This window comes from Vicugna pacos, chromosome 18 (genome assembly GCF_048564905.1).
Source record: "Vicugna pacos chromosome 18, VicPac4, whole genome shotgun sequence".
Taxonomy (NCBI): domain Eukaryota; kingdom Metazoa; phylum Chordata; class Mammalia; order Artiodactyla; family Camelidae; genus Vicugna; species Vicugna pacos.
The window spans coordinates 14,335,976-14,387,347 of record NC_133004.1 but is presented as its reverse complement, the minus strand read 5'-3'; the positions used below and the strand labels follow the sequence as shown (position 1 = coordinate 14,387,347).

General features: G+C 49.1%; 1 protein-coding gene and 1 long non-coding RNA gene across 3 annotated transcripts; one reads left to right on the top strand and one right to left on the bottom strand.

Moving 5' to 3' along the window:
- Positions 1-15,334: 15,334 nt before the first annotated feature.
- Positions 15,335-50,569, bottom strand: EMP2 (epithelial membrane protein 2). Of its 2 annotated transcripts, none has more exons than XM_072942219.1 (5): positions 50,412-50,569; positions 24,427-24,554; positions 23,367-23,457; positions 20,193-20,339; positions 15,335-18,905 (listed from the first exon to the last, which is right to left on the bottom strand). In XM_072942219.1, the coding sequence occupies exons 2-5, from the start codon at positions 24,502-24,504 to the stop codon at positions 18,718-18,720; spliced, it is 504 nt and encodes a 167-aa protein (XP_072798320.1). In that variant the 5' UTR covers positions 24,505-24,554; positions 50,412-50,569; the 3' UTR covers positions 15,335-18,717. The 2 variants fall into 2 exon arrangements, with proteins under 2 accessions (XP_072798320.1, XP_072798321.1); XM_072942220.1 differs by lacking the exon at positions 50,412-50,569 and adding an exon at positions 31,076-31,188.
- Positions 28,804-31,477, top strand: LOC116284138 (uncharacterized). The gene is made up of 2 exons (XR_012061039.1): positions 28,804-29,446; positions 31,146-31,477. It is a non-coding gene; the product is annotated as an uncharacterized lncRNA (long non-coding RNA).
- Positions 50,570-51,372: the final 803 nt, after the last annotated feature.

The following is a 51,372-nucleotide window of genomic DNA, read 5'->3' as shown; positions in this document are numbered from 1 at the left end:
TCAACACTGTGAACCCACCTTGGGGATGGGGTGGGGTGGTTATACAGCCACAGCTCAAACAATAAAGCATCGATAACCATCAACTGAAACATTTTCCCATCAGAAGACAGAACGATGACATGATGCCTCCAGGTGACCAATTCTGTAGAGGCCAGCGGTTAGATCTCTTTATCTGGTAAGCACTTAAGGTGTGGTCTTCTTGGTAATTCAGGCTATTTTGTAAGGTTACAGTCCTGAGACCTTCTCCTTGGAGATCGACTCAGAGACCAAGCATGATTATAGCTTTTGATTACTGGAATAAAGTAGAAGGAGTAAGATCAATAGCTTTAGTTTTAACAGTGGGCCTAGAACTGTGAGTAGCGACCGGTCAGTCAGGTCAGTTGACCGTTTTAAGGGCGAGCATAAGAAGCAGCAATCTGTTAGCCTAAGTGCGGCCATTTTATTAATCCTCCTTCAGTTTCACTTATTTTCTCTGAAACCTTTGTGCCTATAAAAAATATTAAAATTTGTATTCCTTTTCTCCTGTTAATGTCTCTTGTCAGTTTAATTCGCAAGCTCCGTTCCTGGACCCTAAAAGGGAAGTGGAAGTTTTCCTCCTCTACAAAGTGAACTGTGGGTGGTGGAGCTATGCTGGGGTGAAGACCGCCACCCGCTGGGCTCTGAGCACCCACACGCACGGGCAGCGTCTAAGACGACAGTGGCCGCAGGCGTGACAACGGGTGGTGGTGGAGGTCTTACCAGATAAGCTGTTTAGATGGTGGAAAAGGACAAAACTCAGCTAAAACTCAAACCGTCAGCGGTCAACAAGCAACAGCTCTTACACACAGACAATGAAATAATGATCTATACACCAAGATGTTTTTCTCAAATTTCCTTGAAAGGAACAATTTCTTATCATTTTAAAGTTATGGCCGGGGGTTTGTGAGATTGAAACCGAGTAGGACACCATGGGGTGTTTTGGGTGGCAGACCCTCCAGGTCCCCCGTTTCTTGTTTGCAGGAAAAAAAGCTTTGGTCTTCTAGGCCTTCCCCAGGTTCCAAGGAGCAGACTCAGGCAGTTACTAATTAGAGAAATGAGGGAACCAGAAACAAAGGAAAAGCAGTCAAGCAAGAAAGGTAATGACAACTTAAACAACAGGTCGGCCGTGAACCAGCCGCAGGACCCCAGTTCCTCCTCCAGGGACGGACAGAACAGCCTGGCACACACCCTTGAGTTGTTTTACAGAAACCAGGGCCCCACTGCATAGAAACTGCTGACCACAAGCAAGCAGACCCCAGACTGGTTGGAGTCAGAAGGTTGATTGATTCCCTGAACACCTTCCCTAATCTCACCACCAACCAATCAGAAGAATGTCAATGAGCTGATTGTGCACCCTGCAACCCTCACCCCTCATGTTGCCTTTGAAAGTCCTTCCTTAGAATGAAACAATGCCATTTGCAGCAGCATGGACAGACCTGGAGATGATCATGCTAAGTGAAGTATGTCAGGCAGAGAAAGACAAATACCATATGATATCACTTGTGTGTGGAATCTTTTGATAAATTTGTGGGCAGGGGTTATTCCTCTGAGCAAAACAGAGGCCGGGCTTGGGTAAGCTGGATTGTAGCCCAAGACACAGGAGACATTCTTAGCAGCAGTGTTAAGAGGTTTATGACTTGGTAAAGGCTTGGTCAAGACATGCAGCTCAGGCAACCCCAAAACTCGATTTTAACTCATTGGTTAAATTTTCACAATGAAATATTCATGTGTTCATTCATCAAAGAATCTACCAGATGCCAGACACCGTGCCAGGCACTAACATGGAGAATAGAACCGGACACTGTCTCTGCCCTCTTGGAGCTAGTCAGGGACACAGGAGCTCAACAAATAAAAAGTGTACACATGAGATTTTCGGAGAGCGATGCATGTGTTCCGTGGGGAAATAAGGGAAATCTGGTGAGGCGAGATGGGGGTAGAGGGAGGTTATGAGAGACAAGCTAGTCAAGGAGGGCTCCTTGGAAGAGGAGGCACTTAAGCTGAGGCCTGATGGATGATAAAGAGAAAGGCCTGAGTGTCTGGGTGAAGAAGGGCTTGTACCAGACCGAGGAGCTTAATGCACATCAAGAAAGTCCCCTGAAGGAAGAGGATTTGGCTGAAAGAGGAGATCCCACAGGACAATGAAATGCAGTGCATGACCCTGGCAGACCCTGGATTTAGAAGACATTATTTAGACCTTGGTGGAGTCTGACTGTGGACTGTGTAGATAACAGTGCTGCATCCAAGTTAAATCACCTGAAAATGATCGTCATGTTGGGCTTCAGTGGGAGGATTCTCTTGTTCTTGGGAGATACTGCCCCAGTCCTTGGAGGCAACGTGCCTTGCTGTCTGCAACTAACTCGCAAATGGCTCATAAAATATTTATACACAAAGATAAAAGCAAATGGGACAAAAATGTTAATAGTCGGTGAATCTAAGTAGAAAGTATATGACTGTCCATTAGTTTATTCTTGCAACATTTCTGTAGGTGGAAAATTTTCAAAATAAGCAGTTGGGGGATAAAACAATGGATTGTGAACTCTCAGGGTCTGTGGAGGGTCAGGTAAGACCCCTGGAAATCCTGATTTAGCTGAAATCTGCAGAATGGGTAGAACTCACCAGGTTAAGAGCACAGGGAAGCATATTTGCAAGAGGCAGGTGGGTTCAAGACAGTCTGTGGTCTGGGGGCTGTGGCAGGGGCTAGACCATGTACAGCAGAATGTGGAGGACCTCCCAAGCCACTTACCCTTCCGCGTGGCCTTGACTCTCTCCCCTACCTGGAGGTGGAGTCTGTCTCTCCACTTGCCCGGCTCTGGAGAAATCTAGGATTGCTTTGACCAACTGACAATGGAAGCAATGCTGTGCCAGCTCTGGGGGCTGGCCAGGCAGCCTCTCAGGACATCAGCCACCACATAGGAAGTGCTGCCACCCTGAGACCACCAGGCTGTGGGAAGCACAGGCCATGAGACCCTAGAGGACAAGATGCCACATGGAGAGAGGGAAGCCAGAGAGGGAGCAGTGAAGAGGCAGACCGGTGAGTGAGAAAGCCATCCTTGGAGCAGATCCTGGGTTGCAAATGCCCCAACTAAAGCCACGTGGAGCAGACGAACAGCCCAACTGACTCCTGTCCAAATTCTGGACCCACAAAGCTGTGGGCAAAAATGTAAGTTATTTTAAGCCACTAAGTTTGGGGCTTGTTTATGAAGAAGCAACAGCATCTGGAACACTTCAGAGACTGTTGTCCATGTTAAGAAGTTTAGTAATCTCAGAAGTCACGGAGAGCCACTGAAGCTCTCAACCCAGATGGGTGACAGGACCAGACCGGAGGTTGCCATGTAGAAAATGGGCTGGGGGGGGCAGGGGGGGGGCGATGGGGAGGCGGAACCCAGGTGATGAATTACAAGTCTGTCTCAGTGGTCAGGGCAACACGACAGCAGCCCTGGGACTGGGTTTGTGGAAGTGATGTCCAGGGGCAGGGGAACTGAAGGATAAATACTTCCCAGGGAAACATCAAAGCAGATACCAGCCCCAGACCGCAGGGTTCAGTTATTCTGCCTCCAGGCCACTAAGGAGGCCAGAATAAATGTGTTCACCCTTCTTCCTCCAGGAAAAAAATAACATAGCAGAAGAAAATGTAGAATGACCACAAAAGCAATCACTGGGACGATTTCTCTGGGAAATATCTGACTTGGGGGTTGGGGGAAGGAAATTTTATCTGACCAGATGAAAACAAATTGTTTTGATTTATTACTGATATTTTAATTGTATAGAGAAATGTACAGAGTCCAGCTCAATAACCAAATGTTGAGGCTTTGGAATGTTCGCGGTTTACTGCTTTGCATTCAATGCCACAAATTTCATCCGTAAAAGACCTGAACGAACAATCTGGAACGTGGCCACCAGGTGGCAGTAGTGCCTCTTCTCCACATTTCTGAAATTGAAATTAACCTTTTTGGCTTTCTTGGGGTTGAAACCCAATCGATGGTCATAACACTACCACATAACGAATTTGAAATATGGTACCAGTGTAGCAAGACTTCAGCTAATACCTAAGTACAATGTGATCCTTTCCTCCCAGACCCACATTGATTCTCAGCTGATTTTGAGTTTTGAGGCAAAATTTTAAACTGAAATTGCTTTTCTAAACTTAAAGGTCTGAAGCTCTTCCCTATCTGTGTTCTCCACTCTGGCATTTCAGTTCTACTGAGAAACAAAAGCCCTTGCAGATGAATTCTACCATCCTCAATTCATTTCGTCAAATTGGAATTGATGTAGATTAAAGGCAATTAGTTTAAGCTGAAAATCCAACGCAAGCTGAAACAGACTCAAATCCCAGTGAGACTATGGAAGCAATTTACACTATGTTGTCTATGAAAATAATGTAAAGCTTTTCTGAGGGACTGGATTGAAAGTGGCAAAATGAATAGTATAGAAACTTACCTTATCGTCCCCATCTGGCCCCTCCCCTCTCCCCATAATAAATCAGAACAGGACAAAGCTTTCCAGAACTTTGCAGCAGTGTGCAGACATAGATTAAGAGACCAGAATTTAAGACATAGATTAAGAAACCATAGATTAAGTAGATCAGAATTTAAGCAGCAGGGAGGTTTGTGGGAGGGACCTGGGTAACACAGAATTGTGCTGTAGGCTAGAGAAGGCTCAGAAAAGGGCTCAGAGAAAATTGGAGGGACGGAGGCTGATGGAAAGAATAAGACGAATCTGCTCTATGGCTGCGTTTTTCACCCTCACGGAGCTTCGGAGGGTCTAGGAGAGAAACACTGAATGGTCTGGCTTGGGTCACATGCCACCAGACACCTTGATCAACCTGCTATCAGATTGCCCACAGGCAGGGAGAGATGATTCCAAAAGGAATTCAGGGTGTTGTTACCAAAGCAAGGGGAACTGCATATTAGATGGCCAAAAAAAAAAAAAATCCCTGTCAACATGATTAATAGATATTTTGAAAACCTATAGACCATGAGCAGGAGGTGGATTTCCTTTCTTTTTACAATTTATCATTTTTGGTTGGACTACACTGAAGTCAGGTCGCTGCACCTCCAAACCACCTCTGAGGTCCACACTGTTTATCCTGCTCAGTGAGACAAAGACGAGAACCAGCAGAGAAGAAAGGAGGTTCAGGTGGGATGGACCACGGCCACCTAATTTGGGTGGTCTGGCCTAGTTTACAGCTTTAAGCATCCCGTGATCTTCCCAATTGCGATCCACCGACATCATTCCGTCCAAGCCCCTGGGGAGCTCGTACAACTGGCAGATTCCAGGGCCCTACCCCTTGAGGGTCCCACTCCACAAGTCTGGGACACGCCCAGGAACCTGTATTACCTACATGATCCCCAGGGAATTCCAAGGTGGCGAGTCCTTGAACCAGACTTCAAGAAATCCCTTTTCTCCCGCCAGCAAATTATAAAGACTTTTCCATGTACAGTGAGACAGAAATTTAGGCTAAATCTGAAATCAGTTGAGCTGCTGGCGGTATCTGGCAAGTCGCACATTTTGCCGCATTTTGCCCATTGGCTGTCTGCCTCCGTTGCCAGAAAACAGGCCAAGCAAGACGGAGCCTGGAACCGGAGGCTGAGTCATCCACCCTTTAATAGCACTCTGGTCACTGCGTCAACTCACCCACAGGCTGGGCAGCGGGAGCCTGCAGGCCACGCCTTGCTAACAAGCAAAGCAACTCTCAGAGATCGTGGTCTGCAGTTCCCGCTGGAGGCTCCAGATCCCTGCTTGGAACTCTGGCAACCATGCTCTCCCAGTAATCCCAGCTCCAGCAGCTGCTCCACATCCTGGGTCCACACTTTTCAGCTCTCCCTGGAACTCCTCTTCCCAGAAGGTCCATCTTCCACGTGAGCACAGTCACCACCTCCTCCAGGAAGCCCCTACTGATTCAGTCCTGCTGTTTTTGGCCTCTGCCCACCCTGGAGACTTCAGCACATCCCTGAATCATCCATTTGACTTTTTTTTTTAAGTTGTGGTTGGTAAAAAACAAAAACAAAAACCATATAATATGAGCTCTACCCTCTTAAAGTTTTAAGTGTACAGAACAGTACTGTTAACTCTACTCTGCTGCACAGCCACTCCCTAGAACTTTCTCATCTTGCATGACTGAAACTCTGTACCCATTAAATAGCAATACTCCATTCTCTTCCCCCAGCCCCTGGCGACCACCATTCTCCTTTCTATTCCTATGAGTTTGACTTTTTTAAATACCTCATGTAAGTGGTACCAAGGTAGAAACAATCTGAATGTCCATTGACAGATGAATGGATAAAGAAAATATGGTATGTATGCAGGATGGAATATTATTCAGGCATAAAAAGGAGATCCTGTCCTATGCTACAGCGTGGATGAGCCTGGAGGACATTATGCTCAGTGAGATAAGCCAGCTGCAGGAGGTCAGATTCCGCCCAAGCCTGACTGCCGGTTGACTGCACCTGAGCTATATGGTGGTAGGACCTGGGCTGTGCCTGGAGGAACTGCACGAGCATCACCTGTAGAGTCTCAACAACTTCCACACCCCGGCTGTTCCCCAGACCAATGAAACGGCAACAACCTCTGTGGGATCCAGGCTTCAAAGTCTCCCACGCAGTCCCAGCATGTAGCAAGGCTGAGAACCCAGGATTTGGAGTTGGAAAATCTGATTTCCAGCCTTGACTCTGCCATTCACCTGGTACGTGGCCAGTGATGAAAATAATGAGACTCACAGCCCTCGCTGAGCCCTGCGTGTAGGCTCCCCGGCTGTTGCTGGCATGGCTGTTCCCATTTTACAGGCTGCAGAGGCCCAGAGAAGTCAAGCAACTTGCCTAAGGTCCCACAGCAAGAAACACTGGGATGGGATTTGAATGCAGGCAGCCAGCTCACTGGGAAGAGTTAGCCCTGGGGCACAGGCCTCATTGGTCCTAGTGAGATATTTCCAGATGTCACACCTTATTGTGAGAAGGGCTGGGGGCCTTTCAGGGTCCTTTTGGTTGGGGGAAGGAGCAAAAGACCATCCATCCTAGGCTGCCATAGGATGACAGAGGGTGACAAAGAGGAAAAGCAGGCTTCAGAAAAATGCAAAGCCAAGCACAGCTAAGAGGACAGAGGCATGGTGGCCACCTTGTTATCCCCATCCCTCACCACCAGCTCAGGTCAGACCAGGAACATGGATGCTCTTCTGGCTGGACTCTCCTCTCCTGCAGCATTCCTCTCCGGATGAGGCAGCAGCACATCATGGCAATTTAACTTCCCCTCCTGGCCAAAACAAAAAACAAAAAACAAAAAAAAAAAATTTGTTTAAGGGAACCCTGTGCCAAAGTCAAGTCACACCTCTCTTTCCTCGCCTGTGTCTAAGTCCCTGGTGAAATTACATTGTTGTCCTTCTATAAACATGGAGAGGCAATTCTTTCCTGGTTCCTTCGGTCTCTGTTTGTTCTAGTCGATGACAAATATTGAGCCAATGGGCAGTTTAAGCTTTGGGACCAGGAACATCCTGTGCGGTTCAGAGACCGGCCAGGGGCCATGGTGGGGCAGGCTGTCATTGGCTTCGCCCCCGTTTCTCTCCCAATGATAAGAGCCACTCCCAGGGCTGCTTACAGCCACCTTATGGTTACCAGTCACCGTATTTCCTGGTATATAAAGCCCTACAGTGGAAGGGGTGCGGGGGACAGTTCCCAGCTGGGGGCAAGCTTGCCTCCCCTCCCCAGGGCACATCTGGCCATGTCTGGAGACACTTGTGGTTGTTACAATTGAGGGCAGGGGTGCTCTTGGCATCCGGTGGATGGAGGCCAGGGCTGATGCTAAACATCTGACATGCACAGGACAGCCCCTACAACACAGAATTTTCTAGCCCCCAGTGTCAATTGTGCCAAAGTTGAGAAACCCTGGTATATAATAGGGAGCTCTCACAAGGAAAAATTTTGAAAGAAAACACAAGTACTTTTCATAATAGAGTTGTTCAAAATAACTTCAAAGTGGTTTTGCACTTAAGATACATTCTTTTTCTCATGTAAGAATAGTAAATTCCACACTGACATTCAGCTGCAAAGTGTAAATCTGTTTCAATGTAATATTCTCTTAACTGAAAACAAGAGTACAAATTTTTAAATTGAGCTGGAAATTAATAAATTGAGCTCAATGAAAATAGCTACATTGCAGTGTACTGGTAGTAACAGATTTGACTGTCAAGCCATAAGGAATAACTCACATTAGCTTTTATCAGCTGTCTTGCATTTGGCTAAATTGGCTATGAAACAAAGCATCTCTGCTCCTTTTTATTGCGCCGCTGTGATGCCACACACCACCACTAGGGGGTGGTAGTATTACCTGCTCTACCACTCTGGCCACTTGGCCTTCCTGAGTCCGTAAAGCAAATGAATAGGAAGCAGGATAATTTTGGGATACCTGTTTTGGAGGGAGGAGTAGAGATTCATATTCATGTAATTATATAAAATATTTCTTGTTCCGGTATTTACCTCCAAATGTAAAATGAAAACTCACTTGACCTATGTACATATATAGGATGGTTTGCAAACTTTTGTGATCATCAGAATAAAATAAAAAGGCTTTACAAAATTCAGATTCTGGGTCATGCCCTTAGAGATTTAACAGCTCTGAAATCTGCACTTTCGCATCTATTCCATCTGTGCTCTAAATGGCTCAAATGTTTCACACACACGTGGACACACACAAAATTATTTTAGGGTCCTAATTGGAAGCCTAAAGTAATAGATTACATTAATGGCTCCAGTTCTTTGCTCCTCACCTCCCCACCCTCATTCTTGTATTCCTCTCACCGAAGGAGGGAGTTGATTTCCCCTCCCTTGACCCTGGGAAAGATTTGTAAACTGCTTCGTCAGTAGAAGAAAGAGAAGTGATGGTATCTTAATTCTAAGCCTAGCCCTTAAGAGGCCTAATGTTTCCACATGCTCTCCTGTATCTGTGCCATCACCATGAGACTATACCTGAGTCAATCTGATATAGGACAGGAGACATATGAACAAGCTCATTAACAGGGGCATTAAAAGCCAACACCCAGACTTGTGAGCATCTCCAGCCAAGATCAGCAGAGCTGCCCATCCAGCCTCCAGCTGATCCTAGACACGTGAACAATAAACACTGATTGTTGTATGCCACCTTGATGATGGCTGTTACACAGCAGTAGCTAACTCATCCACTGCTATCTTGCAAGTGTCCACAGTCAATCAAAGGAGCCAGCTTTCGGGGGAAAAGAGAGACCAAAGGGAATGGCTTTGCCTCCTTGCTGTACTTAACTAGTCTTCTCATCACTTTCCCACCAGTCAAATGGGCACTCCAGTGTCTGCCCTCTCTCTCTGATGGGTTGTCCTGAGAATCAAATTAAATGACACAATTGGTACGAAGGTGCTTTGTGAACTGGAGTTCTCGGTATCTCTGGAAGCACAAGGTTCCCCACACCGTGCCAAGTCCTGTATATGTATTATCTCATTTAATCTTCCCAACTGTGTATATTAACTGGTTCCGCTCCCCAGTCCTTTTAGCCTGTCCACTCTCCTAACACAGGTCTTAGCTTAAATGTCATCTCATCAGTGAGTCCTCACCCAACCCGGGTTGCTCCCTTTACATTACACTATTTCCTTCACAGACTATGTCCCAATTTTTAATTTTATTTATCTTTTTTATAGCTGATGTCTGCCTCCTCTACTTCAGTGTAAGCGCTGAGAGCGCGTGGGGCTTTTCTGTCTGGTACATCCTTGTGTCTCCAGTGCCTAGCCTGGTGTATGGCACACAGTAGGTGCTTAACAAATATTGGGTGACTGGGAGACCAAGGGACCATCTTCAGAGATAAGTGTTACCCCCGCTTTGCAGATCAGGACATGAGGATTGAAGAGTCTAAGTAGCTTGCTCAAGCTTCTTGGCTCCTAATTGCAAAGTCAGCTTGGAACTCTGGTTTACACTGCCTCCCAGGAAGGATTGGGTGGGTTACAGATGTACTGGGTCTTGGCCTTGGGTGGAGGCAAGAAATGCAGTGATCAGAACAGAAAGAGACAAATGAAAGCTCCTGGCCTCCAGGCGATGACTCAGAAAACTCAGCTCCTTAAAGCCAGACTCTGTAATTAGAGCACTCCAGACACCTGGCAGAGACGGGGCTCCCGCCGGCCATCTGTGCTGGATTGCACACGGGGGCTGGGCCAGCCCCTTCTGCCTGGGCCCCTGCAAGCCCAGAAGCTCGAGCAGGAATTGTGCCCAGAAGCGGGTCAGAATACGGGGTGTGAGGGGCTTTCTTGGAGGCTGGAAGCATCTGATTTTACACCCAGGTGTGGATAATTCAAAATACATATTTCTAATCTCCTTTTGGATCAGGACATCCTCCTAGGCCAGCTTGAGAGCAGAAACCCAGCTCAGAGAGAGGAGATTCAGGCAAATCTGACAAGGGAGGAACAAAAACACGTGTGAAATCCCTTACACCAGTGAGGACATGAGGCGTCATGCTTTCTTATGTTACTTATATGCCCCACAAATGGACTCGTAGAAAGATGAGATTGGAGGGGGTTGTGGTAGGTGGAACCATGGCCCCCCAAAGATGTCCACCTTCTAAGCCCCAGGAGCTTTGAATATGTTACTTTACATGGCAAAGGGACTTTGAAGCGGTGATTAAGTTAAGAATCTTGCCATAGGAAGATTATCCTGAATTATCAGGGTGAGCCCAGCCTAATCACAGGGTCCTTCCAACAGGGAGGCGGAAGTTCAGAGAAAAGAGAAGATGCTTTGAAGATGGAGGGAGGGGCCGTACACCAAGGAATGTAGGTGGACTCTAGACATGGGACAAGGCACAAGCTCCCAAAGAGATGAAATGGATTCTTCCCAGATGCCTCTAGGAGGAACCCTGCTGACAGTCATTGAAACTGATTTGAGACTCTGGACTTGCAGAAATGTGAGATTAAAAATCACCACTAAGTTTGTGGTGATCTCTTAAAGCAGCAACAGGAAACTACAAGGCAAAATCTCCCAGTGGTACCCGACTGAGTTCGGTCACATCATGTAAGAGGTGATTACGTCAAGCAGGTATGGCCCTAATCCTTTTTTTTTTTTTAACACCTACACATCTGTTATTAACCTCCTTTCTTAATTAGGAAAGAGCAGTCCTCAGGCTTAAAACCTCCTGCAAACAACCATTTGAAATATGCATTTAGTACATTCTTAGTTTGAATCATATCTGGTTTTTAACTGGGTCACGTACAACAGCTGATACTGATCTTCAACATGTATAAATGCAAAGTTTGAAATAAATTATAAACTTACTTTTTTGCTTTTGAGTAAATGTATTTATATAAAAAAATAGTTGGTTTAAGGAAAAATGTTCCATGACTAACACACACACAAGCAAAGAGCACGTCGTTGGGATATGGATCAGTAACGTTTGGGAAGCACGAGCTCACCTGTGGGCTCCTGGTGGGAACCGAGCAGGCATGTGCCTGTTTGCCCAGCATCTGAATTTCCTTCCTTTGTTTGGCACACTGCCTTCCCTCTGCGTCTCGGTGGGTTACAGAACTTACCTCCCACTATAGACACTGAAAGATGCCTGCTAATTGTTCCCTAACCTCCCGTCTTCACCAATCAGCTGCACCACGCCAGGCTCTGAGGCTGCAGAGGTAGGGGCAACACCCACGATCAAGTTCTCGGTAAAAGTGGCACCGTCTTGTGGTGACAACCGTGGTTTCCTTACCAAACTGTGTCCTGTGGAAGGATCCATGGCAGTGGTGGGGGTGGGGGGGCGGGGGCTACATCATTTCCTTTTAATAAATTCCTTTTCTATCTCAATCAGCCAGAGTCACTGTTGCTTGCGAATAACAACCTTGGACAAATACGGAATTTGGGTGGGACAAGCTTCAGACACAGGTGGCCGAGCAGAGGGCAGCGGGGACCTGCTGTTCCGGGCTGGGAAGCGGCGGCCCCGGCAGGGCTATGGCAAAACATTTGGCAAAATTTTCTGTAAAGGGCCAGCTGGTAAACTGCTCAGTGGTCCATAGGGTCTCCTTCCGCAGCCACTCAACGCTGCCTTTGAAAGCAGCCTGGAAGGATATGTAAATTAGTGGGCGTGGCTGTGTTTACAAAATCAGGTGGTGGGCTGGATTCCGGCCGAGGGCCACGCTTTAGCTCCGGTTCAAACTGTCAGCCATTTCACACCAACCACGTACCCGTGGATGTCGTAGCAGAAAAACTTGTAGAAACACCTCAGGATGTCACCATGTCCAGCTTCTTCAAGTCTTCAGTAGGTTTCTGCAAGAAAAAGTCAAAAAAAAAAAAAAAAAGGCAAAGATTATCCATTTAACCACAAAAATGGAAGAAAATGTGGCTTTCCTGAGACTCCTTCTGCCTGAGGCCTGCAATCTAAATTGGTGGAGAATCCAGTGATTTGGAGAAGTACAGGAATAAGAGTCAAATTCTGAACCAGGGGCTGGTAGACTTTAGGTGTAAAAGGCCAGTAAATATTTTCGATGTCACAGGCCTCATAAGGTCTTTGTGGAATATTCTTCTTTGCATTTTTTTATAACTCTTTTAGAATGAAAAAGCACTCCTGGCTTGAAGGCCATAAAAAAGGCCAGGCATTGGCCAGCACGCCAGTGGTTTGCTAAGCCCTGTTCTGGAAAGGATCAGTGGTGTGGAGGCAAAAACTGAGCAGAAGGGAAGAAGTATGGAATCACAGGAAAGGTTACGCCAGATCCCCTAGCATTCTTCACCAGACAAAGGGACAAGCCTGGGGACGCAGCTTGGACTGAGGGCTGGAAGGCACAGAGGCACAGGACAGGAGACAGGACTTCGCAGGCTCAAAGATGGTGTCCACCTCGTATAAGACTGTAGAGCAAAACGACCCAGCTACATGACTACTGGATTCCTTCCTGACTGTCAAAACTTGTGTGGTAATAAATGTTTGTTGCTTAAAAAAGGAAAAAATCCAGATAAGATCTCTGGCTGACTTGGCCTTGCTTGGTCAAAGGAACCCAGGACCTCCTGCAACCATCCAACCCTGAGGTACTTCTGAGACACTAGGCTTCGTGCCCACAGGAAGGAGGGAGGGGCCTTCTGCCCACTGCCCGTCTTAGATACGGCCTTGGAGGCCTGTGGCCCAGAGATCATTCCATTGAGTGGAACCAAGGGCCCTGCACTGACCACCACTGATCTCATCGCGGGACGGGTGTTCTTGGTATTTGCAACCAGCAGTGAAGCTGTGACCACTGGGCATTGTCTCTCATTCTGCTCATCTGTTGTTCCAAAGGGGACGCATACTGGAGGCATCCTGTTCCCCTCCCTCTCTTCCATACTGGGTGCACTGGGAGTCCAGGACTTACCTTAGGTTGATGGGCCATGGCGGGCCACGGCCCCCGGCCCTGGTAGAGAAGATGCTGGCTCATCACCAAGCGAGTCTGGCGTGGTTGTGACTTCGGGGTGTGTACCTCCTGGGAAGGGGTTAGCTCATCTTATGAATGTATAAGAATTTTTAAACTTCTGAAGGAGTTGTGCATGGATGTCAGGCAGCGAAGAGGTGGACTTCTGCAGACACTTTGGTTGCCTCCCTCACTCAATCAAGCCCCTCTTTTCTCTCCTAAGAGTGTGTGGTTCATAAGTCTATCCCTCACCGAAGGAATCTGACCCCTGGCTGGGAGGCCAACGCTAAGCATGTGGTTGATCTGCCAGTGACTGGGTTGCGCGTGAAAACAGGAATCCCCAGGCCAGTGACGTGAGGAAGAACTTGCTGTAAGGCTTCTGGGAAATCTCTCCTTGTTCCTAAAAAAAGCCTAGAAAAAGACAGTTCCCTTCTGACTTGATTAGACCAGGGAATGGCAACACTTCTATGAGCCAGAAAGAGGTGAGGGCTTTGCAGACCCTGCGAATTGGGTGGTGACACTGACGTTACAGCGGGAAGACGGCCACACACAGTATCTAAACAAACAGGCATGGCTGGGCTCCAATAAAGCCTGATTTATGGACACTGAAATCTGAATTTCATATAATTGTCACGTGTCACCAAGTATTATTCTTTTCACTTTTTTGTTTTTTGAAAATTTGGCTTAAAATAGTCTAGACCAGCGCAGGGACTAAGTTTATCATGATGCACCTGACACCCAGTGCAATGCTTATGCTATAATGTGTACAGAAATATTTGGTGAATAAATACTTACAAAATCCTTGTGATGAACTGACCCCTTTATCATTATAAATATTCATGCATCTAACGTCAGAGCACCTAAATAAAGCCAATATTAATAGATGTGAAGGGGGGAATAGACAGCGATACAGTAATAGTAGGAGACTTGCATCCCCTACTCCCAACAATGGATAGATCATCTAGACAGAAAATCAGTAAGGCAGGGGGGTGGGGGGGTGAGGGTATAGCTCAGGGATGGAGCGTGTGCTTAGCATGCATGAGGTCCTGGGTTCAATCCCCAGGACTTCCATTAAAACAATAATAATAAAGAATTTTAAAAATAAAGGAAATCAGTAAGGAAACGCTGGATTTGAACTACACTTTAGACCAAATGGACCTGACAGACATACACAGAATGTTGCACCCCGCAGCAGCAGAATATACGTTCTTCTCAAGTGCACATGGAACATTCTCCGGGATAAACCACACATTAGGCCACAAATATTAGGCTAATATCTTGATTGGAAGAGATACACAATGCAGTGCTCTGGGGTGACAACCAGCCACCTGCCACGTGGACAAAAACCAAAAACCTAGAAACACAAGGAATCGGGACAGCAGCCCCTGCAGGTTTTGTTTGCAACCTCTGTGTGGAGACCAGGATGTGTGGGCTCCCGAGAGCTGCTGCGACTTTTGACATCCCTTAGGTAAAATGTAAAGCCTGTGCACTCTCTCTGATTTAATGTTTCTTTTTTTTTTTTAAGGTGTGTGTGCTACCATGATAGTCTTATTTTCATCATCACCCAGCCCTTTAAAGCAGAAGCCTTTATTGAAGACAAACTGAAGAACAAGACTAAGCTACATAACTTGCAAAGACCATCGCAAAATGAAAATGTGGGACTGTTTGTCCAAATATCATTACAATTTTTAAGATGGTGGTAGCAGACCGTTAACCGAGCAGGGGGGCGCTTCGAGGCATGGGGTTGTGTGTCACGGCAGGTTATTCGTCCAGGAAGCTGACCCATTAAAGCAGCAGAGGGAGAGGGACTCATCCTATGACCAATGGTCCATGGCTCACTGTAAAATCCACACACTGTCGTCTCGAGGAGAAATCAAATGACCCCCTGCCACTCCGCACGGCAGCGTCTCACCATGGACATTGGCACAGGTGGGAACATTAGAGTCTGTTGCTCCGGGCAATTTGGTTTTAAACTTTATTTTTCATGTACAGTTTCAGATTATACAAAACATAGAAAAATGGACTACTTTAAAGGCACATGAAGTAGAAAGTCTCTAATTACCCTAAAGTCACATTTGTCCCCAAACCAAGATTCAAACTTAACCTCTAAGCCTTTTCCTAGCATCTCCCCATCACCTCTGCCCCGCCAATATACAAAACTATCCAACCTGCTGCATTGTAAGTAAACTTTCTCAACTATTAGCAAGTTTAGTAATTCCCATCCAGGCGGGTTTTAAATGATGCTACAGCTTCTACTTAAGCTGCCATATTTAGTGTGCTTACACAGGGGCTTGGCAGGACGGGGCGGGGCATGGGGGCAGTCTGGATTTCTTCATCATCAGTTAACGCAGAGCATCCTAGGGCCTCAGCCTGTTGATCAGGGATGCGCACACGCACATAACCCAAGGCAGAGAGTGCAGGGCGGGTGGGGCGGGGGATGTCTCCAGTATTCCTGCATTCAGGTATGAGTATACACATTCACGCAGAGCAACAAATCAAGGAGTTCTCCAAACTCATTTGAACAGAGACCCAGAGTAATTTTAATGCAAATAACAAAAGGAGTTAGCCTGTCTCCATCCATTAGCCCCTCAACGAAAGAATTACAGTACTTTGTAAAAATGTCCTAACATACGCAAACTACAGTTCCCTCAAATGCCGTTGTTACCAGTAACATATTTGGTCCTAATATTTGCGTCTTGGATGTCTCAGCTCATTTTCTTCGCTGTTGTTATTGTTCTTGAATAACTGATCATAAGCACCAAGTGAGGGCTGAATCCACCGATGGGTGAGGAAGTAGGGTATTTTCTTCCTTGTGCCATCACCTCTTCCCCACCTCCCCAGGGCACGTTACACCACGGGGAGCAGGGGAAGGCAGCTCTCCTGTTTCACAAAACCTTGGCATCACAGATGGATGTGTGCACTGAATGCTAAACAGCAGCGGAGACCAGCCAGGAGAGTCCATGGGGTCATTTCAAACACTCACTCCTGAAGTTTTTGGAGGATGGAAATTCAAGCATTGCTTGGGAATAAGGCTTTCCAGATTACTGGTTCTAAGGGTTTTTGTTTGCTTCTATCGTGGCTACCAGGGAACTATAGAAAAGCCACCTGAGTAGAAAGCTGAGGCACTTAGACCCACCTACCTCCACTAGGCTTATGTAGCATCCTGCCCACCTCAGGGGTGTGACCCATGCTTCTACTCAAAACATGCCTAATGACAGTTTTCCATCCAGGCAGGAGGTGGCCACCTGTCCTGCCTCTGGCCCCATGACCCTGTGCTGGTGGCCTCTCTGTGGGGAGGGGCTCCTGTCTCAGGCAGGATGTCTGGATTTGCTCACCCCGTGTTTTCAGAGCCTTGCAACACAGTAAGCATTTACTATGCTGCTGAAAATGAATGAATGAGTGTATGGGTAGATGAAGGGAAAACTCAATCCTGCACTAAAGCCGTGTCTACAGTGGCCCTAGAACAACTCAAACTAGGTATTTCCCCAGTTCCACTGGACCTGGACTCATGGCAAATCATCACTCTACTCAGCTAATTGTCACTTACATGGCACCAGTGCTGACGTGTGCACATAGGTCCCAGCCACACCTCCCAGCCTCAGGCTCACGACACAGGAGGAAAAAGTGAGGTGCAAAGAACTTCTTCCGTAGGCACCTCCCGGGGTCCCTGCACTGCTGCTCACCTCACAGGGCTGAGGACAACTCCCTAGAGCCCTGCTTCTCTGTACGGTCTCGGAATTGCCGGCAGCACTGGCTCACTCAGACCCTGGCAGGTGGCACCCCCCGAGTGGCACTTGTGCTCACTGAAGGTTGAGAACCACGGCAATCTGGGACCCTCCCAGGGCTTCGTTCGCTGTCAGGACCCTGGGCCCCTCTGCAGAGGGAAGTGTTCTCTGGGTGTAACACGGATGGCGTTGCCCCATCAAAGCCACCTGCACGGGCTGAGAGGGGTGACGTTCAGGCTGATCTAAATGCCTCCAGGAGCTTTTAAAAACAGGCAGGCATAGAGCAGGCTCCCTCCCGCCCCCGCGGGCCTCTCTTCTGAATCCCTGGTTGTGTTCTCTGCAGCCTTTATCGCTGTTTGTAATTCATTTTCCTAATTGGTTTTTAATCTGTCTCCTCCGTGAGACTATGAGCCCCACGAGGAGAGACAGTGTCTCGACATGGTTTCCCCTGTGCCTTGCACAAGCATTCCCTACTTTATGTTGATGGATGAATGAACACATGGCAGATGGCCCTCTGAGGCTCCAGAAACTGGGGTCAGTAGAGGCCCGGCAGCCTTAGAAGGCAGGGCAGGAAGAGAAGGGAGTAGCCTCCTGAGTTAGCGTAGGAAGGAGGCTGCAACCACCCCCCACCCCGGCCCGGGTGTCTGGCTCTTGGGATGCAAGGCCTGGGGCTGGAGTTCGGGTGGTCCAGATGTGAGCAGCTGCAGAAGAGCTGGTGGAGGCCGAAGTTTGGGCCTGCAGTGGGGGTATGCCTGCCCCCCCATCTCTACACCAGATCTTTAACATCGATAGGGCAGCTCTGCTCACCTGGCCCTGGGGCCGTGGTCTTCAATTTCAAGGCACCTGGGGCATCATCGAGGAGCCTGTTAGAAATGCAGGCTCCCAGGCCCCATCCCTGAATTCTCTGATTCTGCAGGTCTAGGGAAGGGTCCCAGTAGCCTGCATTTTACAAGGTGCCCTAGGGATCACATGTTGAGATCAGGCTGAGCCTAAATCTAGCCCCCAGGTTAAAGGTCACCTTCTCGAAGGCAAGCAGGTGACATGAGCAAACTTGGGTGGCACTTTCTGGATCCAGCCCATTACAGGAGGGTCAGGGCTCTGGTCTGGATGTAGACAGAACACCAGGGGCCATACCTGCTTCTCACATGGAACACGGTTAAACATCCAAGGTTTCCTCCCTCACCCAGACCCCCTCACCCCACCTTCCACCGCGAATGCAGAGAGATTTGGGAAGGGAAGCTGAGGTGGGGGGGGGGGTTCCATATGGCCCAAAGCTAGGGAAAGCTGTACCCCGAGACCCGGTTTTCTCCACCTCATGTCACATCACATCACATCCCCGCAGTTAAGACACATCCTGCTGAACATTTTTGCACTTGAGCATTGCTGGATTTTTGGCTTTGTCGCGTTAAGGCTTCCGGATGGGCAGGAGTTCTGACTTCCAGCCTGCCAAGTCTAGTCTCTGATCTCAAGAATGCAAAAACTCTCGTCTTCTTTTGGCTTTTAAAGGAAACAATATGTTTGCTAGAAAAACCACACACACACAAAAATTGATTATATACAAAACGGTTATCTGCACGTGGACTCTGTACTGCAGCGAAAGCGACCCCGCTCTGGGGGCTCTATTTACGCTTCCTGAGTATCAGGTACATGAGGCCGCTGATGAAGGTAAAAGCAAAGGCCACCCAGGCCAGGATGTAGGAGTAGCCGTATGTGCCGTCCGCGGTCTGGGAATACAGTCTCCAGTTGTTCTTGTGAATGTCTTCGCGCCGGTCTGTATAAATGGAAGCTGCAATCATGACACACAGGCCTGTTGGAAGAAAGCCAGGGTCCAAATAAATCACAGACCAGTGGGCGCCGGGGACCTGAGGGGACTAGGGCTGCAGCTGAGGACGAGCTTCAGCCCTTATTATTAGAAGGTATGGATCTGTAGTCTCTTGAAGAGGTTACAACTAGTATTTAGGGGCAGAATATTGCTGCCTACCCTGTAGTCATTCTGTTTGCCATTCTGCTAGCTGAATGCACAGTTGTCTGTGAAGCCATCTCCCCAGCCCAGAGGGTAAGTCACAGTGGATCCAGGTCACAGGTTAGCTAGACAGGAAGTAGTTTGCTTTGCAGGCCACATATGGTCCCTGTCACAACCACTCAACTCTGTCGTCGGAGCGTGAAAGCAGCCACGGACGGTACCTAAATGACGGGCCGAGCTGTGTTTCAATAACGTTTTATTTACAAAAACAGGCAGTGGGCCAGATTTGGCATCGTTTGCCAATCCCACGTTGGCAATCCTGTTCCTGTTTACCTGTTATGATTTATGGTTCTATGTGTCTCAGTTCTGAGCACTGAAAATTCTTCAGTGAAAAATATTACTCCCTGAAAAGAGGGAGATGAGGGAGGAGAAAGCACTTTTTTTTTAATTTTTAAATTTTATTTATTTATTTATTTATTTATTTGTTTATTTGTTTATTTATTTATTTATTTATTGCTATACTTTCCCTTGCTTACTGCTTTAGAAACTGTTAGGTCAGGATGAATGTCTGGAGCTGCAGCAGCCTTTTTGGGGCTGTGAGGAGGTCATCACTGACACTCTGAAGATGATAAAATGAAAAGATGAAAAGAGTGGGGGGTTCCTGATGATGCTGCTGAGCTGCCAAACCAACTCTTGAAGGCACCTTCCACCTTCAAGCTATTTGTTGTATTAAAAAAGTAAAGGTCTTTGCAGCTGAAGTCATTGTTAATTGGATTTTTCTCTTTCTTGTAGCCAAAACACCCTGACTGAATCACCAATATTCAGAGACATTTGTGATAGGATGAGGTTAAGTACCCAGATTTTCCTCGGGGGACTTATGCCTCTTCCCTCTGTATCAAGAGAGCACGTTCTAGATAGCAATTCCTACTCACCCCATAGATCCCAGCTCACGCTTCATGTCTTCAGGACGCCTTCCCCAACCCTCTAACTAAATCCAAATACTGAAGAATTAAACATCCCACCACAGTGCAGCAGCCAACCTCTCCTCTTGAAGTCCTCACCTGCCAGGCTCCTCCTGGTGGGCAGCTGGGAAGGAAGTGTTTGTTCTGGGAAGCCCGTCGTTTTACTTACATGCCATGAGCTGGATGATGGAGGTTAAAACAAATCTCTCTCCCTGCTTGAGGCGGAAGAGCTGGAGCACGAAGATCAGAAAGGCGATGCAGCTGAGGATGGTGGACAGGATCATGGTGGCCTGGACCGCCTGTATCGTGGAGAATTCTGTGGGAAAGGAGGGGCAAGAGTGGGTGACTGAGGACCACAGACCACCCGGGCTTCCGGAGGGCACAGTGACAGCTCCAGAGTGGGGATGACAGGAGGCGAAAAGGCACCAGGCTCCCATCTGCACAGTGTGAGCACAGGGGCAGTCAGGAGACTTCCCGACACCCCTCCCTCCAGTGTCCACTTGTGCGCTGGACCGGATGATCCTGAACATCCTCATCTGGACTAGGGAGCAAGAACCACCACTCTGCAGACTCCTGGTCTGGGTATTGCCCCAGATGCCTGGCTTACGGTCAGGAGCACAGTGGGGTAGGGGAGGTTTGAAGTACAAACCCTCAGGTTCCAACCTGGTTCAAGAAGCAGGGATGGGACGACTGGGTCAGGACTGGGGCTCTGTACCTTCTAAAGACCTCCAGAAGGATTCTTGAAGATATGGGGCTCACGGGGCTGGGTGACCTTCTGAAAGTGCTCCGTGGACACAAAAAGGCCTCTCAGTCTAAGGCAGTGAGCCTTGTGATTGCAATTTAGGAAAAGAGAAAGGGAGGTCTTTTTTTTTTCCCCCTAGATTAGCCTTAGCGAGGAGGACATGAAAGTCTGAGGCTCGGCACAGGGACGTTTCAGTGGAGAAAGAAGTTGGTCCTGGGTGGAGGGCATGGCATGTGGGAAGGACACAGGTGAGGCTATGTGTAGAGAAGGGGTCAAGTGCGTCGACTGGAGCCACTAGTATGGGTCTCAGTTTCCTCACCTGTAAAATGGGGATAAGCATGATTTGTAAGCACTTTAATGCAATGTTTAGAGCAATGGATCCTGGTCCATCTGGCAGCACATCAGGATCTCCTGGAGAGCATCTTGTCCTCTCCCCATTCCCTATGGTGAGGACAGAAGCCAGACCAGCATACCTACAAATACACACCATGACTCCATCGCCACGAAGCTCAAGCGCAGGAAAGAGGAAACCACAGAGGCAGAAGTTGGAAGCGGCTGCGCTCAGGGCAGGGGGTGGTGGGAACTAAGTATAAAAGGGCCCCAGGGAACTTCCTGGGGTGATGGGGATGTTCTCTATCTTGCTTTGGATGGTGGTTATGCAGGTATATACATAATTGTCAAATCTCTGAATTCAGTCCTGTAGAAGTGGGTATTTTCTTGTTTGTAAATTACAGCTCCATTAAAAATAAAAATCCTGCAGGCTACCCTGAGGTGAAAGAAATCAGAATCTCTGGCTCTGGGATCAGACAAGAGGCGGGTGGGGCAGGTCAAGTCCTCCAGGGAAGTCCAAGGTGGGGGCCGAGGTCGTGAACAGAGAAGTGCTGGCTTAGAACAGAGAAGTGCTTCCCAACTCGGTGCCACCCCAGGAATCACCTGGGGGCTTGTTAACAAGACGCATTCTGAGGCCTCCTCCCTTGAGATTGCGATACAGTCATTCCGGGGCAGGCACTAGGAGTTTGTATTTTTAGCAAGCACCCCAGGTGACAGGGCAAATATGGGAAACATGGCTGCTGCTGTGGACTGAATGTCTGTGTCTCCTCAAAACTCACATGTGGAAATCCTAGCCCCCAGTGGGGTGGTATCAGGAGGTGGGGTCTTTGGGAGGTTATTAGGTCATGAGGGTGAAGAGACAGCTGAGAAGTATTCCACTGTATACGTACACACCACATCTTCTTTATCCAGCCATCTGTCGATGAACATTTAGGTTGCTTCCATGTCTTGGCTACTGTAAATAGTGCTGCTGTGAACATTAGGGTGCATGGCATTGTCTTGTTTTGTTCTTTTGGTTGGTTGTTTGTTTTATAACACTTTAAAAATGCAAAAGCCATTCATAGCTCATTGGACTGAATCTGGCTGGTAGTTTGCCGACCCCTGTTCTATGAGTGGAAAATAAGAGGTAATAATTGCGCACAGTGGATGTGGTACCCAAACAACAGAAACCTGGAAACATTGCCACAGAGCACGGCCAGTGCCCTCAGCTGACCATGCACCCTGGCAACGTTAGGGCTCCAACAGGGAAGGATGGCTGTGACCAGGGTCAAGGGTTAGCAGAGCAGATAGACAGACGGAGCCGGGTGGCGGCACGGATGGCATAAGGTGGTTTAGAACACAGGCTTCCGAGCTGGTCACATCTAGGCTGGAATCTTGCCTCCATCGCTTACTCCTGACTCTGTGACCGTGGGTTTCAGCTCCATGCCTCAGTTTCCCTATCTTAAAACAGGGCCAATGGACCCTGGCGGATCGGGCTATGTATGAGATCACTTACGTAAAGGATTCAGCCCAGTGCCTCACGGTAAGCCCTCAGCAAACAATGCCCTCTACTGGTATTTTTGGTTTTATCATGAACGTTGATATTGCCATTGATGGGCTGGTGAGACTTTAGGAGCCAGTGAGCAAGGTGCTGGAGGCCAAAGTGCCTCTTCCATCTGTTCTACAACAGAAAATCGAACCGTGGGCTCCACAGTGAAGGGGAGGGGTTAAGAACATTTTCAGGTGGGATTTTCTGTATTTGCGAAGCCCTTCCGTCTGCTTCGGCTCGTGCCCGAGGCAGCCGTGGCAGGGGCGGTGCTTTCACCTGCGTTTACAGCAGAAGATGCTGGGCGTCTGAGCGCTCACGCGACCTCACCCAGCTAGGGTCACACAGCCCACAAAGGAGCCAGCTCTCGGGCTTCTGCCGAGATGCTGAGAAGAGACACAGGTGTCTCTGAGCCAACTCAGAGGCAGGGCGTGGACAAAAGAGGAGGGGGAAGATTCTAGATGAGGGCTGAAGCTGAGAAAGGGTGAGGAAGGAGAGCGCTTGGCCAAGAGAGAAGAGAAGGCTGGGGCGTCGCCAGGGTTGGTGCCCGCTGGCCTCTGGCCTCTCTGCCCCTCCCGGCCCCAGCTTGTGCTGACCCTCAGCCCTGCTCCGCGCGCCCTGGGCAGCAGCCAGGCCCCTCTGCGCAGGCTGGAGAGGGAAGGGGGGCGAGGAGTCAGACCGCAGGGAAGCCTTTCTCCCAAGGGGTCTTTTTTCGCTCAGGGCTTTCCAATCAGTTTCACACTCACCTTGAAAGGAGTCATCGATTTCTGTACAGTTTGTGTTGTTGACACAGACTCTCCAGATATCCACAAAAAACTCCTCTCCTACCCACCAGGCCTGTGACATGAAATGGAAACACACGGAAAGGCGTCTGTTAATTATAAAAACACGGGATTCCTAATCTGGCACAAGACAGTGAGAATTCAGGATCCGTGCTTCTCAACCTGTCGCATGCACGCAAATCATCTGGGGGTCCAGGAAAAATGCAGATTCTGATTCGAGAGGTCTCGGAGGGGTGGGCTGAGAGCCTGCATTTCTAACAGGCTCCCAGGTGACGCCCCCACTGCTGGTCTGCTGAAAGGGAAGGGAAGGTCCCTGGCCTCAGGGGCCAGGCATGGGTGAGGAGGTGCGGCTCAGCTGGTGGTTCTAAGTGCAGAAGAGGGTAAGCCACACAAGAACTACAGGGGTGGTGTCAGAGGGGAGGGAGGTAAGGATGAGATCTGGGGGCAGGGAAGCCTGTTATGGATGAAAGATCAGACAAGACTCTCCTACCTTCCGTCCAAATGCTTTCATTCCTCTCTGTGCTTCTGTTGCTCTTTTGCCCCAGGGCCTTCCTTCTGCATCCCATTCACCCAAAGACTGGAATCTCCACCCCCCATCCAGTCTGCAAACGTTCACTGAGCTCCCACTATGTGCCCAGTGACAGCACCAAGCACAACTCCTAACTCATAATGAACACTGTATGACTCACCACCCAAAATGACAATAGTGCCGAGGTTAAGAAAACTTCCTCAAGAGGGCTGAATTTAAGCCACATCCTCAAAGGACATCCTACAGGCAAGGCATCATGCCAGGCTCTGTGGGGGAATCAGGGGTGAGAGGCCCAAAGTTCCTGCCCATCCAGACCAACACATGGGGTGCTTCAAACCCCACACTGAGCCCAAGAGTCCTCAGGCCCGGCAATGGGTGTGCCCTGGAAGGGAGGATGACCCCAAATTGCAATCACCTTGGAGAAGTTCTCAGTCTTGCTTCTATTGACTCTAGGATCCAGGGGCTCTGGGATGATCAAAAGGAAAGGGAACTTACATTGTCGATGGTGGCAATGAACAGCAACGCCGCGGAGGTGATGTGGAAAACGATGATGAAAGCCAGAAGCACCAACATTTTCACGGTGGGGCGTGGAGTAGCGTTGAAAGCCCAGAGAAAGAGATGTGCTAAAGAGGGAGAAAGAAATTCAAATTTGTCAGCGACAAAGCAATAGGAAAATGAAAAATAAGTGAATTTTCATGGGGCTTCAGAACATCTTAAACAGCTCTTCCCATCTCTCCTTTGCCTAGAGACTTATAAGACAAAGTCTGGCACGAGGAGCTGTTCTTTGTTGCATCCAGATGCCAAATACTCCTTGTAGAGGAGAAGGGGTGAGGACCGATTAAAATCCCTGATTCAGAAAAGAATTGCAAGTCTTCAAAGCTGAACACCACGGGCACCAGGGCAGGAAGGAATAGCTCTGTGTGTGTTAAGATTCTGTTCCCGATCTTCTGCCCACCAAGCAGTGCCATCGGGATTTCACAGCACCAGAGGAGGCTCACTGTCTGAGTATTCGTCATTACAGTCCCTGCTGCGTAACAAGGCAAAAGTGATCAGATAGGAAAATACTTCCTAATGATCTGACCATTTATAAAATTAACCCCTACTCAAACATCCCTCAATATCTAACCGCATCTGAATAACGTCCAACCACAAAATGCAACCAATGTGTGGCAGACTGCTGCAGTTTGATTTTCCACTCTTTGGTCATGAAAGGACAGTATTTCCCAGCCTCCCTTGCAATTAGGTTGGAGCCTTGTGACTAATTCTGACCAAAGGGCTGTAAGCAACATTAGTATTCCCCATTTCCGGGCTGGCGCATTTCCCGGCTGAAGAGCAGGTGGGATTTCTCCGTGCTCCCTCCCCCTGATGAAGTAGCGGGGTTGGTGCAGCCATGACATGTTGAAGCCTCACACTTTGGACAGACACTGTGACTGGAACATATTAGTCTTTGGATGTTAAACCCCTGAGATTTACTAAGGTGAATTTTTTACTAAAGTTGGACAGTCTGAGTAATATAACAACAGAGAGCGATGACAAAGTGAAATTGGAAATTTTGCAAAAGAACTAGTTGATGAAGGTGACACCGGACAACTGCTCAAAAGGCACCAGAGGGATTAATACGTGAGGATCTGTCTGGGCTGAACTAGCTAGCAATAAAAGAGAAAGTGGATAAACTTGAATAATGTAAAAAAAAAAAAAAGAAGAAGAAGAAGAAAGCAAAGAAAGAAAGCATTCAAAAGAATGATCTGAGTATCGAAAGGATTAAAAGACGAGGAAGTCTTTGAACATTTTTGCAAAAATGACCATCACCTTAGTCGAACGACATGGCAAATGTCAAATGAAAATGTCACATGAGCCAATCCAGTTGGACAAGTGAATGCTACCAAACCCCAAATCAACATATGATTCACTCTTCTTTCATTTCAATAATCTGTGACAAGCTACTATTACTAAAATTTTGTAGAACACAAATTAATTTTTAGTTGCACTTTTAAAAACAGAGTCCAACCCAGACCTTGTTTTCAGTATTTATAATGACATTGTGTTGCCAGTTTTAAGCGGACTGATTTTATTTTTAACAGTCTCTTTCTCTCCCTCCAAACACACACACACACACACACACACACACACATATTTCCTCTGAATCATTTGAGAGTAAGTTGCCTACGCCATACTTTCTGTCTAAATATTTTGGTGTGTATTGCTGAAAAACAAGGACATTCCTTTATATAACTACAATATTGATGATCACAAAAATTTCACTTTATACAATACTAGTATCTTACTTACAGTCCATATTCAAATTTCTCTAATAATCTCAGTAATAGCCTTAGCTTTTTTTTTTCCTCCTGGTCCAAGACAGATCGAAGATAATGCATAGCATTTTGTTGTCATGTCTCTTTAGTCTCCATTAATCTAGAATGGCTCCTTGGTCTTTCTTGGCCTTTCATGGCATTGATATTATGTAAGATATTGTCCATTTAGTTTATAGACTGTCTCTCCATTTGTTTAATGCTCCCTAATGAGTGGATTCAGGGTATGCTTTTTTGGCAGGAATACTGCATATGTGATGTATCCTTCTCAGTGTGTCCCACCAGAAGGCACAGGATGTCAGGTTGGCCATTCCTGGTGATGTGAACTTTGATTAAAGGGTTAAGGTTCACCAGATTTCTCCATTGCACATTTTTCCTTTGTAATTAAAAAGTAATTTATGGGGGAGGCATTTTCAAACTCGGAAAATGCACATAATTTAAAATTTTACCATGAATGACATTTAGGACATTCATAGAGTGGTACATCCATCACCACTGTCTAGCTCCAGAACATTTCCTCACCTTGAAAGGAAACTTTGTACCCATTAAACAGTCACTCACCATTCCTCCCCCACTTAGCCCCTGGCAAATTACAGATTTAATCTGCTTTCCATCTGTGGATTTCCCTATTCTGGACACTTCAGAGAAATGGAAGGACAGAAGATTTGTCCTTCTGTGTCTGGCTTCTTTCATTTAGCACAACGTTTTCAATGTTCATCCATGTTGTAGCATTGTAGGGAGATATTTTGAGTTGATGTAAAGGTCCAATCTCTGATCAAAATGTTACCCCAAAAGTTTGAGCATCCACTAGTATTTCTAAAATAGAATCATTTAAAAGAGACATTTTCTGATACTAACTCTCCCACAAGAGAGTTGCACTGCACAAAACCCTCCACCCTCGCTCCACCAGCCCTCCTCTCTGGCCAGGCTCGCTCTCACTTCTGGGACTCATCACTTTCTCCTGGGACTGACCAAGGTTCAGGAGCTCACACAGGGGCCAGGCCTTGAGACCCAGGACTCCTGAACAGTGAGCCAGGAGCCGTGTGGCTGCAGAGCTCAGCCTGGATGGTCCCAGCTGCAATTCTGTGCAGCATCCCTTGGAGGAACCCAGTGAACCAGCTCAGAGATTCTTCCAATTCTTTTAAAAAGGACAAATTCCTCTTTGTGTAGGCCTGCGTCATTCTCAGCAGCCATCATAAGCTGCCTCCAACTAGATGTTTCTGACCCTTAAAAAAAGGTGCATCCCCACACTGAATGCCACATTATTTGGACATCAGCTGGAATGCCAAAATCACAAGCAGTGTCGAAAACGCCAGGGCACTGGCGTAATAGCTTTGCATAGTGTCCAGCTCAGACGACACAAATACATAATGACGGATAGTTAAAACTTTCTAGAAAAAGGAAGAAAGGCTGTAACTCTATTCCAAAGTGTGAAATTTACATGTGATAGGGCATGATTTTGGATGGTGCACTGATACGGCATTAAATAACATCGAGTTGGGGGAAAGCACAGCTCAGTGGTAGAGTGTGTGCTGAGCACGCATGAGGTCCTGGGGTCAATCCCCAGTACCTCCATTAAAAATAACTAAATAAACCTAATTACCTACCCCAGCCCACCCCAAATAACATCAATCCACACAGTATGACAGTCTCATTCTAATCCTTCTGAGCTCATCAAGGAAAAAGGCCCAGTTTGGAGCTACCCTGTCTCAAACACTTAGCAATTTTCTTTTAAACAAAAAGAAAAAGCACTAGTTTAGATTTTATTATATTTATTTTTAAGGTTCTTCCTTTTAAGAAGGAGTAATACCATTTATAGTAGTGATAGAAAATCTCCTCTTAAAACGACTTTATTAAAATTTTAAAGTGAGGCCTTTAAGAAAAATACTATGTAAATAAAAGGACAGGGGGTCATCAGTGTTCACCCCAAAGCAAAAATCCAGAAGGTAGTTCTCAAATGCCTACTGTCTGGAAGGCACTGCTTTAACACCTGGGAGTGATTTCAGTTGGAATTCCAGACATTAGAAATAAGCTCCCGCAGAGAAAAGAGTAAGTTTTTATAAGAGGTCAAGTAAGATCTTGAGTCTAGTGTGAGAGAAAAGTCTAGGGGTGGGGAGAGGGTCTAGCTCAGTGGTAGAGTGCATGCCTAGTATGCACAAGGTCATGGGTTCAATCCCCAGTACCTCCATTAATAAATAAATAACCTAATTACCACCCCCAACAAAAAAATTTTTTAGAAGTCTAGGGGCACACAAGGGTGGCTACATATGGGTTTACCCTATTAGGCACCCAGTTAAATTGGGGAATAAGGAATTTAATGTCACCTACTTGGTTCTCTCCTGTGATGATGCCTGCAGTTCAGATCCCCAGTGAAAAACAAAACGGGGTAAATCAACAATGGAACTTGCAGACATAAGGATCTGCTCAGTGACCTCAGCAGGAAATTTGGAGGAAATTATTCATAAGTAGAGGAGACTCTATGAAACTTTAAGAGGGACTAAAAATGACCCTTTACCCTTGCATCTCTATATCAAAAGAAGTCTCCCTTCACCACTATCCCTGACCCACTCTTCAAGTTCCCTTCCTTCTCAGTTTCCTGCACATCCTTCTGGAAATATTTGTTAGGTGGGAACACTTATTCCCCCTGTTCAGGTTTCCCCGTGGAGGGAGCAGCACTTGGGTAACACTTCCGGCCTCAAGTTCCGCCCCTCACTCACTCCTTCGATCCTGATTGGAGGGGGCATCCAGTGTCCACTTTCTGGATTGGTAGAGCTCAGCCCTTGGCAGGCTACCTCCCAGCACTCTGTCCTTCCCCACACCCTCTCCTTAGACTAGGGAGTGAGTGTGTCTGTCCCCTAGAGCTCAAACTTCCTTTGGTTAGGGGAGAGGAGTCCAGGGCTCGTGGGGGACAGGAGTGTGGAGCTGAGCCTCCAACCCAGCTTTTCTCACCTGATAATATCCCTCAGAGATCATTCCTTTCCAGCACATGAATCGACCTCATTCTTGCCGTGGCTGCAGGGTGGTCCACTGGGTGGCTATGCCACCATCTACTAGTTCCCCACTGATGGCCATTGAGGGAGCTTCCAGACCTTTTGCTACTCCAGACTACACTGCAGTGAACATCTTTACACTTATTTCTTTGCATGCTTGTGTTGATATTTCTGAGGGGCAGATTCCTAGAAGTAGGGGTGCTGGGTCAAAGGGTAAGTATGTTTAACTTCTTTTAAACTTTCAAGTCAAGTTTAATATACTGCAAAGCATACTAGACACTGTTATTGCTGCGCCAGCCTTGACCTTCAGAGGGTCTTCAAAGGATGTAAAGTATTGGACCAGTTGTTATGCATGGCCTGGGTTGGTGAGTGGAGAATCCTTGATGTCATGTGTTTTGAGTTAATAACACCCTTGAGCTCGCCCAGAAGTATAATTCTGGCCTCTGCCATCCCCAGGGGTCCTCCCAGAGGTGCTTCCCATGTCTTACTCCTGCACCAGGACTCTGTGGACCCTCTCTGGAGACACTGAGGCGCAGACAGCTCCCTGGGCTAGATGTTGGATGAAGGTTGGCCCACCAATCCCAGGGTGGCATCAAATGTATCTTTGCCATTCACAGAAGTTTATTTTCCCTTCCCAAAATGTCACACTGAATGCTGATCCCTCTTGCCTCCCCCTGAAGTCCTTGTGGGCTTCAGTGCTCTGCTGGCTGGGCCTGGTCTCAGTTCCTTGGAGCAGAGCTCCCTGAAGGTCACTCACTGTCCCTTCCACCCTCAGCTGGCTCTCTCACACTGCCCTGGTCTCAGCTCAAGCATCCGCTCCTCCAAGAAGCATCCCTGATCCCCTAGTAGCCACGCCCCGAGCACTGGCTGTCCCGTCAGGACCGTCCCATTCCCTCGGGTTATTTTCTGCAGAGGATTTTCACTGTCTGGAAGTATCTTACTTATTCACTCCTTTGTTATCCATACGCTTCTGTTCCCTGCTGCGCCCAGTTCACGGAAAGCTATTTGCTGTCACTTACAGTTCCAGAAGTGTAGAACTGGAGAGGCCCTGGGAAAACTCAAAGCCCTGATTGTCCAGAGGCGGGAACTGAGGCCAGAAAGGGCCATGACTCACTCAGATCCCACAGCAGAGCAGGAGCAAGAGCAGGACTGAGGGTCTCCTGGCCCCCACTCCAACTGCCCTTCTGACCTCAGTGGGAGGTCCTGCAGAGGGCGCATGACAATATTTCAATAGCCAATGAGCATTTCCCCAAGGCCTCTGGCACTTTCAAGCACAGTTTTCACCAAGCAGTGCAAACCACGTTGTTTTCCCTTTGGTGATTTCCTCAGGGGCTGAGCGGGACATTCTGAAAGGCCACCTGGGTTGGGGTGGTCACCTGTCTGAAGGCGGGAGACTGTACTGGATGAGCTTTTCAAGTTCCTGTCTAGAAATCAAAGTCTTATGATCTGCCGAACGTCTCTTATAGAAATATATTTTGATCTACGTAATACATGTGATGATTAAGAGAAAAAGAAGATAATAGAACAAAAGGTATAGGACGAAAACCACAGTCTCTGCCCTACCCCAGTCCTGATCCCTGGATGCAATCACTGTTAACCCTTTCAGCTGTTTTTCCACTGTAGTTCCATATGTCCAAGCAATATTCATACACTAACCCTAACCCTAACCCTCCATCTTCCTGCTCCCATCATCCCAATACAGGCTTGTCATAGTCACATCAATAATTGCCCGGTACACTGTGACCGTGTAAATGCTGCACACTGCAGAGCCAAATAGTCTACTATGATTGTGCTTTTTTCTTAAAACTCTTCTTTTCCCTAGCAACACTTATTGCCTCTTACCCGCTCTCTCTGTGGCTCCATTTCTTTTCCCCAATTTCTTCAGTTCTTTTCAAATTTCTTATCATTCCAGGACTTCTGCAGAACCCCAGATGCAAAGCAATGCACGCTACAAGCCCGTGATTAGGCTCATCCTCCGCAGTGTACCATCTCCAGCCAGTCCCTCTCTCCCAACTCTGTCCTCTCCTGTCCTCAGCAGCTGCTGCTGTCCCAAGATAAGCAAGACAAACATTCTTCAGGAAAGATCAGCAAATTTGCTCCTCGCTGTGACCAGGGCACAGGAGCCAGCATACTCAAGACATGCAGGAGATAAAGCAGATCCTTGGGAATGGCGGGAGGGGTGCCCAGAGGGGTCTTCCCACATGAAATGAGATTCCTCATGATTAAAGGTCGAGCTGCAGTTTACACAGCGTCCTGTGTTGCATCTTCATGTCAAACCTGTGAAGCTGGCAGAGCAAGGTATCATTATCCCCATTTTACAGATGAAAGACTGAGGCTCACAAAGGCTTCACGTGATATGCCAAAGTTCACAGAGCTGGGACTCTAAGCCCTGGTTTTCCGACTCCAAATCCAGGACCTTTTCCCTACTACCCCCTTTTCTGCTCCCATGCTCAGGGCCTAACGAAAATCACATGGTGGCCTAGTTAAACTCAGGTGAGAGTGCGCAGGCTGCATCAAGTCATCTTTGTCTCCTTCACCTTTGGCTGGATTTCCCTCAAGCTTTGCACCAGGCAGTGGGGATTAGGGAAGGCAGCGTCTCTCTGCCCGGGCCATTAGCTGAAGTTGAGATGTGATTGGGCTAATTAAGAGACAGCTTGATTAAAAACTACGCTTTAGTCTTCATTTGTACTAAAAATAGAGTTTCTTGCATTTTTAATCCTATTAGCTCCCTGGCCCACTGAGCCCTGTGTTGCCTTTATTGATCTACTCTGAGATTGGTTTGGACTTTGGACAGAGTTTTTCCTCAATCACTAAAAGGATTTATTCAGACACAGTAGAATAGACTCAGTTCTGTTTTCTAAATTTATTTCAGTGCGCCCCCTTCCCACCCAGAAACTCAGCAAGACTTTGCACGGTACAGCATCTGGACTCCCCCACCTTGATTTAGTGCACCATGGTGATAATATTTTCAGACTGAAGGCCAAAATACTCCCCATTCTCTAAAATACCCATAAAAATAATAATAGAAAATACTATAGAACACAGGATAGTCAAACCTAAGGTTTTATTTTTATATATATTTTATATATATATTTTAAAGGAGAAAGAATCAGTAGCTGGAATAGGAGAAGCAGCAAATGGGCTCCACTGAGCAGGAGCCAGCATCCTCTGGGCATCAGAACAGGAGTGAGGAGGGGTGCGGAGGAGGGTGCGAGGCCCTGGGAGATGCAGGTGGGGCTATGGAAATTCTGCACACAGAATGGAGCATTTGTGGTTCAGTGAATTTCAAGTTCTAAAAGCTGATGGTTAAAAAAAAAAAACAAGAAAAAGAAAAAGAAAGGCTGATGGTTTGAGGTAAGGGATGGTACCCTCAGAAATGCCCATCTAGACCTCAGATAACAAACAGGGACAGGCATCTCCCCACTGCCTCCTAAGTTGAGGTTCTGTCCTGCTCTACCTTGGTCCAATGTTTGTTTGAAGAGACTGTGTGTGTGTGTGTGTGTGTGTGTGTGTGTGCACTGCCCGTCTAGCTCTCACTGGGTGTGGAAAAGTCCTGCTGCTGACTCACTGGTCCTCCCTCCCCGAGAAGCAACACGCGGTCTGTCGTTGATGGTGGGACGTCACCAGAGGGTCTTACAGGTTAAGAGGAGGCCACAGGACCTGCCCACGGGCAGTGTGGGGGTCCCCCCCTCATCTTCCCTTCATAAAACCACAACCCCCCGCCGCAGGGTGCCCCAGCCCCTGCGGGCTGCTGTGACCAGGCAGCTGCTTTGGCACACGCCCCGCTCCGCGCAGGGGAGCGAGCGAGGGAGCCAGCGGCTTCCCGCAAGGAGAGAACACGCTGTGAAGATGACCACTCGGCCCACTCGGTTCTATTCTCACCCTCGAGAGCTCTTCCTACAATTTAAACCACGGCCCGTTCTCAGCGGAGTTGGAGCCTTTTCCCGGAATTGTAAGCAAAAGGACAATCGTGAGGTGTGGAGCCTTCCAAAACAGGCCTGAGATGTTTGGCGTCCGGAAGCTGGGGCTGGATCCCCCCACCCGGGAGTGCTCCACCCAGAGGTCCGGCTCAGGGGGCCAGGGAGGCTCTGGGCACGGAGCCCTGGGGGAGGCCAACTGGTAAGCCGTCACTCAGGCCACGCGGGAATCCAAGGCCCACTCTGGAGCTGGTGGTTCTCCCCCAGGCTGGCTGGAACCCAGCACCACCACCCCCCTCACCGCCCACAGCACTCAGAGGGGACAGTGGCTGTGGCCTGTTTTCAGGAAAGCAGAGGTCAGCTCAGCCTCCTGCCCTAGTATCTGGACACCAGCCAGCCCGGAATGGCCAGGCGTCCAAGATGCCCTGGGGCTGGCGGAAGCCCCTTCGCCTTGGGCGGCCCAGCTTCGCGCTCGCTGTGGCTGGGGCTTCTGGGCACAAAGCCAGTGCTTGGCTCTGTCCAGAAATGGCAACAGGCAGGACTCTGGGATTGGGCAGTGCTCCAGGGCAGAAGCTGCTGAGGGTGATTCTGCCTGTGCAGGCCTGAGCCTTTCAGGCCATAGGAATAATAACAGCCATTACACCCACAATGATGATAGCCAGCACTTATTGCCTGGAATGTGCCAGGCACTGTTCTAAGCTCATTACATGTATTAATTTATTCATTCCTTACAAAAACACTATGATGTAGGTGTTATAATTAGCCTCATTTTATAAATAAAGAAAATGAGACTCAGAGAGGTTAAGCAAATTCCCTAAGATCACACAGCTAGTAAAGGCTAGAGCTGGGATTTTGAACTCAGACCATCTGGCATCAGAGAAACCACCATATTGCCCACATTAAATCTGAATTTCTTTTCCCTTTTGTGATCCTGTTATCTCATGACCTGATCAGGAGATCGGTTCAAAGTCCTGGGGCCATGTGTGGATTTGGATGCTGGCCATCGCTATATGTCATTAGTCAGGGACCCATAAAGTGGGACACACTTTGGGAAGCACACTGGGGACAGGGGAAGAGCACAAAGTCACCCACAAGTCCTCCAAGTGGAAAGCACCTCCCCTCACTGCATGCAGGGTGAACACCTGTCAGTGAGGGAACCGCCCTGTTGTAAGGATGGGCAAAGACTAGGACTCACTCTGCAGGCGAGAAGTCAAAGTGACAGATTTGTCCACATCACCCAGTTAGCAAACCCCAGCTTTCAGCTTACTAGCTCTCACTCATTGTTTTCAAATGAAGCAATTATGAGGGGGTGGGTAATAGCTCAGTGGTAGAGCATGTGCTCAGCATGCACAAGGTCCTGGGTTCTATCCCTAGTGCCTCCATTACAAAAATAAATAAAAGGAAGTGGTTATTCAGGCAATGAGCATTCGTTTAGGCCCCCATGTACCAGGCCCCGGTGACACATGGGTGAGTAAGGCAAGCTCCAGTCCCCTGGGGAGCTGTCAGGTATGGAAAGAACAGGGCGTATAAATAAATAAACATGACCTGATGACATGTGTGCTGTGAGAACGCAAAGGAAGGTGTGATGAGCCCCATGCTGGGGTGTGGGCAGCGTCAGAGGCTGCACGGAGGAAGTGACATCCAGGCCGGGTAGCAGCGGATGGGCGGTTTGCCAGGCAGAGCCATGGGGACAGGATGTTGCAGGCAGAGGGAGAGGGACGCTCCGAGGCACAGAAGCATGACAAGTGTGAGCAGGGTGTGAGCTGAGCAGGGCCTGGAGCTGAGCCAGAACTCCGTGCCGGCTGAGAAGCTTGATGGGGCTTGGAAGTTTGGGTGTTCTCCTGGAGGCAGCAGGGAGATGGGGGAGGCTCCGAAGCGGGAAAGGAGTAAGATCTGCCTCTAGAAGAAAAACTCTCCACTGTCAGGAGGGATGAGAAGGCGGCGAGCTGGGGGAAGCTGTCAGAGCATCCCTGGTGAGAAACAGAGAGGGTCCAGATGAAGATAAAAATTGGGAAAAGGATAGAAGGGAGAGACAGAGACTCCCTGAAAGCAGAATCGATGGGACCTGGTGATGGGCGGGGGGCCGGACAAAGGATTCTGGGGGCCCACAGTGGGTGTCGGTTCCACTAATGTGCATGGCTTGGAGCAGGAGGCGCACACTTGAAGGATGAGGGAGGCAGTTCATGCGGTGTTAGAGACGTCTGGTTCCCAGAGGTGGCAATGCATCCGAGCAGCTGGAAATAGGGGCGGCACTGTCACCCTGGAGAAAACAGGAGCCGGGAACAGAAATCCCCATGTCATGCGGTGTGTGCATGGGAGAGGAAGCCACTAGTAACTATGAAATACCGCCCAGGGAGAAAGGGCTGGGAGAGAGGAGGGGACGGTGTGACCCCAAAGCCAAGAGAGGACAGAGTAGAAAAAAAAGGCATCAGGATGGAAAATTAGCTCATTGGCAAACTTGGTAATAACAATTTTAGTGACATAAACTAAAGCCCTTTTTTATTTTTCTCGAAGCAGCACCTCTAACGGGCCAATATTAACATTACAGTTGTTCACTTGGGCGGTAACTACCTCCCCTGTGGCGTGTTTCTGCAGGTCGGTATTCTCAGCACTTAGAACGGTGCCTAGTTTTTAGATGGTGCTCAATAGATGCGCTGGACGAAGGAAGGAAGGAGCCAGATTTTAAGGGGCTAAAGCACTAAGAAGTCAAGAAATAGAGCCAGACTCTCCCTTCCAGTTTCGCAATAAAAGCAGGAAGAAATATTTATCAAGGCTCTGGAGTCGCTTCCCAAAGAGAAACCTCCAGGCCCAGACGGCATCGCCAATGAAATCTGCCAAACATTTAAGGAAGGACAATATCAGCCCTACATGTACTCTTCCAGCAAATCGAAGATGGGGGAATATCTCCCAACACATTCTGTGAGGCCTGCATTACCCTGATCCCCAAACCAGGCAAGATATTCCAGGACAGGAAAAATACAGACCAATATTTCTCATGTTCATACGTGCAAAAGGTTTTAACACAATATCAGCAAACTTAATCCTCCTCTTAAGAGGTGGAATCTATTTCCCCACCCACTGAACCTGGCTGTCCTTGTGATTTCTTTTATCAAGAGAAGGCAGTAAAAGCACCAATGTGCCAATTCTGAGCCCGGACCTCAGGAGGCCTCGTGCAATTCCGCTCCCTGTCTGCTCAGCGACCCCATGAATGAGCCCAGCCTGGCCTATTGGACAGTAAGAGACTACACAGGGCGCAGGTGAGCTTTTCCAGCAAAGGCCACCCGAGACCAGCCAGCCCCCAGCTGACCCACAAGTTGGCCACAGACACGTGAGAGAGCCCAGTTGAGCCCAGCCCATGTGGCGCACCTGCAGGATCATGAACTAAATAAATAAATGTTTTCTCTTTTAAGCCATTACAGCCTCGGAGATACCACAGGCTCCCTTCTAGTCCACCACAATAAAACGAATATCACCATAAAGTGAGCTGCACGGATTTTTTGGCTTCCCAGTGCATAGAAAAGTTATGGTTAAATAGGTAAACAACAAAGACCTACTGTATAGCACAGGGAACTATATTCAATTTCTTGTAATAAGCTATCATGACAAAGAATCTGAAAATACATTTATATAGATATGTATATATATGGATAACTAAATTGCTTTGCTGAACACCTGAAACTAACATTGTAAATCAACCACACTTCAATAAAAAATAAAATTAAGAAAAGAAAACTTATGTTTACACTACACTGTAGTTTATTAAGTGTGCAATAGCATTATGGCTTAAAAACATAACTTCATTTTAAAATACTTTATTATAAAAATTGCTAACCATCATCTGAAGCCTTCAACAAGTCATAGCAGGAGCATCAAAGATCACAGGTCATATAACAAGTAGAATAATAATGAAAGGTTTTAAATATTGTGAGAATTACCAAATTGGGACACAGAGACATAAAGTGAGCAAATGCTGTTGGAAAAATGGCACTGATAGACTTGCTCAAGGCAGAGTGATCACAAACTTTAATTCATAAAAAGAAAAACTGCAATATCTGCAAAGCATAAGCCAAGCAAAGGGCAATAAAACAAGATGTGCCTATGCATTTCGGGATTGTTCATTACACAGCAAGAGCTAACTGATACAGGGGAAACTGTGTTGTTAGATTCAGAGTTCCCCAAGGACAGAAACCATGTCTTACTCATCCCCAGTGCCCAAGGTTACTCAGCAAACATAGGCTGAATGTCTGTTGGTTTGCACAGCTTCTGCAGAAGAGCTAATAACCACCACTTTGCCAATGACTTCTGTCTGACCCCGTCGATTAAAGAGCTCCCTGTTGGCTGCTGTCATCCAAGGAGCTGTCTGTAATTATGCCACCCAGCAAACCCACACCTTAGCCCAAAGAAGACTGGTACCTGCAGGCGCACAACCTGTCAGCCTGGGGCGGAGGTGGATTTGGATTAGGTGGCTGGGGTGAGGCAGGTGTCAGGCTCAGGGTGTTTGCCGTCCTCACAGCCGTTAGGCTAGGCATGGTCTTTCCTTTCCAGAGCACCTGGTATTAGTGACTTCCAAGTTATCCCCAGGAGATCAGTGGCGCTCACTCTAACAGCCTTCTCATTCTTTCCTAAACTGTCATTTCTGTGGATGAATTTTGCCAGCAAGTTAGGGGCTGGGACTCAATACCTATAACTCAGCCAGACCCAAGGAGCCCCGGAACCAGGAAGCCAGGCCTTCACCTCCATGAGGTTAACACACGAAGGGGATCAAGGGGAGGAGACAAGCAGGAAGTAATACGCGCAAAACACAGAGGAGCACAGACAGAACCAGGCTGGACTGCAGCCTTGCAGCCTAACAACTCAGTGCCTCAGTTTCCTCATCTGTACAATGGGGATGTCAACGGTATGCCTACCTCCTAGCACCACCGGGAGTTAACAGAGCGAAAGTGCTTAGAACAGCATCTGGCACAAAACAAGTGCTATGTATGTGCAACAATCAAGGCCAGCATCATGGTCAAGGACTTTCTTAGAACTGCCACCCTTAAACCTTTCCCCTCCCCACAGGGCCTACATTCTCCCCTCGTCCACTGCCCCTACTCTCGGGTGGCAGTCACCAAGTGGAAATAAGCCAGCCAGCTGTCTCCAGGGGAGAAGCACAAACAGACACCAGGCAGCTCAGGGCGTGTGGACGGTGAGGGGATAGTTCAGGCACCGTCCTCACTGTGCTCGCGTCAGTGTTTCCCAGAATCAGTCATTCCTGCACCACGTGCAGAATCTCGGGAATATCTGTGTACCAGCAGGGTCACTAGGAGCCTATTCACTTTTTAAACTTACATCTTTATAAAAGGAAACCTTGTATCACAGCTGAAATGGAAAGTTAGCAGTTGCCTGCCATAAATAGAGGGTGCTGGAAAACAGGAATACAATGAAACCAGAACAATGTTATTCAATCCCAGCTAAAAGCTGTTGCTGCAGAAGACTGAGTCCAAGGCCAGCTCTCTCTCTCTTTGCTGAAGCAGGATGTCACACGTGTCTGGGAAGTTTTATGAAAGACAGATTAGCACAAAAATGAGCTTTTCTCCTTGGAGGGTTGGAAGGGAATTTAAAAGGCAGTGATTTAAAAGGTATTCTATCTTACTTCATGTTGTGTGTCTGGTCCACCTAATAAAGCATCCGTGATCATCCATTTCCCATGAACATTTGGCTGGGGTATCTGTGTGGATGTTTTGGATGAGATTAACACTGAAATCAGCAGGCTTTGAGGAAAGCAGATTGCCCTTCATAACGTGGGTGGGCCTCAGCCAGTGAGTTGAAGGCCCAAATAGAACAAAACACTGATTTCCCCCGAGCGGTCCTCAAACCTGAACTGCAACATACCTCTTCCCCGGGTCCCCAGCCCTGTCAGCCTACCCTGCTGGTTTTGGACCTGATATCCTTCATAATTGCATGGGCCAATTCCTTACAATAAATAATTGTGTGTGTGTGTGTCTGTCTGTCTGTCTCTCTCTCTCTCTCTCTCACACACACACACACACACATATCCATCCTATTGGTTTTGTTTCTTAGACAACCCTGCCTAATACAGCATCTCTCCATTGGGGTATCCAGCCCATACGGACTCACTAACCCGAGAGCTGGCAGGCCACGCCCTTTAGCTAGGGGTCTGCACCACCAGGAAGGGATGCCCGCTGTTAAACACTCAAGACCAGGCAGATGCAGGGCCAGCTGGGGAGTCTTCCCCATAAACTTGGAATCACACTGTAACACCTTCCCACCAGCATGCCCCGGGGGGCTGTGAGGTTGCCCCAGTGGAAAGGAAGGCAGCCCCCCTAAACCTCCTGCCCTTCCAGCTGGGGCATCTCTGACGATGTCGCGTCTGCCGCTTATGACACTGTCCAGCCGTGGAATCGGGAAACTGATCCGACACAATGAGAATCGCAGACTCATGCAGTCTCAGCTGAGAGGCGCTGTGTGATCATGCAGAGCCGCCCCTCCCCACAGCCTTTGCCTGGATTATTTTTTTATAGCAACCAGTTTCCATTTGTACCAGCCCCGGGACTGGAGATCTCACCACTTTCCGACACAGCACCGGATTGTTGGGCCCTAAACATGGGAAGAGGTTTTCTGAACTTCAGTTGTTGGCTGACCACCTTCCTGAGGACCACTGTGAGATGTGACTTCATATTTGTCTCTAAATAAACCCACTCTTTAACAGAAATACATGTACTTCAAAAAGAAATCTTCTGGTTCCTTGGAAATGGAAAATCAGCATGACCTGCCACAGAGATTGAAGATGAAAATTAATAGGCACCCCCAGCAAAGTTCACAAATTCTGGTTCCATGCTGTTGCCCACCAGGGGCTAAGTGAAGACCTGCTCTGTCTGGTTAAAGAAGGAAAATTAGAGTCAGATGTGTCGTCCTCATGATGGAATCAGAAGAACGGAAAGACACTTGCAAAGGGAACCACTTTCTCACTGAGCAATTTAATGTCATTTAATGTTGTATCCAGAACCACCTAAAACACTCCAGCATCGTGCAGGAAAACAGCCTTACAGAGGGCTCTGTCTTCCCCTGACTCCAATTCTCTCTTAAGTGGTCCTCATCCAGGGAACCGTGGAGCAGGTGCCCTTCATCCCTTCCCTCCATCCCCAAGCCCTCTCAGCCTGTCCCAGAACCTCGGGAGGGGCCTTGCTCAGACCCAGGAGCCCTGGTCCCCAGCAACCTGCTCGAGACCCAGAGGAATTCCACTACTGGAATCTTCTTAGGAGCCAGACACAAGGACCAGACTGGGCACTGAATTAAAACCTGGGAAAGTTGAGAAACCAGAGCCCTCATCCACGGCTCGTGGAAACGTAAAATGAAGCAGCTGCTTTGGAAAACAGTCCGGCTGGTCCTCAAATGACTAAACACAGAGTTATCACAGGACCCAGAAATTCTACTCCTGAGTCTCTACCCAAGAGAGATGAAAACACACATCCAACAGGAACTTCGCGGGCACGAGTGTTTAGAGCAGCACTGTGCACAACAGTCACAGGTGGAAACCACCCAAATGTCCATCACCTCATGAATGGGTTAGATCCACCCAGGAGAGTAGTATCAGGCCATAAAAAGGAGTGAAGCACAGATAGACGCTGCAAAATGGCTGGACCCTGAAGACATTATTCCAAGTGGAAGAAACCAGACCCAAAAGATCACACAGTCTATGATTCCATTTATATGAAATGTCCAGAATAGGCAAATCTATAGAGACAGAAAGCAGATTCGCGGTTACTCAGGGCTGAGGGGGATGGGAAAATAGGAGGCTGATAGCTAAAGGGTACGGGGTTTCTTTTCGCCATGATGAAACGTTCCAAAACTGACCGCAGTGCTGGTTGCACTTATCTGTGGATATACGCCAATACACTGAATTGTACACTTGAAAAAACTCATTAAGAAAGAGGCTTTTAAAAATAAAATGAGGGAGCTCTGAGTTCACTGGGAGCTGGTGTTTCAGTGCCTCCACCACCCTGGGTCTGACACTACAAGGGCCCTTAGGAGCACTGTGACCCCTGAGGTGGGAAGGAGGCTAGAGACCAGGTCTCAGGAAGCTGGGCCTGGAGCTGGTCTGAGCCAGAAGTCCCGCCCCACCCACCACGGGGCACAGAGGAGACCATCCCACATCCACTACTGACCAGCCTCCCCCGGGCTGGGACTGAGCCAGCCCCTCACTTCCCAGGATACCCCAAGAGGCGGGGAGCACGGGACCCCATTTCCAGCCATCTGTCCTGAGCATCCAGTGGGCACTACACGAGGACATGAGCACACGGTCCACTCAGTCCTGATCCTCACAGAGAACCTCTGGGATGTGTCTTTACCCCAAGCAGTGCCCTTCCTTCTCCCCACCCCCACCCAGGGCACCAGGATGTTTGCATAAGTCATAAGCCGTTTCCTGTCTGGAAAGTTCTTAGATCTGGGGGTGACTGGCTCCTTCTCTTCACTCAGCCTCAATTCCAAAGCGCCCCCTTCAGAGAAGCCTTCCCAGACCATCCAATCCAAGTGACCCTGTTTGATTTTCTTCGACTGACTCAGCATCATCTGCTATTTTCTTTTTGATCTCCAGACCCTTCTTTTTTTCTGTCTCTTCCCTCTAGACTGAAAGGTCCTGCAGGGACTTATGCCTGTCTGGTCACTGCTGTGTCCCCGGGGCACAGCACAGTGCCTGGCACACGGTGGTGTGAGGGATGGTGACCTTCAGGAGCTCTCCTCCTCCACTCAGGCCTCAGCAGGAAGCCCCGGAGCAGTGAGGGGGTGGTGACCAGGAGAGTCTCCAGTGAGAGGAGCTCACCTGTGACGAAGGCTGAGCATCCCCCTCTCCCTGGGGAATCTCGCGCTCTAAGCATTCTCCTTGGAGTGCAGGAGCAGGACTATTCCAAGGCTCATCATCCCCTGCGGGAAACTGCAGAAAAAGCACCGGAGACAGACACGGGAGAGGGTGTGGCGGGGGAGGTGGGCTCAGGCCAGTTCTGGGACCCACCTGGGGCCACAAGCCAGGGTTATGGGGAGCACAACTTCCCAGGCATCTCCAGGTGAGGGGCTTCGCGAAATTCCCAGGAGAAAGGGAAGCTGTGTGTCTTAAGCAGCCAGTACACACCGCAGCTGGGTGTGGGGCACTCACGGGGTCAACAGCATCACCCTTATCACTTCTGCCCCGTCTGGGTACCACCCGTACTATTCACTGCCCATAACTGTCTTTAAAACACATTAGCTCAACTAGATTAACTCTTAAGCGTGTGTTATACCATAAATGGGAAATCAGTATCACTTGCCAAGCGACTGACGTTTTTACTAATACACTTTAAAATAAATACGAGCATGTTAACTGTTTTTAACCTTGCCTCTGCGCCGTAGAAGTCACGTCCAAATGCCTGTGTGTGTGGAGACCACACTCTGGGTGTGCCAACGTTTAAGCCTGTTTCAGGTTCCAGCCTAGAAGAACATGACCCCGTGCCACAGTGACATAAAGGGATGTTGGGACTGATGCTGCTCCGGGCAGAGCCAAGTGCAGGCGGGGGAGGGGGCAGCTGCCTCAAGCCCTCCCTCCCTCCTTCCCTCCCTTTCCCTCCCCTCCCCACCCCCCCCCGCAGCCTCCCGCTGGCTCCTCTCTCCAAGGCGTGGGGGCCTCCCGTCTGCGACTGCTCCCTGGGGTCTGCTGAGAAACAGGAAGCCAGGGACTCCAGGAGGAAGCCCTCTCGCAGCGACTCACACAGCTGAGATGCTGATGGAGCACCTACTGCACACTTGGTTCTGCGCTGGAGGCTGGAGGTACCCTGGTGAGCTCAGCGGACTGGGTCCCTGCACCAGGAGCCCCCGCCTCCCTTAAACAAAGCCCAGCAGAAGTAACGGAAGTGATGATGGTGCGGACGGTTTAGACAGGGTAGAACGCCTTCCTTCCATCCACACACACCTGAAACCAGGGAATCAAGCCGGCTTTGACCTGCAGGGGGTAGGGCGTTGACATGAGTTCTATCCGCTGTGTCCTGGCTATGGAGGGAAAAGGACCCTCGTGTGGTCCAGGACCCTCAGGGCTGAGATGGCTGACTCTAGAGCGAGAATGCTGGCGTCCAAGACACCCACCAGCACATCTGCAGCAAAGGAAGTTTCTTGGCCCAAAGGACTGGGATTGTTTCAAGAGGATGCAGATGGCTGGTTTTTTTTTTTTTTTTAATTAATTAATTTTTTTAAGTTGAGGTACAGTCAGTTACAATGTGTCAGTTTCTGGAGTACAGCATAATATATATACATATATTCGTTTTCATATTCTTTTCCATTAAAGGTTATTACGAGATATTGAATATCTGTGCTGTACAGAAGAAATTTGTTTTTATCTATTTTTATATATAGTGATTATCATTTGCAAATCTCAAACTCCCAAATGTATCCCTTCCCATCCCCTTTCCCCCAGTAACCATAAAATTGTTTACTGTGTCTAAGTCTGTTTCTGTTTTGTAGATGAGTTCATTACTGTCCTCTTGTATCTTTCTTTCTTTTTTTTAGATTCCACATATGAGTGATATCATATGGCATTTTTCTTTCTCTTTCTGACTTCCTTTATTTAGAATGACCAACTCCAGAACCATCCATATTGCTGCAAATGGCATTATTTTATTCTTTTTTATCACTGAGTAAGTATTCCATTGTATGAGTACACCACAGTCTCTATCCAGTCATCTGTCAGTGGACATTTAGGTCGCTTCCATGTCTTAGCTGTTGTAAACAGTGTTGCTGTGAACACTGGAGTGCATGTGTCTTTTCGAATTAGAGTTTTCTCTGGATATATGCATAATGGCCCTATTGACACACCCTGAATGTACTCACATTGCCCCCTCTCCAAATCACTGTTCATAGCACCCAGGCAGGAAACCCACCACACCCACAGAACATCCTCGAAGGGATGGTCCAAGGGGAATGTTCCACGGGGGCTGGATGGCACCTCCTGAGTTAAATCCCTATGAACTTTTTCCTGGATTACTGCACAGCCCCCACCTAGACTCCATTCACCGTGCCTCCACCATGTCCCCCATCTCCTAAAGCTCCCCACTCCAAAACCTGCAAAACTCACACTGCTTACCCGATTCAGGGAAGACTCTTTCATTATTATGGAACTTCAGGTACACCCATACCCGAGAAGATATTCTCTCCATTGCAGACAAGACTGGAGTCCCTTTGCCCACTCCCTTCTCTCCCTCTCCCCGTGGGCAGCCACACTAATTGATTCTGACATGTCCTTCCAAACCCTTTTCGTGTGTCTACATAACACATACAAGGTCATGGGAAATACAGGTCTTGTTTGTTTTTATATAAATAGCCTATTTTTCCACATTTTGTTTTGCTACTTTCTCTTTTTTAAAATTCAACAATGTCTTAGAGATCCTTCTATATTGGCATTTAATTGAAAATACAGTTGAGGTACGGTATGTTAGTTTTAGGTGCACAACATAGTGATCTGACGTTTGTGCGCATCAGGAAACGATCACTGTGGTAAGTTCAGTATCTTACAACCTCATGGCTTTTTTATTGTACAGCTGGTGGCTCCTACCTCTTAATCCCCTTCACCTATTTTGCCCGCTCCCACCCACCTTGAACATCGTTCTTTTTAATGTCTCCATAAAATACTCCATAGCATGATTGATGGATACTTAGGTTGCTTCTAGGTTACTTCCACTTTTTTCCTTTCTCTCTCTCTTTTTCGTTCCATCATTGCTGTGTGAACCTGACATCCTAGCCAGGGTCATCGGGATGTGGAGGGAAGCCCCTTCACCTCTGCCCTCCCAGCTCTATATCCCAGCCCTGCCCTCCCCTCCTGCGACCTGCACGGCAGGCAAACTGGACACTCCCTGCTTCTCAAGCAGGGCTTTTGCTTGCAACCTCTGCCTTTTCTCTCGATGTTCCCTTCTGCATACCTGGAACCACTGCTGCTCGGAAAAATTCTAGGGACTCTTCTAAGCCCATCTCCAGTCCTATAGCCTTAAGGATACCCTTGCACCCCACCACACAGGCTTCCCTGAAACCCCATCTCATGACCCCGGTCCTGATGCATACATCCTTGGACTCATCACCCTCTTTGCTGGACTGTAGCCTCCTTTGAAGGAAGGGATCCCCCTTTGCCTACACAGCTCACTGCACAGAGTTGCACAATAACACCCATCAGGACGAAAGTGGGCAAGCCAGCCCCTCCCTCGGCTTTCCTTTGGTTCAAGCAAACCACAAACAACTCAAGCCACTTCCATGTACATCAATATATTGACGCCCAGGATCCCCAGAACAACCGCCCAAGGTCATCTGGGCAGCACGATGACCCTCATCAAAGATGGGGAGGTTCCCCTGGGAGCCAACTGGCAGTTTAAGGCTGGAGCTGAACATCAGGGCCTCCTTGCAGAAGAGGAGCCCGGGTGGGGAGCTCATAGAGATTTCAGGATTAATCATGTTGTCGAAAGGATGAACACCCCAGCCTCAGTTACGCCATCTTTAAAAGACAGTCATTCCCAGGCTGAGATTTTTGTCAAACCCAAGGATCACCTGTGCTCATCAATCACATTCTTCCATTGTTTAAAAACTGCTTTCAAGTATAAAACATCAACTTCAGTTTCACCCTACACAGGAGTCACTGTGAAACTGAGTTTGTGTGCTGTTTACTTATTTATTTTCAAATACCAACGGAGAAAAAGGCGTAATTACTCTTTTTGTTTCATGTTCAGCTGTGGACTTTTTTTTTAAAGTTTTTCTTTTGAAGGTTTGTTTGTTTGTTTGTTTTTAGAGGCAGTGCTGGGGATTGAACCCAAGACCCCGTGCTCTACCACTTGAGCCCTATCCTTTCCATCAGCTGTAGACCTTTTTAAAATGATCTCGGTCACCACCAGTGAGAACGTCCTTTGGGAAACATTCATCAGAATAAGATCAATGAGACAACTTTGGAGCATACTTATTCACTGCAAAAAAAATTTTTTTCACTAATTTTGTTTTAAGGAAAGACAGCTCTCCAGAGAAGTTTATGATCAGAAGCATCAGAAAGAGAAATCTTCAAAGCCGTTCCTCTATTGGGCAAACACACTTGATCTTAGGCTACAAGCAGTTTGCACTGAGGGACTTAACTTGTCCATCTCTGCGTCCTGCAGGGCGGTAGGCATTTCACATCCAAATTTCTGAGAACAATCTTGATGCCAGATAGCATCCAGGTGACCGCTCCCTCAGCTCTAGACCCAGGAGTGCTAGGAAGCTTCTAAAAGCCGATGTCATCCAGAGGGCAGGAAGCTGGGCAGTCTCTTCACACTCAGTCCTCTTTTAGATCAACAGAAGCCCAGCCTCCCAGGGAAGGAGAGAGCCCTGGGAATTCAATTATTCAGGTCAACAATTCCTCATATCTCCAGTGCTGAACGTGTGAACAAACCAACAGTGTGAACACACTACACACACGTGTGAACATATCAACAGCGTCTTCGGATAGAAAGATGGTTCTCCTCCGGCCCCCTGCTCCCTACTTCCTGCCCCAGGATGGACGACATTCCCAGAGCCCAACAGCTGTGGCCAGTAGCGACCTGATGCTAATGGGAAGTGACCCACTGCCTGAGTATGGCTCCCTGCCCACCTTTCTTCAATCAGCATGCGAGCATGGAAACTCAGCATCCCAGATGGATGACACGTGCCATAAGGGTCCCTGACCCTGGGGACCTGGCCTAGAAGCCCACGGACCATGCTCAGCCACCAAGCTCCTCAGCAGTGAGTCCCCAGACTCAGATCTAGTCCAGGTACTGCCAACAACTTGCTGGGTGACCTTGCTCAGACCTCTCTGAGCATCCCTAGCTGTCAAACTGGGACTTTCTGAAGCGTTTATGGCCCTGGAATTCTCCAATCCTGCCCACAGAAGCCTTGAACGCAGAGAGCTCTCACCCCTCCTGGCCTCGGCCCGAGGCTTGGCTGCCTGGAAGGGTCCAAGTGACTTGGGAGCAGAGCAAGGCTACCGCTGTCGTCATCAACACCGCCACCGCCACCACCGGGGTCGGGTTACCAGGCCGGCGCTCTCGCTGGGTGGCAGCTCTGCCTCTGATATTTTTAGACTTCCCCCTCGGCCTGTCCCTAACAAGAGCCAGATGCACCAGACAATTCTCGCCATGAGTCGGTCCGGCCAGAACTGCGCTTTGGCTAGCTCCTGCAGGGAGCCAACTCCATCAGTCCTGGGGTGAAGAGGGGAGCCTCCTCTTCCACCACCCCACCACTACCCCATCCTTCCCTGGACAAGATGAAGCTAAAATCCAAGAGTCAGGTCTCCAGTTCTGTCTACAGTGCCAGCTGCCCTCGTTCCCCATTCCAGCTGCTGCTGCCAATCGCCTAAGCTCAGTAAGCCGGAGCCCATCCTCCTGCACTGGTGTCCTGTCGCCGACCTTTAACTGACTCTTCTAGAAGGGCTCTGCTCCCCGGTCCCAATGCCTGGGACCGCACCCTACCTTTGGGGGATGGCTCAGATCACCTCCGCTCCGGAGCTCCCCGTGGCTGGAGAGCCCAGCCCCGCCCTGAGTTAGCCCCTGAAGCCTGTGTCAGACACCCCATTTGTCCCCAGAGCTGGGCAGCGGCCCCACGTTGCAACACAAACACACACACAATTATCTACTCCCCCCACAACGAGGGTGGCTGGACTCCTGCCTCCCAAACAAATCCTGCCAAGCAACCAGCAATCCACCGCCACCCCATCTGGCCTGGAAAGGCATTCTTATATTTTTGTCTCGACAGACTTCCCTTCCTGGTCACGTCTGGCGGAGTTTACTATGACAAAGAGCCGGCCTCGGCTGTGTCCCAGTCAACCAGGAAGGCCACAGAGGGCAGGGGAGTCAGCCTGAGCCTGGGATGAAACGTTGGGCAGGTGAGCTTCCCTGCGAATCACCTGTTGCTGGAATAGTGAGAGTCTGTGGGCGCAGGTGCGTGGTGTTAGCTTCTGCCCTGCAGATATTTTGCACAAGGCAGAGGAAGGAAATCCAGGTGAAACATTCACTCCCATTCCAGAAACAAAGGGCCTTAGAAATTACTCGTGTGTGTAGGGGAGTGACAACGGGAAGGACAGGATGGTTGTGGCCTGTATTTACAATTAGATGCCACCGACCCCTCAGTCCCTCATGAGCTGTGCCTTAACCTGGGGCCACGAAGCCAGAAGAGGGCTCAGCAGGTCCCCTCTGGGTGGGACAGTGCAGGGTCAGCCCCGAGCCTCCCCTCCCGGACTGGCCCTGCCCCCATCCACCCCACCAGCCACCTCAGTGGCTTCCAAGGCAAACACCTGTCCCCAGATTTCGAGTGAACCTCAGGTTCCCCACTGAAGGGACAGAGGTGGCTACCGGCTCTGTGGCCTGCTCTCTGCCTCCCACTCCCCAGTTCCCGGCAGGGGCGGATGGGCTGATTCGAAAACCCTCAGTGGGAAAACAGGTTCTGCACCTTCCCGCCACCCCCACGCCCTTCCCTCTGCTATGGGCTTGGCATCTGCCAAGGCCCCCGTGGGCATCTGGGCCCTGATTTCCCCAGAAGGGTCTCCCCCCTCAACTCCCCAAAGCCCACCAGGGCATCTCCAGGTGGTAAAGCAGAGGGCGCGCGGTTTGGGGGGTAGCAGCAGATGGAGGCTCAAAGTCTGGCTTGTGGCACTTACTCGCTCAGGGACCTTGAGAAACTGACTTCAGGTCTCTGGCCTGGCTTTCCCCACCTGCTGCCTGGGAGTGGGGGCAGCCATGGCACAGTGGGGTGCTTCCAGGAGCACCCTGCAGAGGCTCCAGCAGCTTCGGCTCCCTTCCTTGTCCCTTCCAGATTCCTGGGGAAACCCGGCTCCAGTCCCTTCCTCATCCTCCTCCCACTTCCCTAGACTGAGGCCAAATTCCAGGGAGAGGTGGCCAGCAACCATGAGTGGCCTCTGGGATTTCTAACTGATTCAGACAAGCACCGAGGTGGCTGGAGACTCCTTTTGCTTAATTGTGGTGAAATATACATAACATAAAGTGGCCATTTTGACCACTTGTAAGTGTAGGATTCAGTGGCATTAAAAACATTTACGATGTCGTGCAACCATCATCACCATCTACACCCCAAATGTTTTCATCCTCCCCAATAATAGCTCCGAGCCCATAGAACAATAACTCCCCATCCTGCTCCCCCAGCCCAGGGAACCTCTGTGCTACTTTCCAACAGTATGAATTTGCTTATTCCAGGTGCCTCACATCAGTGAAATCACGCAAAATTTGGGTTACCGGCTTCTTAAGACCCTCTCCACGCCCCTTTCTTCACTCCTCACTCAGCCTGCCACTTTTTAGGCTGGTTTCTGCTTTTTAGGCCCAGCTAAGTTAAAAGTTCATCACACCTCACCCCTCATACACATCTTTGGAGCCTGGGACAGGGCAAACCCGGAACTTGGCTGTCAATCTTGTTCCAAGTAAGAGGTGGGTTCTGTGGCTTGGAGGGAGGGATTTGCTCTGTGGGGGTCTCCGTCGGGTTCAGGTGCCCCCGACTAGGCCCCATTTATGAGGTTCCTATATCAGCCCCAAATTAGGGCCTCCCTGGAGTGTACTTAGGACCCTGGATTTGGGAAGAGTGTCCTTCTGTACACGAGCTCTAGGCTCCCTTTCCTCGGGACCCATGGGTGGGGCCGTCAAAAGCCCCCAAGCCCAGCCAGTGTGGAGAGGGTACAGTAATGATCCAAGCAGCGCCTCCAGCTCCTCTGTCGCCCCAGGCCCAGGGCAGTTGCCCCTCGCCGCTGGGGGGCGCAAGGGAGCCGCCGCCGGAGTCGAGACGGGACCCACTGACCCAGTGTGGGCGCCGCCGGTCCCGCGCGCTCTGTGAGGCGGGGAGCCGCGCGCCACGGCGCCGGGGACCTTCCTGCGGCGAGCGAGGGGGCTGTCCCGGACTCCGAGAGCTCCGGGAGTGGAGCTGGCGGGGGCAAGGGGAGTCGCCCTGACTCCTCCCCAAACTTTTCCCGCCCGCCTCGGCGCAAAAGGCGAAGGAAGCAGTCCGGGGGTGGGGAGGTGGAATTCGGGGTCCCAAGCCAGCTCGGCGCAGGCAGGAACACTGCGCCCTCACAATCTGGCCGAGGAACAGTGGGGTTTCGGCATGGATGGGCCTCGGCCCCTCCCTGCCCCCCACCGAGTGCCGGGACCTCCCTGGGTCCGGTACGTGCAGGAGGGGGGACGTGGAGAGGAGGCTCGCGCCCCTCTGCCCGGAGCCCCCCGACCTGCCCGCGGCTCCCGAGCAGCGCGACCCCGACTCACCGGGCGCTGGCGGCTGGACCGACCGACGGGGGCTGGGGCGCGAGGTGAGGCCGCCGGGCTGTTTTGAAGCTCTGGGCTGGGACTGCGCGCCCTCCCTTCTCCTCCCTCTCGGTGGCGCCGAGCCTCCTCTCCACGTCCCCCCTCCTTCCCGGATCCCGCCTCCCGGGGCGTGATGTCAGGAGCCCCAAGAGCGGAGTGGGAGGGGCTGCAGGAGGCGGGTGGGGGGACACTGGAGAGAAAGACCGGAGCCTGGGAAGTGCCCCCGCCTCCCTGCACGACTCTGGCCAAATTTAGTTCGGAGCCAGGAGCGCACGCAGTTCGGGGTGGGGGGAAAGAGCGGAGAAGTCCGAGCTTCCGCAGAGCGGGAAGGCTCTCTCCGCTGTGCCAGCCCGTACAGGTTTCCAGCTCCACTTCCTCCCCTCCTAGTCTTTCCCCCTGTTCTTCTCGTCCCTTTTGGATAAGGCTTGAGGACGAAGGTTCTAGAATCCAGCTGCCTGCTTTAGAACCCCTTCCCTGGCACTTTTCTTACCTTAGTGATCTTCTTAATCTTTCCTGCCTCAGTTTCCCCTTCTGGAAATGGGAGTCTCATTAGGACCGCTTTTCTTGGGTGATTGTGGACCTGAAAGTGTCGTACATGGGCAGTGTCTGGCCAGCGTTAGTACTCAATTAATCTTAGCTCTTGGTTTTTTGGTGTGTTTGTTTGTTTGTTTGTTTGTTTGTTTGTTTTAATCTGACATAGAATCCCCTGCCTTCCTGAGAGGTGGCAGGGCAACCTGGAACTTGGTCTTAGGACTCCTCCAGAGTCCGCCCATTCCATGCCCCCTCACACACACATACCCTCACACAAACCACCACTCGTATCTTTTGAACCCATAGTCCTGGGGTTTATTGTCCCTGCAAATGGCGTCAAAAGACAGGGAACTGTCTATCTCTCCAGTCTCAGTTTCTCCATCTGGAAACT

Coding starts and splice junctions, on each gene's coding strand:
- EMP2 (XM_072942219.1), bottom strand. CDS start 24,504: ATGTTGGTGCTTCTGGCTTTCATCATCGTTTTCCACATCACCTCCGCG. Junction 23,458..24,426: donor TCATTGCCACCATCGACAAT/GTAAGTTCCCTT, acceptor TTCATGTCACAG/GCCTGGTGGGTAGGAGAGGA. Junction 20,340..23,366: donor AATCGATGACTCCTTTCAAG/GTGAGTGTGAAA, acceptor CCTTTCCCACAG/AATTCTCCACGATACAGGCG.